Genomic DNA, 71,495 nt, shown 5'->3' on the forward strand with positions numbered 1-71,495 from the left:
AAAACACTGAAATTGTGACAAGTTTGTTTAATAATGATCGTAATTATTATGATTGTAAAAGCTCGGAAATTTAAGTCGAAATAAATTACATTGCAAAAATAAACTTTGAAAATGGTAGCTGGTAGTAAATATAAATAGGCTGGGAAAAAAGGAACTTACCAATAAAAAAAACCAGCCGTCAAATTAATATCAAATTGTGTTGTAAAATTAATTGTTTGTAATGATGTGAATGCGTAACATGAAATTATACCATCACAAAAAGTAGCAGTTAAACTTCAAGAGGTAACCTACCTATAGGTTAAAAACAAGTTTTAGGAATTATGGGTCAGGTGAGCAGGTACCAAGATTCTAGGAAAGGGTGAAATACCCAGGATGGGACTCATCTTTGGTGCAATAATGTCCTTTTGTTAAAAGCAAGATGGAAAAGTACATGGCCTTGTAGGCAAATTTGACTAAAAACAAGACATGTGGAAATTACGAATCGTATCTCATTTAGCGCACATAGATTCTAAACTGAAGAGCTTTGATTAGCGTAATCCCGCTTTTGCAGGATAGGTAACCCGCCTCTGGTTTCCGGGTTTCGAGCCTACAGTTGAATGTCGAAGACAATCACGGAATCAGGTGTCGTAGCTCAATTTTGACTACAGTTTTTACCACCCCCGTGACTGCTTCATTCACGGAGAAAAATGTTAGGAGCAAACAACAAGTCAGTACATACATCAAACGAATCGGTAATTTCCACATATTAAAATAAAATGATCAAAACTTATATGAAAGTTACTTCGGGGACAAGACCAAGTAATTAACATCAATAAACATAAATTAAGCAAGCATTACACCAAAAAACGTAAACAATTACAAACAATAGCATAATGGTATCACATATTATGTGATTATGCATTGCGGTTAAACCAAGTAAATTTCAAAAACAAAGATTCAAACACAAAAAATATAAAATGTGGCATACAAAACACAAATACGATATAAAGAAATGCAAAGATTACTACCTGCATTAAATAGCACAAAATAACAACAGACATTTATGAAGCGCCGCGTACACGACCGCCGTTCAAAACAAGATGCCAAACGTAACCCCCGTTCGTGCTTTCTAGATGGCGCAGGCAGCTTTTTCCCACCTAGAAATTGCATTGTTGCCAACTCTCAAAAATGTATGTATCGTCGTTAGTTGTATATACAGGGTGGAACCTCTAAGGGTTATTGAATTTTCTGTTTACTGTGGAGTATTCCATACTCCCCTGACCCTTCGGTGTTACGTTTAATGTTGCTGTACCGAAAACTTTGAGAGATGGCTGTGGATGGAATACTGGATGGTATGGCGGGTATGGAATACCCCCCAGTATACGAAGGGTTTATTTATACCAATAATCTCATGGTGATAATGATGAATGTAGAGAAAAGGTCATTGAATTTTCTTTTTACTGGGGGTATTCCATACCCCCCTCCCTTTCCGACCCCCCGATGTTACGTTTGATGTTGTTTTACCGAAGAACTGTAAGGCAGGTATGGTTGTGGTGGAAAATGCGACACTAGGAGGTATATGCATTAGTTAACGATAGAAAAATGTAATGCACGAGCAGTAAGCACGAGAAATGCTTGAAAGCGCTATGACAACTTGAGGGAGTCGGGGCACAGGATTACCAGAGTTGCGAAAACTCGAAGGAAGTGGGAAAAGAACCTAAAAAGATGTAAAGAGGACGTGATAGAGAGCGAGACAGCGGTTAAGGTTAGGTCGAGAGCGCTGTTAGGATAGATCGAGACCGCAACATCGTCCTAAACGCGTTAGTCCAACCCAACCTATTTTAAACCTAACCTTGAACCTAACTTAAGCCAAACCTTACCTTGAACCTAACATAACTTACCCTAAGCCTGACCTTGAGCGTAACCTAACCTAAACCTTTCCGACGATACCTTTCACGCCTTTCTGCTAATTTTCGTTACCGTGGATTTCTCGTATTTTTAGCGCATTTTTTAAGAATTAAAAAAAATGTGCTATTGTTTGCGTTTTGTGCGTCCGTCCGTCCGGACCCACTTCTTCAGTTTTGAACTACTTCTAAGGGAATGGTCCTAGAGTCCTGGAATTTTTTGCAGTTGGTAGCCTACACCTTGAAGGTGTGCCATCAAATTTCGCTGTCTAAAAGAGAGCCCGCCCCCCCACGAGTATTTCCTGAGATGCTGTTTTTGAATGTATAACGTGCATAACTTTTACATACGACAACCAATGTTTCTCAGATTTTGCATACGCATGCCTTTAGTGGTGCCAAGTTAAACTTTAGGAAATGGGGGGGGGGGGGCATGTTCGACCCTTCATGGTATTCTAATGAAAGGTATCATCGAAATAAATTGGTTTGTACAAACTATAACTTTCCCGTGCCACTCTTTTTCGAGATTAGTGAGCGATGGGGCCTGAGAGGGGGGGGGGGATTAATTGTATCTCTCATTCTATTCTAATTAAGGGCCGGTTCTACAATTACACTTTTACGCAGAATAAGATATCCTTGGAATAACTGCCATAGCAACATGTATCTCCATTGGTTGACACAATTGTAACCAACGCAACCGTCGACATTTATTCTAGGTATAGCTTATTCTAGGTATATGTATATACCTTCATTGTAGAATCGGCCCTTAAGGTCTCAACAAAAGGAACCGTTTTCTACTAACTACTGCCCTTCTTTCTGTCCTCTTATCAATATACGGACTGGAGGAGGGGACTAGTTTTATTCTTCATGGTACTCTGATGAAAGGTCTCAACGAAAGGAAATAATTTGTACCAACCATAGTCCTCCTCCTCGACCTCTTACCGTGATCGGGTATATTCCCTTATACCTCAAGAACGGATTGTCGGAAGAGGGTACTCACAGAGGGTGATTGAGACGTCTGCAAGAAATATATCCATTGGTGATGTCAAAACAACAGCTATTTCGGTTAAAAAAATGCGCTTTATCTGCACAAGAGTTGCGCACAATTTTTACTTGTTTCAGTTTTCTGGAAAAATGAAATTATGTTTGGAGTCAAGAACCCTGCAGATCTGAATTGTTTTATTACACCAGTACATCCCGCAGCTCTCCAAGAATATTACTTTCCCTCATAGCGCCCCTGCGCCCCTTGGGGAGGCGGTAAGGTTATCGTTCATTTAGGGGCTTATCACTAACATATCATCCGCCCAAAAGCGCAATTTGTTTTTACAAAAAAATAAGTTTTCTTAGTGATAATGTTATATTTTTTCATGAAAATCTAAAAAAACTAAAGATTTTTACTCTTACACCCTCCGTAACTCTGAAACGGTTCACTTTAGCAAGATTATACATAAGACCATTTTTGTTTGCAATTTACTGTAGATTATTTTTGTATACGTCACTTTTCGCGCCAAATCCCATAATTTCCTAAATATTTAAGAAAAACTGATAAAAACTACTTATTTTCCAACTTTCCTCCCCCCTCACACCCAAACCCGACGCCTAAAATGGTGTAACTTTTTACGGAACAATATGTGAACTGTATAGAACAATTTGGAGCGAGATAGAAACTGTTACTTTGGATGTTGAGGTGTGGGTCTAATTGCATTGTACAGGATGGCCAACTAAGAATGCGAGGTACTGTATCTGAGAACCTATCCATCGCAAAGGCTTGCGGTAAAAAAGTTATTACTAAAACGGCCACGAGCAAAACCTGGAAAATATTTTTAAGTTTCTGAAATGGCCGCTAGGGGGCGTAACTGCAATCTGGAATCTAAGAAAGTGATTCTAATAAAAAAAATGCCCGGTCTTTGAAGGCGACGATGATCTAAACTTTTTTTGTTTGAAAATTATTGCTGTATCTCTAAAAATGAAGTGGAGGGGGGTATTCGAAAGTTTCCGTAAAGAACACCTTGTATCTTCGAAACGGCTGAGCCGATTTTAACAAACTCGAGTTAATTGAAAAGAGTTATTCTTCGGCTACAAGTATTATAATATTTGAAGTTTTGTTAGTTTCACATATCGCCGCTTGAGGGCTTTTTTCGACATTCCGACAGAAATTGTTAATTTTCTCAAAAAAATTGAATGCGTTGGTTTGTTTTTTGCATGAAAAAGTAGCTAAATGATGCCTAAACAACCTCGCGAAAACCGCATCTCGATATCTTGTTCCTAAACTAAAATTTAGGCCAAAGAAAATTTTATCTCCTCAAATTTTTATTTTTTTAAGCTAATTTTTCCAGGATTTATTTTTATTTATAATTTGTGGCCCTAAAGTGGATCGATTTAAAAAAGGAAGCCGCCGTAATCACGGTCCGTATACTAGTAAATGCTCGCTCTCTCTCTCTCAAGATATCGAGATGCAGTTTTCCGAGCTTGTTTCGTCATCATTTAACTACCTTTCATGAAAAAAAATTGAACCAATTAATCATTTCTGTCGGAATGTCGAAAAAAGCCCTCAAGCGGTGATATGTGAAACTAACAAAACTTCAAAAATTATAATATTTGTAGCTTAAGAATAGCTCTTTTGAACTCTTTGAACCCGAGTTTGTTTAAATCGGCTTAGCCGTTTGGAAGATACAGGGTGGTCATTACGGAAACCTTTGAATACCCCCCACCACTTCATTTTTAGTGATACAGCAAAAGTTTTCAAACAAAAAAAGTTCACATTATCGTCGACTTCAAAGACCGGGCATTTTTTTGTTAGGTTAATGTAGCGGAATTCACAGAAACATCACTTTTTTAGATTACAGATTGCAGTTACGCCCCCTAGCGGCCATTTCAGAAACTTAAAAATATTTTCCAGGTTTTTCTCGTGGACGTTTTATGGTGGGTTTATGCAAGACTGTTTAATTTAATTTGAATTAATTTAATGTACGAGTTGCAACATAAGGATTTTACCAAGATAATTATGCAAACATTTAATTTAACTTAAGAATTTAATTTAATTTAAGAGATAACCAACTTTTATCTCTATAAATTCTTACGTGAAAATCGAAGCGCCCTTACCTTCGTAAATGCGAATAAATACGACACTAAACCGAGGATCGTATAGTCAACGTTGCAAACTGTAATGTTACTAAAACGTTACCAACTAGATATTTATGAAATTAAATAACTTGCATAAACCCATACATTTAAAAATAAATTAAATTGAATTAAAATTAAGTAAGATGATTAAATTAAATTAAAATATCGTTGCATAAACCAACCATTAGTAATAACTTTCTTTACCGCAAACCTCTACGATGGATAGGTTCTCAGATACAGTACCTCGCATTCTTAGTTGGCCACCCTGTACAGTGCAATTAGACCCACACCTCAACATCCAAAGTAACAGTTTCTATCCCGCTCCAAATTATACAGTTCACATATTGTTTTGTAAAAAGTTACACCATTTTAAGCGTCGGGTTTGGGTGTGAGAGGGGAGGAAAGTTGGAAAATAAGTAATTTTTATCAGTTTTTCTTAAACATTTAGAAAAATATGGGACTTGGCGCCAAAAGTGACGTATACAAAAATAATCTACAGTAGATTGCGAACAAAAATGATCTGGTGTATAATCTTGCTAAAGTAAACCGTTCCAGAGTTACGGAGGGTGTGAGCGTAAACATTTTTAGTTTTTTTTAGATTTTCATGAAAAAATATAACATTATCACTAAAGAAAAGAGTTTTTCTTTACACGGATATTAATCGCGGATTATGAACACCTTTCCCTCGGCAACGTTGTTGCCTATACTGGCATCAGGTGTTAAAAACAAATCTCTACTAATTTTCGCTTATGGCGCATCCAATAATCACGATACACTTCAAAATTGAATATTGGACTCACCGTTCACGCAGTCGTTTCTCAAACTCAAAACTAGCTCACGCTACTTTTGGACAAAGTACGTAGGTACAGCGCTGAATTTACGGACATAGGTACCGGGTGACCCAATAAGACTGTTTCTCGGCCATATCTCGGGAACCGTTCGTCGTATGACTTGGGGGTAAAAAAATTATTGGGTAAATCGGCCATGAAGAATCGCTGGAAAATATTCTAAAAATGACCACCAGAGGGCGTTTTCCAAACAAACTTTCATGCCATCGACAAATACCGGAAATAAGTCAAAAGTAAATTTAAGATACAATTCACTTAAGCATTTTTATTTATTAATTAATCTCATTTTCCCAATATTTGAGGTTAGGAACGAGATTTTGAAAATCGGTGCTGACTAGCCTCTTTGGATGTTATTTGGCTACTGTTTCATAAAGAAAAAGTCATATCATTCCATTTGATTTTATTGATTTTTTTAGGATTTTGGGTCATGGTGTCAAAACTAACCCCCTGGCGGAGAAGGATAACGAAATTACCTATATTGATTCTTATTGCCCAAGGAATGCTTTTTTCAAGGATACCAAATTTATTAAAATCGGTCAAACAGTTAAGAAGTTAAAGCAGGTTATTGCAAAAACAATTGAACGCCCCACGCCATCTTTGTTTTTGAAATAACTGAGTTTTTGTTTTTACGAAAATGAACTGGTTCTCTTTAAAAATGTGAAAAAAATTGTTTAGTTTATTATGCGAAATTTAAAGAAAATGCAATTTTAAAATTTAAGATGGCAGTTACGTCCTCTGGTGGTCATTTTTAGAACTTGAAAATATTTTCCAGCAATTCTTCATGATCGATTTACCCAATATTTTTTTTACCCCTAAGTCATACGACGAACGGTTCCCGAGATATGGCCGAGGAACGGCCACCCGGTACATTTCACGTAGACTTACGGTGCATGTATGTAGACTTCACGTACATGGTACGTTATTTTTGCACTACTTTGTTCGTACTAGGCACGTACTTTGCTCTACGTACATTAGACGTACTGTTATGCATGTATAAGATACTTACTTTTGCTCACGTACATAGTGCGTACAGTAAACTACTATAGGTACTTAAGATGTACACTGTAGTGCAAAAATAACGTACCATGTACGTGAAATGTACGTACGTAAATCCAGCACTGTACGTACTATAACTCGTATATTTGCAATGTACGTACTTGTGTTATTTGTGAAGTATTTTTGCGGTTCAGATAACTTACTATTAAACAACAGCGTGATTGTGTATAGCTTTCCATGAAAATTTTTGCCGATAATATACGATCGTAGCGAGACGGTTATGAATTTCTACATTACATTGTTAAATTAATAGCTTTCAAATTTTAACGATCACCGGACGCCATGGAAAGCAATGAATCCCTAATCTAATGAACTTCAAAAACACCACATCCATCAAATTCATAAATAAAGGATAAAATACAAAATGACGCATTGTTCTTACCTTCAAATTGATGTTTTATTTGTCAGCGTACCATGTACGTACTTTGTACGTTATCGAGTTATAGTTAACGATTGTTAAAAATTTCAAACTTAGAACATGAGTCACTTTCAGGGTCTAGTTTGATAAATATTTGAGATCCCTAAGTGAACATTTTGGGACGCAATCTTCAGTCTAACCCAACCTACTTTAAACCTAACCTTGAACCTAACCTAGGCCAAACCTGACCTTGAACCTAACATAACTTACCCTAAGCCTGACCTTGAACCTAACCCAACCTAAACCTTTCCCACGGTATCTCTCGCGCCTTTCTGCTAATTTCCGTTACCGTGAATTGTATTTTTTCGGTTTTCTGGAAAAATTGAAATTATGTGTGGAGTCCAGAACCCTGAATATCTGCATTGTTTTATTACAACAGTACACCCTACCTCCCAGGGGAGGCGGTAAGGTTATCGTTCTTTTAAGGGATTATCACTATCATATCGTCGGCCACTAAAGCGCAATTTGTTTTTTATAAAAAATAAGTTTCTGAAGAAGTCCGCGGCTCCGTAAATCTGACAGAGTCAATCCACTTTCTCACAAGGTTTTTTACAAGGGCGCAAAATTGCATAATTATCCATCTCAGTTTAAATCGACACGATTTAAAGTAATAACAGTTTGGGGGTCGCTGATAGACGCCTAGGACGCCCAATTTCAAAATCAAGAGCAGCGCAGAGGGGCTGTGTCGACGCCCTTGCATTTTATCTCGAGCTCGCTAGCTCCAGTTGCGAAATCGGCGGCGGTAAGGGTGTAGGTATACGCGCGCCGCCCCTTTACAAACGTCAAGAAAACGGTGCTGGAAAATGTTTAGTTAATTGTGTTCACTTTGGCCTACGCAATTTATAAAAGGTGAGTTCCGCTCGCACGGAAAAATGGAATTCGATTTTTGTAAATCTCACGCGTTTAAAATCATTTTGTACACCCACATTTCGGGCGTCACGCGAACGTGCTCCCCTTTACAAATTTGTTCTTGCCCTGCACACGCACACGCGAGGGCGATGTTTTGATAACAATCGCTTAACTGATTAGGGGAACGGGGCGAAGTTTCTGTACTTAATCGCCAGCAAATTTGCCAATTACATTCCGTAATTTACCTGAGGATGAGCGTATTGATTGCACAAAGTGACAAAGATGCGAATCCTTTCAAGTTTTGTAACAAATTACGCAATAACCCGCCGCAATCCAAGTCCGTCCAAGTATGCACAAAGATATTCGGGGTCGCTTACATTGTTGGCATAATTTCGTTATTGCGGAATTTCTCCAAACAATTTCATTACTACATAAATATCCCACTTGTGGAATGAGGCATTCCGGGACGGTACTTGCCGCAAATGCGAAACTACTATTTCTCAGCTTACGGTTATGTTTATTATAAGGAATTCTTATTATTATTACAAATAACACAAGTACGTACATTGCAAATACATAGTACGTACAGCGCTGGATTTACTTCAATGGAGGTACATTTCACTGTACATGCTACGTTATATTCGCACTACTTTGTACGTGCTAGGCACGTACTTTGCTGTACGTACATTAGACGTACTGTTATGTATGTGTAGCATACTTACTTTTACTCATGTACAGTCTTTGACAAAGGTAATGATCGCGGAATAGGTAAATCGTACAGCAACATTTGAATACATTGTGCAACTTGAAAATGCGAGCCAACAAATAAAGGTATCTCCTACTTGAAGAAACAGATGTAGGCCCGTAGCTAGGAGGTGGCCTTCGCCCCACTGGAAATTACGGTTGATGGTTCCTTTACAACAATTACTGGGGAAGCCTTTATCAAAAATTTCTTAAGCCCCACCTAGAAAAATACCGGCCACTTCATTCTGGCTACGGGCCTGAACAGGCGGAGCCCGACGTGATACGCAAGTATGTTGCTTATGGTACAGAGTTTACCTTTTAGAGGATCATTACTTTTGTCAATGACCGTACATGTTATGGTGCTTGAAAACGTGCATTTCCGTCAAAAGAGTAGGGGTAACTTTTTACTATAAAGTATTTGTGGGTGAGGGGTATTCCATAACTCCCCCCCCCCCCCCGAATCTCACCCCTAAGAACTCTGTGGCTAGCACAAATACTTACTCCCCGCGGCCGGAATTGAAAACACAGGCCGACGTCATCGAGAGTTTGTTTGATTCGGATTCTCGGTGCTTCAAAATGTGTATTTCCGTAAGAAAGTGGTGAGGGGGGGGAGTCATTTTTACCTTTCATTTCCATTCTTGACCAGTATTCCATACCATATCCCTTTCCAAAATGCATGGGCGAGTACGCCTGTTGGAAGTATAATATCTGAGGCCCCCCCCCCCCCCAGTATTATATGATGTTTACATTCGTAGGAGTGTACGAATGATTAATGATGATGATTGTACAGAAATAAGATCATCTTGCAGCTGGAAGGTGTTAGACCCCCCGGAAATGCAACCCACCTTACAACTACCAACCCTAAGGATTCTCATTTCATACTACCCGCACACCTGCGCATGCGCGATTCTGCTCAAAGTTTTTTCAGTTTTTTTATGTTGTCTTTATTTTTAAGTGGGCGGGATTTCAACCCACTATACATTTACAAAATGTGCATGGCCGAACCCGGATTCGAACCAGGGACCCTTAGCACCACAGTGCAGTTTTTACTGAACTACGCCAGTTCTTTCTGTTATGTCTAAAAGTACGTGTTCCAAATTTTGTTCCAGATAGACCAAGAAGCACACCGACAGACAGACCTACATATAGATCTACAGACAGACCGACAGACAGACCTACAGACAGACAGACAGACACCGGCAGACAGACCTACAGACAGACACGCAGAATGCTAAAAACAAGACAAGTGGTGTCTTGATTGAAAATATGTAACTGGGGTATGGAATGCCCCCCCCCCAGAATACGACGATTTCATTCGTAGGAGTATACGAATGATACTGATTAGTGATTAGATCTAAAAATTAGATGAAATTTAAGAATCCGAAGAATTTGATGAATGCCAGACATTCGAGAAATCAAAAGAAGGAATCTGAAGAATTCAAAAAACCGGAATAACCTTAATCTAAAAATCTGAGGATCCTGAAGACTGAAGAATCTGAAAAATAATCCAAAGAATCTGAATAGCCTTAAGAACCCGAATAATTTGAAGAATTTAATGTATCTAATGAATAATCCGAAAAATTCAAAGAATCAAATGAAACCAAAAAATTCGAAGAATCTGCAGTTTGAAGAATCTGAGGAATCGGAGGAGTCTGAACAATCTGTGGAATATGAGGAAACTGAGGAATCTGAGGAATCATGGGAATCTAACGATAATCTGAAGAATCTGAGGAAACTGAGGATCTAAAGGATCTGAAGAATCTGAAAAATCTGAAGAATCTGAAAAATATCCCAAAGAATCTGAATAATTTGAAGAATTTAATGAATCTGATCAATAATCCGAAAAATTCAAAGAATCAAGTGAAACAAAAGAATTCAAAGAATCTGCTGTTGGAAGAATCTGAAGAATCTGACGAATCTGAAGAATCCGAAGAATCTGAAGAATCTGAAGAACCTGAAGAAAGAACCTGAAGAATCTGAAGAATCTGAAAAAAAAAATCTGAATCTGAAGAATCTGAAAAATCTGAAGAATCGAAATCTGAATCTGAGGAATCTGAGGGAACCTGAGGTATCCGAAAAATCTGACGAATCTGTAGAATCTGAAGATCCTCTGATGAAGGACCTGAAGAATCTGTAAAGAATCTGAAGAATCTGAAGAATCTGAAGAATCTGAAGAATCTGAAGAATCTGAAGAATCTGAAGAATCTGAAGAATCTGAAGAATCTGAAGAATCTGAAGAATCTGAAAAATGAAGAATCTGAAGAATCTGAAGAATCTGAAGAATCTGAAGAATCTGAAGAATCTGAAGAATCTGAAGAATCTGAAGAAATATCTAAAGAATCTGAAGAAAGAATCTGAAGAATCTGAAGAATCTGAAAGAATCTGAAGAATCTGAAAAATATCCCAAGGAATCGGAATAATTTGAAGAATTTAATGAATTTGATCAAGAATCCGAAAAATTCAAAGAATCAAGTGAAACAAAAGAATTCAAAGAATCTGAAGAATCTCTTATCATGAATCGCCGTCTCTCTTCTTCGTGTCGCGAATAGAAACACGAGCTACAAAAAGTGCCCAATTGGAGGGTTTTTAGCGAAATCCACCAAAATGCGAAGTGCGATTGAACGAGAGGTCGGAAGCGGGTACCGACATAGGGAATGCGGTAGTCCCCGATAAGATCTTATTGACGATGAAGTCGAAACTGGCTAATAGAATACTGATCTGTCACACAAAAATGCGCTAAAGTCCCCTCGATCTCACACGAGGGCTTGGATCATTTTTTATTATTATGGTGATCTCTTCTGTAGCTCTTTGCACTTAGCATTTTAGGACCGTCGTAACAAGATATTTCGGAATGTGTCCTTGACGCTTCCGTAGCCAAACATCTAATTTCATTTTCTGGTTACAGTTAGTACCAGCCGAGCACCTAAGACGTTCCCGGTCCATCGCTGAATTTAGTTTTCTGTCATCGCGTGTGCCTTAATGACTACTCTCGGCTTAATCCCCACTATTCCCAATTTTACAAATACGCCTTCGTAATGGTTGCTAATCGGCCATCTTTATTTGTTCAATCAATAAAACTTGAACTCCTACCTACTCAATCCCACAATTAGTCAAAAACGTCAGCATTTTTTTGTACTCATGTTCTGTCAGAACTCTCAGCGTAAGCGGTTCTCGGCCTGCCTCACGAAACGGATCCCACTCGTCAGACACGAACACGTGTAACTCATTATTTCTATCTTATCTCTCGCCAGACTGGCGCTACCGACTTTTCTTACGCACTTGATCGGTTAGTGCTGTATCCGGACACCATTTACCGCTGTAAGATGTGTTGCCTAACTGTAGGGGTAGGTCACTACGGTTTTTTTGTCCAAATTACAAATTAGTATCGATGGTTCGTTTTGAAATGAGAGCCCTATACGTTCGTAACATAAACGTAGTAAGCGTAAGTCAATTTTTTTTAAACGACATCATTATACGTTCTGCCACTGATTGGGATTTTGTCCCACTCGGCTACACCTCGAGTCACATAAGTGAAATGAGTCACTTCCAACACTCTTTGTAAATACTTACATATTTAAATTGCAGGTGTAAAATGAAAAGTTACTCTGCAGCGACCCGTAAGTTAACTCACCGCCGTCCGAAGAAGGGAAGCTCCACAAAAGGATTAAGTACGTAAAACACCCAGACCAACAAAATTACCAGAAAATACAAGCCCAGCCTTTACAAGACAAGACAGCGCAATGGACAAACGCAGATGTCGAAAATCCGACTATGGATTTTGGGATTCCTTCTGATACTTTATCTCGCCGGCGTTTTGCTCTTGTCGGCCGTTACGCTTCACGAGCCCAAGGAGGGCGGTAAGGTATTCAAGGTGGGTTTTGGAAACTCAAATCCTTCGAGTCTTACAAATATGGTGCCGTTTCAGTCGACGTCCGACCATAGGCAGGTTTCCAAATCGAAAAACTACGAGTATGGCGTTTCGAGTTATCGTTCGTCGAAACGCTTCAAGATCGACTGGTGTGCGAGCCTGCAATTTAGGGAACCGCCGAAACCGCCGATCGCCCTAGCTTCGTTTCCGGGAAGCGGCAACACGTGGTTGAGGTATCTACTCCAACAGGCGACCGGTGAGTTGAATAATTACATATTTTTATATGAGTCGACTGTCACATTCAACCTGTTTTTAAAAAAAATTAAATTATACATTACTAATAATAATATCAAGTGCAACCTTGCGTGTTATATTATTTTATTCACACACCATACAATTTATAGGGAATGCCGGTTATTATACTGGAAAGAATTACAATTTCAAGTAGATGGCGTGCATGTCAATATTAACAACTTACTTACCCTGTAACTCAAACAACTACCTACTGTGAAGGGGAAATGCACAGGGTGTCCCATTTACTCCATATTTGTTAATATCAAAAGAACAAGATAGACACCAATATACAACACGTTTCCCAAAAAATGGAACAATACATCCTTCGAACAAGACAGACGTAATGTGCTCGTTTTTGGGTTAAAATTAAAATGGGGAAATCAAAGCTTGAAAATATTCGCCCTCTTAAGAGTCTCCCGTCTTCAAAATAAGTATACGAAGTCGCCCTTCGATCTCACACGAGGATTTTGATAATTTTTTAGTATCCTCCTCTGCCCTCATCAATTTCTCACCTTTTTGTTGTTGTTGTTTTGTTGTTGAAATTGTTCTTGAAATGTTGTTAAAATCTGCCTGAAATCTTGAAATCTTATTGAAATGCTCTTGAAATTATCATGCAATCCCCTTGAAATCTTCTTAAAATCTTCATGAAGTCTCCTTGAAATCCTCTTGAAATTCTCTTGAAATCCTCTTGCTTTTTGAAATTTTCTTAAAATCTTCTAGAAATCTGCTCGAAATCTTCTTGGAATCTTATTGAAATCTTTTTGAAATCTTAAAATCATAAAAGCTTCTTGAAATCTTCTTGCAATATTCTTAAAATTTTTATGTAATGTTCTTGAAATCTGCTTGAAATCTTTCTGAAGTCTCCTTAAAATGCTCTTGAAATCTTCTTAAAATTTTCTCGAAGTCTTCTCGCAATCTTCTCTGAATCTCTTGAAATATTCTTGAAATTTTCTTGAAATCTTCTTGAATTCTTCTTGAAATCTTCTTGAAATCTTCTAATCTCCTTGGAATCTTTTTAAAATTTTCCTGAAATTTTCTTGAAATAGCCTTGAAAATCTTCTTGAAATCGCCTTAAAGGATTCTTGAAATCCTCTTGAAATCTTTTTGAAATTTTCTTAAAATCCTCTTAAAATCTACTAGAAATCTTCTCGAAATCTTCTTGGAATCTTATTGAAAACTTTTTGAAATCTTAAAATCCTAAAAGCTTCTTGAAATCTTCTTGCAATATTCTTAAAATTTTCTTCAAATGTTTTTGAAATCTGCTTGAAATCTTTCTGAAATCTTCTTGAAATCTTTTTGAAGTCTCATTGAAATCCTATTGATATCTTAAAATCTCCTTAAAATTTTCTCGAAGTCTTCTCGCAATCTTCTCCGAATCTCTTGAAATATTCTTGAAATCTTCTTGAAATATGCTTGAAATCTTCTTTAAATCATCTTGAAGTCTTCTAATCTGCTTGGAATCTTTTCAAAATTTTCTTTAAATTTTCTTGAAATAGCTTTGAAAATCTTCTTGAAATCGCCTTGAAGGATTCTTGAAATCCTCTTGAAATCTTTTTGAAACTTTCTTAAAATCCTCTTAAAATCTTTTAGAAATCTCGAAATCTTCTTGGAATCTTATTGAAAACTTTTTGAAATCTTAGATTCTTCTTGAAATCTTGAAATCCTCTTACAATCTTCTTGAAATCTTCTTAAAATCTCCTCGAAATCTTCTTGAAATCTTTTGAAATCTTAAAACCTTCTTGAAATCCTCTTAGAATCTTCTTGAAATTTTCTTGAAATCCTTTTGAAATCTTCTTGAAATTTTCTTGAAATGTTCTTGAAATCAATCTTCTTGAAATCTTCTTAAAATCTACCTGGAATCTTCTTAAAATCTTCTTGAAATCTTCTTAACATCTCAAAATCTTCTTGAAATCTTAAAATCTTGAAATCGTGAAATCTTGTTGAAATGTTAAAATCTTCTCGAAAGCTTCTTTAAATCTTTTTAAAATCCTCTTAAAATTCTCTTGAAATGACCTTCAGATTTTCTTAAAATTTTCTTGAAAGCTTCTTAAAATCTTGAAATCATGATATCTTGTTGGAATCTTCTTAAAATACTCTTGAAATCGTCCGAAATCTTGTTGAAATCTTAAGATCTTGAAATCATAACATATTTTTAAAGTCTTCTTAAAGTCTAATTAAACTCTTGTTGAAATTTTCTTGAAATCCTGTTGAAATCTTCTTGGATTCTTCTAGCAATCTTCTCGAAATCTTTTTAAAATTCTTTTGAAAACTTCTCGAAATCTTTTAAAATTTTCTCGAAATCTTCTTCAATTCTTATCTAAAATTCATGTTCACTACATAATAATTTACTGGTAGATTATCCTGTCTAAAACATACACCTCTGAATGCTAAATAAAATTTTAATCCAACAAACTCAAATTAAATGCCAAATTCCAATCACTGAAGCAAAATTCTTAGTTTGGATTCGATTATCACTAAATACGATGCAGAATCTGTTCACGTAAATAGGGCTCATAAGCCGATTTCTTTAGGAATATGAAAGTTACAGTTTTTTCCAAAGATTAATATCTCAAAGCGAATATACCGGTTGCGTGAAGTGAATAGGGTTGTACGGGTGAATTTGTTGGAACCTGATGCTGATTCTTTGAAAATCATTAATGACCTTGTAAATGATTAGAGGTTTTAATTTATTTTCTTTGCAGGTGTCTACACTGGCTCCGTCTATAAGGACTATGGCCTACTAAAAAGTGGTTTCCCGGCCGAAAGCATCTCGAACGGTTCGGTTTTGGTGGTGAAAACGCACGAATGGGGCGCAAACGCCCGTAAGCAGTTCTCCAAGGCCGTACTGCTGGTACGAGCGCCCGCGAACGCGATTCAAGCCGAATTCAATCGGCAGAGCGGTGGCCACATCGGCTTCGCGTCCCCCGATCGCTACAAGAAGACTCGAGGCAAATGTGGGTGTGAGCCACCAGACAAAAACACTTGTGATCCTTTGATTTCCAGATTGGCAACAGTTCGTGACCGACAAGCTGAAAATGTGGAAGGAAATGAACCTCGACTGGCTCTACAATTTCACAGGTCCCACTCACATTATATTTTACGAGCAACTCGTCGACAACGTTCAGCATACGCTAACGGTTTTGCTAAATTTTCTGGAAGTCCCCATTTCTGACCAACTTTTAGCTTGCGCGCTTGAAAGACAAGAGGGCATTTACAGGCGCAAGCGGCGATACATGAACTTTGATCCGTATACGCGTAAAATGAAGAAATTGTTACAAATGGAGCAGAAGAAGGTTTACGAGGCCATATATAATATAGCATCCCCTGCGAGAAGATAATGCTATTTTTTAAGAGTTTTGTCGCCAACAATCACAATTCCCCTTGCAGACATTACGAATGGAATTAGCAGAGTTGCATCGCAATGGGGCTACCAGCTTCCAAACAGAAGCAGCTAATTTTTCTTTTCATCTGTGATTGACTATAACCACTTCTACATAGACTAACGAATAAAAAGAGCTTATTGTATTTTCATTTTCGGATGATAGCGATTAAGAAACTGCTCAATAATTCTATTTTTTGTTACACACACACACATCGATGATGGACAATTTTTTGCTTACCTACTTGGAAGAACTGAACTGATTTGATAGTATTGTAATACTCGTACTTATATACACATATATGGAGTAAATGTCAAATAAATCGTTTATATGAGTGGAACATAAAGCAATCATACGTATAACTAAACGTTCAACTGTAAATAATGTAGTTAGGTAATTAAGTAAATAAAGTAGTAAGAAACACTGTAACGATCTTAGGAGTCCACGGTCGGTACTGCAAATTTGACTTACCCTGTACCTACAGTTGGCCACCCTGGAAAAAAATTGCAAGCAGAGCCATCTAACTGTCATGTAAAAATATCGGACGCTTTGCGCCACTTTCGAGAAGGTATAGCACGCTACCCTGAGATATAGCCCCCGTCTATATCTCTGCACGCTACGCTACGAGTAAACTTATCTTGCTCTGTAGCGACCTCGGGCTGGGTACGAATAGTGATCCTACCTTACAGAAGGATTCACGTTGCATTTTAATATGACGGCCTTTCTATGTGTTGGGACGTGAGACACGATCAGGAAGGAAAATGATATCGTGCACAAAATTTATTTCGGATCTCTTTTGTATAAATCCGTATCCGTACAATGGTAACCGAGCTACCCCTTCGGGAAGACTATCAGACCCCGCTCGCTCCTTGTTTCGAGCACTCCGATTCCGAATATAATTTAAGATGGTAGTTACGCCCTCTGGCGGTTATTTTTAGAACTTGAAAATATTTTCCAGCGATTCTTCATAACCGATTTACCCAATCATTTTTTTACCCCTAAGTCATATGACGAACGGTTCTCGAGATATGGCCGAGGAACAATCTTATTGCGTCACCCGGTACATGTGAACAGCCCCCCCCCCCCATACTATACCGAAGAAAAGTTAATTGGAAGACCCCCATAGTTTCGTAATGCTAAGACACAAGAGCTGTAGTCCGCACGAGATGAGGAAGCCTAGCATGATACAGCGAAGAATCGGAACTGTATGAAGTACTTCCTCCAAGGAATAAATGGTTACTCGAATCGTACATGGCAACCTCGCACTGATAATATACTCCCACGTACGTGAATACATGAATAAGTACTTAATAAAATATTACAATAACCGCATGTACAGTATAGCAAACAAACATGACTCAGTAACGGTACTTAAAGCAAAAGCTTGGAGCACGCCAACACATATTTATAATAAGTGACGAAATTTAAAGATTGGTGGTTAGTATCAGAGGTTGAAACCCATATGAAGTATAGGTTCCGGTTCCGCACTATTTAGATAGAATTATTTTTAAGTGTTCCCATTATTATTATTCTTTTACATAAACATATTTTTTAGGTTTAATCGAAACTTATTTTTAGCTTACGCGTTCGTTTCACTGTCCTTTTGTTCAGCAGTATTTTTAACGTCCTTGAGGAGTAGTTTCGACTATTGCTTACTGTCTTACAGATTTTACGAGATTTCAAGAAGACTTCAAGAAGATCTCATGAAGATATGAAGGAGTTTAAGAGGATTACAAAATTTGAAGAAGATTTCAGAAAGATTTCAAGAAGATTTTTAGAAGATTTCAAGAAGACTTCAAGAGGTTTCAAGAACATTTTAAGAAGATTTCAAGAAGCTTTCAAGAAATTGCAACAGGTTTTCAAGAAAATTTTAAGTAGATTTGAAGAAGGTTTCAAGAAAATTTCAAAAAGATTTCAAGAAGATTTCAAGACGACTTCAAGAAGACTTCAAGGGATTTCAAGATTTCAGGAAAATTTTAAGAATATTTTAAGACGATTTCAAGAAGATTTCCAGAAAACTTCAAGAGATTTCAAGCAGATTTTAAGAAGATAAAAAAGCTTTCAAAAACATTTTAAGCACATTTCAAAGATTTCAAGAAAAATTCAAGTAGATTTCAAGAAGATTACAAGAAGGTTTCAAGAAGATCTCATGAAGATATGAAGAGCATTACAAGATTTGAAGGAGATTTCAAGAAGATTTTTGGAAGTTTTCAAGAAGACTTCAAGAGGTTTCAAGAACATTTTAAGGAGATTTCAAGAATATTTCAAGAAGATTTGAAGAAATTGCAACAAGTGTTCAAGAAAATTTTAAGTAGATTTGAAGAAGGTTTCAAGAAGATTTGAAAAAGATTTCAAGAAGATTTCAAAAAGGTTTCAAGATTTCAAGAACATTTCAAAAGGATTTTAAGAAAAATTCTAGTAGATTTCAAAAAGATCTTATGAAGATTTCAAGAAGTTTCAAGAGGATTACAACAAAATTTGAAAAAGATTTCATGATTTCAAAAAAATTTCAAGAATATTTTAAGACGATTTCAAGAAGATTTCGAGAAGACTTCAAAAAATTTCAAGCAGATTTTAAGAAGATTTCAAGATTTGAAAAAGATTTCAAAAAGATTTCTAGTGCATTTCAGGGAGATTTCAAGAACAAGTAGATTTCAGTAGATATCAAGAAAATTACAAGAAGGTTTCAAGAAGATCTTATGAAGATTTCAAAAAGTTTCAAGAGGATTACAACAAGATTTGAAAAGATTTCAAGAAGATTTCAAGAGGTTTCAAGATTTCAAGAATATTTTAAGACGATTTCAAAAAGACTTTAAGAGATTTCAAGCAGGTTTAAAGAAGATTTCAAAAAGATTTCAAGAACATTTCAAGAACATTTCAAGGAGATTTCAAGAAGATTTCAAGAAAAATTCAAGTAGATTTGAAGAAGATCACAAGAATGTTTCAAGAAGACCTTACGAAGATTTCAAGAAGTTTCAAGAGGATTACAAGATTTGAAAAAGATTTTAAGAACATTTCAGCAAGATTAGACGACTTCAAGAAGACTTCAAGAGATTTCAAGAGTATTTCAAGAAAATTTCAAGAATATTTTATGACGATTTCAAAAAGATTTCAAGAAGACTTCAAGAGATTTCAAGCAGGTTTTAAGAAGATTTCAAGATTTAAAGAAGATTTCAAGAAGATTTCAACAGGATTTCAAGAAGATTTCAGAAAGATTTCAAGAAGATTTCAAGATGACTTCAAGAAAACTTCATGAGATTTCAAAAAAATTTCAAGAATATTTTAAGGATATTTCAAGATTTAAAGAACATTTCAAAATTTCAAAAAAAATTTAAGAAAATTTCAAGGGAAGTTCAAGAAGATTTTAGAAATGTTTCAAGGCGAGTTCAAGAAGACTTCAAGAGATTTCAAGAAGATTTCAAGAAAATTCAAGTAGATTTCAAGAAGATCTTACGAAGATTTAAAAAACTTTCAAGAGGATTACAAGGTTTGAAAATGATTTTAAGAAGATTTCTGAAAGATTTCAAGATTTCAAGAAGATATAACAAAGTCGATTTCGAAAAAATATCAAAATTAGAAGAAGATTTCAGGAAGGTATCAAGAAGATTTCAAGAAAAATTAAAGAAGATTTCAAAAGGATTTTAAGAATATTTTAACAGGATTTCAAGTAGGTTTTCAAGAAGTTTTAGAGACAATTTCGATAAGAAAGTAAGAAAATTTAAGAAAAATTTAAATATTTTGAGATTTTTAGGCGATTTTAAAAAGATTTCCAAAAGCTCTCAATATTTCAAACAGATTTCACGAATATTTCAAGGTTTGAACAAGATTTCAAGAAGATTTCAAAAATACTTCAAGATTATTTCCAGAATATTTCAAGAATATTTTTAGAATATATCAAGAATTCTTCAAGAATATTTCAAAAAGTCTTGGACAAAATTTCAATAAGATTTTACGAATACTTCAAGATTTCAAAAATATTTCAATATTTCAGAAAAATTTTAAGTTCAAGAAGATTTCAACAGGATATGAAAAAGATACTTTCAAGAGGATTACAAGGTTTGAAAATGATTTTAAGAAGATTTCTGAAAGATTTCAAGATTTCAAGAAGATATAACAAAGTCGATTTCGAAAAAATATCAAAATTAGAAGAAGATTTCAGGAAGGTATCAAGAAGATTTCAAGAAAAATTAAAGAAGATTTCAAAAGGATTTTAAGAATATTTTAACAGGATTTCAAGTAGGTTTTCAAGAAGTTTTAGAGACAATTTCGATAAGAAAGTAAGAAAATTTAAGAAAAATTTAAATATTTTGAGATTTTTAGGCGATTTTAAAAAGATTTCCAAAAGCTCTCAATATTTCAAACAGATTTCACGAATATTTCAAGGTTTGAACAAGATTTCAAGAAGATTTCAAAAATACTTCAAGATTATTTCCAGAATATTTCAAGAATATTTTTAGAATATATCAAGAATTCTTCAAGAATATTTCAAAAAGTCTTGGACAAAATTTCAATAAGATTTTACGAATACTTCAAGATTTCAAAAATATTTCAATATTTCAGAAAAATTTTAAGTTCAAGAAGATTTCAACAGGATATGAAAAAGATACGAAGAAAATTTCAAGAAGATTTCAAGAATATTTCTAGAATAGTTGAAGATTACAAGAAGATTTCAGGAAGGTTTCAAGAAAAATTAAAGATTTCAAAAACATTTCAAGAGGATTTCACGATGGTTTCAAAAAGACTTCAAGAAGATGTCGAGCAGGTTTTAGGAATATTTCTTCCCCCTGGTAGGTATGTCTAGGGCCGACTGAGATAGCATCTAATAACTCAAAAAATCCAAGAACAAAAAGAAAAAGGGCCATTATCGGTAAAGTCAAATCTGATATTTTCGGCAGGTTGCATTTGATTAGCAGACTTCTACCCCATGTAATACACCTCTACAGCGGAGATATTCCAGTGCGTTGTACAACCATGCCGTGGTACCCTTAATTTTCGTATGTGCCAATTCCGTCTAGCTAGTGATTGTCTTTTTCGCCACCATCTTTATGACCACTATGTGCGTCAACTGCCCTAAGAACGTAGTCTAATTAAATAATTTGAACAAGAAAATAAATAAAATTGGAAAGTCAACAATACGCCACCTCATTTTCAAGCGACTTTCCGTTGTTTTTACAAACACTCTCAAGAATATGTGTCTTCTTCCTGTGTACCAAGACGCCAAGGTACACGCAATTTATCACCATAAATTTTACAAAGCAAATAGTTACACTTATTTTTTAAGATCGAGTGCATAATATTTGCCCGCGCCACAAACTCTTATATAAGCGCTAGACGAAATTGACAAAGATTTTAGTGCTGAGAAATGGATCCAATAACCGCCGTTCTTCTACTGGTCATCCTCTCAACTCCTTCAGACTGTTCGTCACTACGAAACAACATAAAGAAGAGTACGCGACTGAAGTTGAGTTTGCCAATGGACTAAACTCGTCGATTTGTAGGTAGAGAGAGGAATCTATGGCAGTACAGTGGCAAATTCGAGGGCGACATCCTTTTGCCAAGCAAACGGAACGCGGCGACTAATGTGAATCTTTGATGGCCGGGAGGCGTTGTGTGTTACACCATTACTGGCAGTTTCAGTAAGTACAACTACCCAAGTTCCAGCCAGGCTAGGATGACCTGTTTTAGGTGCATCGGACCGTAATCTGATAATCACCACGCTGAGTACTGGGTTTCCGAATACGTGCGTTTATCCGTACCAGTCGACAACATACTGTGGAGGAAGCGTGGTTCAGATCACGGTAGGTGGCGCTTTCTCGATTTTTTGCCCGAGCAATTCTACTTCCGCAGAATGCCGATCCGAGCGGGTGTTACGCCGAGCTTGGTAGACAGGGGCGACCTCAAACTATGAATTTGGGAACCACCTGCGTACACCGTCACCAAATTATCCACGAATTCATGCACGCCGTCGGATTTTACCACATGCACAGTGTTCCAGACAGGGACAACTACATTACAATTTACCCCCAAAATATTATACCAAGTAAGTCCACCTGACCTAGTTCAATTCAACCATTAACTTTCCCCAGGTGAGCTTTTCAATTTTGACATAATACCAGCGAATAGCGAAACAAGCTTCGGATACCCATACGACCTCTGTAGCATCATGCACTACGATCCGTACGCGTTCTCGGCGAATGGCTTGATGACAATACAACCGCATACGGTAAGCGAAAATATCGAAACGGCACACAGTGAAAGACTGACTTTTCAGACGCCAAACTGCAACATGGGATGGGTCGAAGATTTGAGTCCGATCGATGTCGGCAAACTTAGGGCCATGTATTGCCCTATTGGTAAAAAATAATTGTCGACTCTCGTATTGTCTACACTACACTGTAAATAATAATACCTATGGTATATTTTTCTTTTATTTCCATTTTTACTACTTTTTGTTTTACTCGCGATCGTCTTTCTGCAGAAGTCCGCTAAACAAAGGCATCCCTCCGCTTTTTGCATCTTATAGGTATGCGGGCATTAGTTTTGAGAAGTTGATGCGATGGGTACAGGGTTGAGATGATTTCAAATTCCAAACAAGAAGTACCGTTGGCGGATATAGAGACACCGTTCAAACCACAAAGTATCATTGGCGTATATCGAGACACCGCTGGAAATTGTTTTTACACTGGAAAACAATGGGTTTCCTTTTCAACAATCTACAATATACGATGAAGGGTTATTTTAACCATTGGGTGAATTAACTTTCACGAGATGAGAAACCATATAAATGATTGTAAAGCTTCTGAAAATTCTGAATTTAATTTAGAGATAGATAAAATAGCAAGCTTAGGTTCTGTCGTCGTGATCGTTTCCATACAAACATCATTGTCATATGTTCTGAATGTCATTTCATATGGTGCATTTGAAATAAGAATGACAGATGTCATTAGAATGCACAGTCATCTGTTTCACTTTATCTACCCTTAGTCCCTTACGGTTAAAGTGATCACTTTATCTATCCTTACGGTTAAAGAACGGCTAAGCCTACTCATTCAAACTTATTAAAATGTTAATTTAACATTTGCTATAAAATAAACAAATGAAAATTAATAACTGGCCAATCTCAAACAAATCAAAATAGGAATAACCTTTGTTTCCCAGTGTAAAAATGATTTACAGCGGTGTCTCGATATACGCCAATGGTACTTGTCGTTTCAACGGTGTCTCTATATACGCCAACGGTACTCCTTGTTTGGAATTTGCAATCGTACATCTCGACGTATTAAAAAAAAATCATTTTAAACCACATTAAACGTTGGAATTACGTGTTTATGTTAGACAGATCGTTGTAATTCAGAAAATATAGGTTAATAATGTCTTTATTACGCAAATTATTTGGAAGTAAAAAAAATTAAAGAAGAAACTAATCTAGGCGTTCAACACGTTGACCTAGACGTACAGCTGTTGCTCTTGGGTCAGAATTGTGAGATGCAAAAAATTAAACCAAAAACCTTTAGTGTGAGAGGTTTCACCCTGTATATACAACTTACGGAGATGCACACTTTTTTGAGAGTTGGCAACCATGCAATTTCTAGGTGGGAAAAAGCTGGCTGAACGTTCGTTACGTTTGGCATTTTGTTTTTATTTGCGACCATGAGAGCATCGATCGTGATAATTTGTTGTTATTTTTGTGTTATTTAATGCAGGTAGTAATCTTTGCATTTATTTACATCGTATTTGAGTTTTGTATGCAGCATTTTATATTTTTGTTTCTATCTTTGTTTTTGACTTGATTTAACCGTAATGCAAAATCACATATTTGATACAGTTATGCTTTTGTTTGTAATTGTTTACGTTTTTGATGTAATGCTTGCTTAATTTATGTTTATTCATGTTGATTACCTGGTCTTGTCCCTGAAGTAATATTCATATAAGTTTTGATCATTTTATTTTAATATGTGCAAATTACTGAGCTGTTTGTGTGTGTACTTGTAACTAACACTTTCTCCGTGAATGAAGCAGTCACGGGGGTGGTAAAAGAAATATTTAATGGGTCTCAAAGTTCGTTAAGAAAAGTTGTTGCAAATATTGATAATCAAAGAAAAGGTTTGATTGAGATACCCAAGAATCCATTTTTTAGATGCTTATGTAAAAGATATACACTCTGAAACTCAACCCCCAATGTGTTTTTTTGGATGAAACGTGGATATTTGAAAACGGAACAATATGTAAGTCAACAGCGCAAGAAGTGTAAGAAAAATTAAACCCGAAGGACGCAGGTAACATACTGGTATATATGAGAACAAAACAATCTTATAACTATTTAAGATATGCGGTTTTACACACCGGAAACATGAATGGTTTTATTACTGGAGCATCTTTAATTTTCGCTTGAGAAACAAATGATCGTGTAGATCTGTCAGCTATACCCAGGGTTTTTGTCCCTAAGGTTTCCCTGGCATCGCATAGGTTGTGTGGGTTTGTTTTTTTTCGTCTTTTCTTAAACACAAAATTAGTTTCTATTCAATTTCCTTTCTCATTTCTATATACATAGAACGACCATATTTAACATCCGACTGAAGTTCCGAGAAACGTCCGTCGTTTCGACATGAAAGTAACTGTGTCTTTGTTCGTGAATATGGGAAAAGTCTAAATTGCAGTCGCTTCTCGACTTCTAAAGAACAATTAAAAATTTTTTTAATTTTTCCTTTACGGCCAAATAATTGTGTCCACCTTGTTAGTATAAGATCGCGACATCGACAACATTTTTTTAGGAATTGGTCAATAGAAGTCGTTTTTGTAATGGATATCCTACCCACAATGGAGTACTGTCTGATAGTGTAGGAAACTATAAAAGTGGTAACGGCAACATTTTATTTGTGAAGCATTCGGTAGTATGTGTAAAATTTCTCCGCTAGATGTCGCAATTGTCGTCCCCATTTTCGTAATACGCTGTGCATAATGAAATGGCAAACAATATTGGAAAAAATCAAGGTTGTTGTCTCGTATCTTTCAGCCAATAAACGTTGAGTATTAAAATACGCGAATGACGTCACCCAGAATTCCATTTTGTCCAGACCAACAACAGAAGTAGAACAAGTTCAACAAATCCAAATGGATCGAAATGGTACCTTACATGGATGTGTTGAAAAGTCCCTGCACGTTGCGAAGTAGCCTTTATCATGTAACACTCGAATAAATTATTTTTAAAAAAACGAAACCATAAAATTGACCCTACATACATCAAACGAATCGGTAATAACCACATATTAAAATAAAATGATCAAAACTTATGAGTGTAACTTCAGGGACAAGACCAAGTAATCAACATCAATAAACATAAATTAAGCAAGCATTACACCAAAAACGTAAACAATTACAAACAATAGCATAACGGTATTTAACATCTCATTCTGCATTGCGGTTAAATCAAGTAAATTTCAAAATCAAAGATTGAAACACAAAAACATAAAATGCGGCATACAAAACACAAATACGATATAAAAAAATGCAAAAATTATTATACCTGCATTAAATAACACAAAATAACAACAAACATTTATGGAGCGATGCGTTCACGATCGCTTTCAAGACAAGATGATCAACGTAACCGTAACCCCTTGTTCCTGCTTTTTAGAAGGCGCAGGCGGCTTTTTCCCACCTAGAAATTGCACGGTTGCCAACTCTCAAAAATGATGTATCGTCGTAAGTTGTATATACAGGGTAGAACCTCTGTTCTGACCTCTGTATACGAAAATGTTGGCCACACTCAAAAATTCCTTAGATTTTAAGCATTCACTTATCCTGAATGGTTTAAGAAAATAATTTTTGAATAGACCTTTGCATCTCTCATTTCTCAAAAACTATGACAGATTGGCCTACGGCCTACGCAAATCTTAGAACCGTTGAATTCAGAATAAAATGGCGCATTTAGAACAAAAATAGAAAATGGTTTCTATTTAAAAAAAAAACAAGATGGCGCCAACATCCGGTATACACGGTGCCCATTTTTCGAGTGCCACTATGGGGATCTCGCTTATCTTAAGAGATAGACATTAGGTTAAATGAGGGCAAAGTTGCGAATTTTCGTGTTGAATAATAATCTGAAAAGAAATTTAAAATATCTTCAATAGTTTTGAAAATATCGCAAAAAAAAGAAAATTTCTGATTTTCGTTTTTAATTATTTCATAGTAAACTAATCGTTCTAGACATTTCTAAATTCAGACACTTTTTAATGGAGATTTCGAATATGGCATCCCGTTTTCAATAACTTTTAAGATGACGGAGAAACAGGTGGCAACTTTAATTTTTTTTATGGGCGCCGTTTTGGATTTTGACATTTTGAGATTACGTCTTTTTTTCTCTTTACAACAATCACACATGGTGGTTCAGTAACTCATTTTTCCTAAAATTACAATTTTAATTTTCTGCGAAGAGTATGCTTTGGAAAAACAAAACGTTTTTACGTTTGTGCTAGATTTATTGCGAAAATATTATTTGTTCTTAAGTATTTTGTTCTAATTTGAATTATAATTTTCTTGCAAAACGAAGGTTCAATTATATTCAGATGAAAATCTAAACTCAACTAGTTCTCTGCCAACGCTCTAACTAGACAGATGGATCAAACTGTTATACTTTTGTTCACGATAAAAGAACGTTTTGTTTTTCCAAAGCACTCTTCCCGAAAAATTAAAGTGTCTGAATGTTTTTTTGCGATATTTTCAAAACTACTAAAGATATTTTTAATTTCTTTTCAGATTATTTTTCAGCACGAAAATTCGCAACTTTGCCCCCATTTAACCAACTCGCTATCTCTTCAGGTAGCGAGATCCCCATAGAGGCACTCGAAAAATGGACACCGTGTATACGAAAGCGGCGCCATCTTAAAATTATTATGAACCAACTTTCCTATTTCAACTGCAAGTTTTAAAACTTACGTGAATCACCCTGTAACACTTCAAGTGTTATGGTAGCAGCAAAGTTACCTACCTTCTAGTCACACTATTGAAGAAGGATATGAGTGATTATTGAATGCGGTTTTAGTTAAATAGTGTATATTTTGTCTCATCTACTATACATTATAATGCATGTATATTATTCTAGTACAACTATCTTCTTTTGTCTATTTAAGTAAATGCAAAATCTATCAAATTGAAAAATTAAATCCTTTTAGAAAATGTGGGAATCCCGCTAAAAATTATATCGTTATAATGCCCATTTTTATTGCTTCTAAACGAAAGGGATTAAGATGTTAAAAATCGGAACTGACTTTTGCAATTACTTCCCTATTAGAAAATAATATATTACAATTAGTACACGCCCGCCCGTCGGCCATCGGAACGTCTTTTTTTTTAATCGTCTGCGAAAGTTTTGAAGTGTTTTTTCTTCGTTAACATTTGCTCGAGACAGAGGTCACTTCAAAACCTTTGAGTCCCAATAGTGTATACATATATTGTCACAATTGATGTTTACCGTCTAAATTAAAGTGATGAAAAGCATTAAAAATATTCCATCACAGCATTTCTCAAGAACATTTCCTTTTAAAATCACAGTAACCTTTATTTAATGGACGTTAACAGGATTACTAAAACTAAAAAATGTGCATCACTTTAAAAATAAAGCTATAAAAACGGTTTAAGAGTTGGACAGGAAAATTGAACATTGATCAGAAAGCGTGGTTATGATTATACACCGTGGAAGCTACATCGGAAAATTTTTCAGTTTCGTAGCCAACTCCAAACACATCACAAGATTCGACATAAAATGTAGGTTAAAATAACATTTCGACTAAAAACGTGACCAAAAACAGTGCACTAGAAAATATTTACAAAACCCAGACAGATGTAAACCTAAAAACATTGATATAATACAAAAAACTTTACAATAAAAATAATACAATCAAACTTAATTACTGGATGCTGTTATTTGCGGATTCGCGGTCGTCGTTTGCGGGCCCACGTGCTTACAGTGGTCGGGTATCTCGGCGCAGTCGCGGCGCAACTTCGCGAAGCACGTCGTGCATACGCGCACCGGACTGAACAGCTGCTCGGACGGCAGCGGCGTGCTGTTCTCCGAACAGTCGGCGCAAAAGATTCGGCCGCAATTTCTGCAAAATGTCCATTGCTCACTATTCTCCGTTTCTAAACTAAGAGGAGCGTTTTAAGGAACTCGCGCTAACAGTTTTCACTTGCAATTTGGCCGAGAGGGCGCCGATTTTACACAGTGACCAATGGCAACTCTGATGTTTTTCAAATTAGCTTGGCGTTTTTGTGATTTAATTTTTCAGCTAAGGTTCTTATTGTAAATAAGCTAACCTTATTCATTTAATCGGTAACAGATTGAAGTATAAAGTCACTAAATATAGAAAGTACCGCAATCCATTGGGCTCGTGTGTTAGAGAGAGAACGCATGATTTTTGCCCAAAAATGGCGAAAGTTACCAGATTCTAGTAACTTTTATGTTAGGGATTGTTCCACCTGTTTGGAGATATCTGTATATATTTTTATAAAACATGACAGTACTATGAAGTTAGGTTATAAAAAATGACAGCTATTCAGATTTTATTTGTCAATTTTTTTAAGTTGGCAGCAAATTTGCCCAAAAATGGCGGATGATTGCGGTACTTTCTATATCTAGTGACTTTACTTAACAGCGCCCTCTATTGAGCAGCGGTACAAACATGTCACAGTTTAAAACTCTAAAATGACGCTTATGCATTTATGCATTAGATGTCGCTGCAAAAAATTTAGCGTTAAAAGTTGGACAATTCGAATTCCTTATTATTGGTATTATTACAGTGAGTGATATGGAGGTAAGCTGGGCCACCATTGTTTAAGTGAAGTGGAGGTATTCATCGGCTTTAAATTTTTGCAGAGACATCTAATGCATAAATCCGTAAGTGTAATTTTACAGTTTTGGAAGGTACATGTTTATACTGCTACTCAATAGAGGGCGCTTTTAAGTATACCTAAACCTGTTACCTATTAAATGCATACAGCAATCTGTTGTTTTTGTGTATCTGTGTTACTTGTAAGTGCACGTTTCTCCTTAAGAAAAGTTAACGTCCGAGTTCGTAATGGGTATCGGTAATAATTTTATTATAACTAAGTTATCTGTAACTCATAGCCACTAAGTGCCTTTATAATCATGATCAAAACAAAAGGGGCAAACCCTCAGATCTCCTTGTAATGATTGCTGCTCTAGTGATTTCAAAAGTGACAGGGCATGTGAATGAGAATCATTCCCCCTGCTCAGTAGGTAGCAATTTAGTAAAAATTAAAAGTAAGTTATCAGTAACTCATAGTCCCTAAGTGCCTCTACCATGATAAAAAAAAAAGAATTGTAGGCGAAAGGAGCAATTATACTAAAGTTAGTAAATTTAGTGGTGTAATTCAGGCTTTGCAATTTACTCCTCTCAGTCTATAAACAAAGCGTAATAATACCTGCAGTGGTGCTTCCTCCTTCCGAGCCAGAACTGCGTTTGGCAACCCGTACACCTCGAGACCGCATGGTCGGGCACCCAGAGCGTCGAGATGCCCTCGGGAAACGCCGGCCCCTCCTCCACCGCCTCCCATGATATGTCCGAACGCAGCGATTCGACCGCCGACGCTTGGCCCTCGCCCGCGCTGCAATTAGAATCCACCACGGAATTCTAAAAACGAACCCTAATGTCAGTTTAGACGTGCAGAAGGTGGATATCGGGGGAGTTAAGGAACGAGCAAATACACGCAAAAGCCACAAGTTCGTACAAACGAGACTGACCATTGCTGCCATCGGCGAATCAACGCACTCGCTTGCGACCCTCAAAAACGAACTATCGCCATCTTCTTTGTCACTCTAGACAAGATAAGTTTACTTTAATGCAGCTCGTTATCCAGGATTTTTTAAAAATCTTTTTTGAATCAAAATAAACATTTCTTGAATTTTTTAATGTCATATTTAAAAAAAAAGTTTAATATGCTATCTTTATAGATTAAAAAATATATTTATTGAATAATCTGCTGTTTTCTAAATAAGTATGCAGATTCAAGTAAAACAATGTCAGATCTAATCTTTTTTTTAATGAAACACCCTGTATTTTGTAATCTAAAAAAGTAGCATTATTACATTCTCTTTTCAAAAATATAGCTGGCCAGGGATGACAGTAAAAAAAGATTTCAGTGATTAAAAAAAAATGATATAAAAAATGTTAAAAAAATCAAAAAGATTCAGAAAGAATTTTGAACTTTTTTAATCTTATATTTATGAAAAGAGAAATGAATATGCTATCTTTTTAGATTAAAATATACAGGGTGTTCCCTTTAAAAATGAGATTGGGTCTGACAACTTTTTCACCTAATCCAGTATACTATTCATTTTGAAAACAAAAAGAACAGATGACGCCTATATTACTTTTTATAGTATAGAATAGGAAACATGTTCATCTGATTTTACAAAAATATATGGGGTGGTCCATATTAAAAAAAAACAGATATACAAGTATCAAATGTTTATAACCAAGGGCCTTCGAAATAAACTTTTACATATTTAATAGAAAACATGTTCAATATGACTTTTACAAAAATATATAGGGCGTTCCATATTAAAAAAGTGAGATTTACAAGTATGAAATTTTGAAGCCAAGGGCCCTTGAAGTAAACTTTTACATATTGGATAGAAAACATGTTCATCTAGCGTTTTAAAAAAATATACAGGGTGTTCCATATTAAAAAAAACAGATATACAAGTATGAAATTTTGTAACTAACGACCCTCGAAATAAACTTTTACATATTGGACAGAAAACATATTCATCTGACATTTTATAAAAATATACAGGGTGGTCCATGTAAAAAAACTGAGATATACAAGTACGAAAGTTTGTAACTCAGGATGTTCATCAGACGTTTTACAAAAATATATAGGGTGTTCCATATAAAAAAACAGATAAGTATGAAATTTTGTAACTAAGGACCCCAGAAATAAACTTTTACATATTGGATAGAAAACATGTTTATCTGACTTTCACAAAAAATATACAGGGTGTTCCATATAAAAAAAAAGTGAGATATACGAGTATGAAATTTTGTAACTAAGAACCCCCGAAATAAACTTTTAGATATTGAATAGAACATCTGACGTTTTACAACAATATACAAGGTGTCCACATAAAAAAACAGATATAGATACAAACATGAAATTTTGTAAGTAAATACCCTCGAAATAAACATTTGACATATTGGACAGAAAACATGTTTATCTGATTTTTTACAAAAATATACGGGGTGTTCCATATAAAAAACTGAGATACACAAGTATGAAATTTTGAAACTAAGGACCCTCTTTAAAAAGTAACACAGATAGCATCTAAATAATCTATTATTATTATATATGGGATAGAAAACATGTTGACATTTTACAAAAATATACAGGGTGTTCCATATAAAAATTGAGATATACAAGTATGAAATTTTGTAAGTAAGTACCCTCGAAATAAACATTTGACATATTGGAGAGAAAATATGTTCATCTGACTTTTTACAAAAATATATAGGGTGTTCCATATTTAAAAAAACTGAGATTATAAGAGCATGAAATTTTGTAACTAAACACTCTCGAAATAAACTTTTACATATTGGACAGAAAACATGTTCATTTGACTGTTTACAAAAATATACAGGGTGTTCCTTATTAAAAAAAAACATATACGAGTATGGAATTTTGTAACGACCTTCAAAATAAACTTTTACATTTTGGATAGAAAACATGTTCGTTTTTTTACAAAAATATATAGGGTGTTTCATATTAAAAAACTGAGATATACAAGTATAAATTTTGTAAATAGGAACTCTCGAAATAAACATTTGAGATATTGGATAGAATAAATATCCATCTGACTTTGATCAAAATATACAGGGTGTTCCATATAAAAAAACTGATATACAAGCATGAAAGTTTGAAACTAAGGACCCCCTCTTTAAAAAGTAACCAGATAGTATCTAAAAAATCTATTATTTTTACATATTGGATAGAAAACATGTTCTTCTGACGTTTTACAAAAATATACAGGGTGTTCCATATAAACACTGAGATATAGAAGTATGCAATTTTGCAGCCAAGGGCCTTTGAAGTAAACTTTGACATATTGGACAGAAAACATGTTCATCTGACTTTTTACAAAAATATACAGGGTGTTCCATATAAAACACTGAATATACAAGTATGAAATTTTGTAGCCAAGGGTCCTTGAAGTAAACTTTTACATATTGGATAGAAAACATGTTTATCCGACTTTTACAAAATATACAAGGTGTTCCATATAAAAAACTGAGATAAACATTTCATAGCACTAACATTTAAGGAGATGCCCTGTATAATTGTCGAAAATGGGACGCCCTGTGCAAAGCGAGTCAACGACTGTGGGTAGGAGAAATTTGTACATTGTGCTTTTGTATATATAGTATACTTGTTAATCTCAGTTTTTTAATGAAAGCACCCCATAATAGATTATTGAACAAGTTAAGATATTATAAAAATATACAGGGTGTTCCATATAAAAACTGAGATATACAAGTATGCAATTTTGTAGCCAAGGGCCCTTGAAGTAAACTTTTACATATTGGATAGAAAACATGTTCATCTGAGGATTCAGAAAAGAAAAATACATAGGGTGTTCCATATAAAAAACTGAGATAGACGATTATGAAATATTGTAACTAAGGAGCCTCGAAATAAACCCTTTACATATTGGACAGAAAACATATTCATCCAAAGGTTTAGAAAAATATATGGGGTGTTCCACATAAAAAAAACTGGATATACAAGTATGAAAGTTTGTAACTAAGGACCCTCGAAATAAACTTTTACATATGGGATAAAAATCATGTGCATGTGACTTTTTAAACAAATATACGGGGTGTTCCATGTAAAAAACTGAAATATACAAGTCTGAAATTTTGTAGCCAAGGGCCCTTGAAGTAAACTTTTATATATTGAATAGAAAACATGTTCATCTAAAGTTTTACAAAAATATACAGGGTGTACCATATTAAAAACAGTGAGATATACGAATATGAAATTTTGTAAGTAAGTACCCTTGAAATAAATATTTGACCTATTGGATAGAAGTTCTAGCGTTTTACAAAAATATACAGGGTGTTCCATATTAATAAAACTGTGATATAAGACTATGAAATTTTGTAACTAAGAACCCCCGAAATAAACTTTTAGATATTGAATAGAAAACATGTTCATCTGACAAAAATATACAAGGTGTCCATATAAAAACAACTGAGATATACAAATATGAAAGTTTGTAACTAAAGACTCTCGAAATAAACTTTTACATATTGGATAGAAAACATGTTCATCAGACGTTTTACAAAAATATACAGGATGTTCCATATAAAAACTGAGATATACAAGTATGAAGTTTTGTAACTAGGAACCTTCAAAATAAACTTTTACGTATGGGACAGAAAACAAGTTCATCTAACGTTTTACAAAAATATATAAGGTGTTCATATAAAAAAAAACTGAGATATACGAGTATGAAATTTTGTAAGTAAGTACCCTCAAAATAAACATTAGACATATTGGATAGAAAACATGCTCATCTGAATTTTTACAAAATATACAGGATGTTCCATATTAAAAACTGAGATATAAGAGTATGAAATTTTGTAACTAACGACACTCGAAATAAACTTTGACATTTTGGGTAGAAAACATATAGGGTGTTCCATATTAAAAAAACTGAGATTGTAAGAGTATGAAATTTTGTAGCCAAAGGCCCTTGAAGTAAACTTTTACATATTGGATAGAAAACATGTTCATCTAGCGTTTTACAAAAATATATAGGGTGTTCCATATTAAAAAACTGAGATTATACGAGTATGGAATGTTGTAACTAACAACTCTCGAAATAAACTTTTACATATTGGATAAAAACATGTTCACATGGCGATTTACAAAAATATACAGGGTGTTTGTATCTAAGGACCCTCAAAATAAACATTACATGTTGGATATAAATTCGTCTGATTTGGTACAAATGGACATTGTAATACTCAAAAAGAGCAAATTAAGCACGTTTTTGCTTACCTATATGGGATCATCATCCGATCCTGATCCAATTCAGACTGAAAACTAAGCGACTTTGCGTCATCTAACTCCTACTCAATAAAATTACACGACCACTTGCAGTAAATAGGTCTTGGCAAAATTCAAAGAATTCACAAAAAGCACTCAGACGTTGTAGTTACCACGAGCGATATTCAGTGGGGAAAACTGTACGACCTTCAACTTGGGTAAACTCTCCCAACACCATCAATGAATCGAGACTTGCAAACAGAGACGATCAAGTATAACTGTCACATATTTTATGTCGTAAAGTACAATTACAACTGAATGAATTATAAGTATCGTACATTTTAGGAGGTTCAGTCCAAACAGTCTGAGAAACTGTAAGAGATTCTGCTTAAAAACAAAATCGTGAAGATATGGACGAAATTCAACTACTGACAGTACAAAATGGCGGGCATTCGGTCAACTAACTTGTATTTTTCATTTCGGATTTTGCTGTAACAATGCGCCGATTACATACTAACCGTGTCGTCTATTCTCTCTCCGTCATTGTAGTTGCACTGGTGACAGACCTGTTTGATTAGCGCCTGCCGATACGTATGCAGCTCCCTCTGAAGTGCCTCCTCCTTTCTCTATAAAACATTAATGTCAATTCACAGTAGATGCCGATGTGGTATAGTACCTTTTGCTTTTTTATTATTTGCCATAACCTATCTTGCATATCAGATCGTAAGGGTACTAGTCCGTCGTCTCCTAACCTAGACTGATGCAGGGCCACGCTCTTCTGTTCGCTGACAGAGCTGAGCGTCGTTTCCCAGTTGTTCCCGCTAGGCGTACGCGAGTATAGAGGTGGCGTAGAGTAACGTGAATTTTTTCCGCTTGTATTATTACTATTATGACTAAAAAAAAAAGATTCAGTACCCTGTGGACACCCGAAAGTAAAGTGCCTCCTGGAAAATACACCACATTTAATTTTACAACTAAATAGAACGATTTGTTTCTGCACAAGTTAAGATTCCAGAACGGTCCAGCATTAGGTGTCGTAACTGGTTAGTTATTTACCACTCCAGTGAGTGTCTCCTCAGGGCGAAGTGTTAGTTTACAAACATGTCGATACACACATCATATTTCGAACAATTCGATAAGTTCCACATGACCAAATATATAACATCAACTGGGGGCCAAGACCATGTAATCAAAACATAAACATAAATTGAGCAGACATTTACCCCAGAACTAAAAGCAACTTCAAACAATAAAATTTAACAGTATCAAACATGTGATTCTGCATTGAGGTTAAATCCTTTCCTCTTCTTGTAGGTCGCGCGGTTGCCAGTTCTCAAAAATGTGTGTATCAGCGTAGAATGGAACCTCGTCGCGCGGTTGCCAGCTCCCAATAATTTGTGTATCAGCATAGAATGGAACCTCTCGGATTTTAAGAAAACGTCACAGAAGATGTTAGTCAATACACATGTCTCTCTCGCACGCTGCTTAAGATTGCGACAACCGTACTGTCCAGTGTGAAAGAGAAGAACGCAGCATAACTTCTGCTCGTAATGCACGCATCGATGTAAGAGAGTGCGCACGCGCTTTCTCCATGTGATAGAAGCAGACAGAAATAACAATTACACTAATTTTAATTAAGGGTAGTCTTGACTTAATTTTTTTAGGCAAGCCATTTGCAATGTGGCACCGATCCTTCATCCACACGGTACAATAAAGTCATAAGAAAAGCAAAGAAGGAGTTCTGGAGGAAACACTAGAAATGCATTATGACTCCTAAAGGCCCTTTCAAAAGAATGCAAAGGGAAGATAGGAAACCGAGTAGGAAACCTTTGAAACAGTACTGGAAGTCACACAGAAACCAAAAAAAAAAACACATTAGAGGTCTTGCTCCCAGCACCCTTTCCAAAATCCTTAACCCTAAAACCTAGGGACAATTGAAATCTGCTTATTCCAGTGTGTAACTAGACTAGATGGGCCTATCATCGCCGTTTTGTTAGCATACGCCGTTTTATATTGTTTTACCGGACAGAATTTTTCTTGAATTCCTGTTAGAATATAATTAGGGTGGTTTTTAGGTAACGTTAGAATTTTAGAAAATACGAAAAAAAGGAAAAAAATTTTTATTCGGCTCAAAAAGCACCAATATTCCGATAGTTTCTTCTTCATTTCTTCGTGTAATGTATACCTATTCGGTTTTGGATACTTACATAAATAAGAAAGTTGCGTTTTGCGCATGCGCAGTACGATTTTTTGCACACGCATTTTATTTCCTTTCATTAGAGGGACCTACCGTTCAAATTACTCCATAAATAAGAACGTTGCCTATTACGCATACGCAGCATAGACAATTCAATTCTAAAACGTGACCGATTGATATAGGAGACCCTCAGCGACTGGCGTTTAAGAATAAACGCCAAAACATGAAAAAAGTGTCATCTATAGACAAGGGTGGGGGGCATAAAACGTAATTGTAAAAACCATTCGGTCTAACACTTGTGCAGAACCGTTGACATTGCTCGGCTTCGCCTCGCACATTAAAACATACAGAGGAGACATGTTTCGACTTCGCCGCCTCGCCTCTCACCTTTACTCAAATCGCCGAACGCGATCGAACAGTAGAGGAACCCAACGTAAAACACATGGTTCTAGCTCTCTGCGCCCAAATATGAAATGTGAGATCTATAAGCAACTTTGGGGGGGGAGGGGGGGGGGGGGGGGGGGATACCTCGTACCAAAAACCAACCCACAAAACCGCAACTGTACACGTTACCCCATTCTGTCACTACGGAATCATACCTTTACCGCTAGGGGGGGGGGGGGGAGGCGCCGCCTTTCAATCGATATATCTTCAAGACTACTCGAGATAATAATATCCAATAACAGAACAAAATTGAAGTTTGTTACATTTGCGTAAGCGGCACTATAGACAAAAAAATAATAAGCAAGATAAATAAAATAAGAGTAAACCTATTACAATGTAATTAAGTAACTAAATTAAACCATGACATTACATAAAAGAAAACAAATTTCAAAATTTCTGATAGAGGAGAAAAAATTAATGTCTGCATGTCTACAGTATATGTCAAAATTACGCGACATTATGAAGGAAGGGGATTTTGATAATGTTAGTTTTGGGAAAGTATCATTACATTCTCTGCTCACGTTTTCGAGTACTTCGCGAAAAAGTGCCTCAAAAACGACACTCGCGCCTTCTCGTCCCACATTGCAGTGTTGCCAGTTCTAAAAACCGTCGCTACTGACCATGAGAGAGGTATCTCCTATATCTACCCATATAGAAAAAACATAGACGAAGTCAGGTTCTCTTCGATTTTCAGATCGGCGATGAAAAATTTGGTGGGAGAGCGGCATTCTTCATCTAGCGAATTGCGCACACGCAGCATAGACAATTCGATTCTAAAACGGCGACCGGCGTTACCGAATAAACGCCAAAATATGAAAAAAGTGTCATCTATAGTGGTGGGCATAAAACGTAATTATAAATACCATCTAGTCCAACACTTGTGTAGAACCGTTGACATTGCTCGGCTTCGCCTCGCACATTAAAACATACAGAAGAGACATCTTTCGACTTCGCTGTCTCGCCTCTTACCTTTACTCAAATCGCCGAACGCGACCGAACGATAGAGGAATCTAACGTAAAAAATAGGCTCTACTTCTTTGCGTTTCTGAATAAACGCCCAAAAGTGAAATAAGTGACATCTATAAGCAATTTGAGAGGAGGGGGGCACGCGACCCAATACCTCGGAAGCGCAATCGTACTACGAAACTAACCCATAAAACCGCAACTCGATACATTACTCCGTTCTCTCCCTACGGCGTCACACCTTTACCTATACGGAGTGGGGGGGGGGGGGGGTACGACTGGGCGCCTATCAATCGCAGTCCATCTAGGAAGCCGACGCACAAAACCGCAACTCGATACGTTTCCGTTCGCCCACTAAGGCCTCCTAATCTTACCTTTACGCGGAGTGGGGGGGGGGGGGATATCCTGATCCATTAGAAGCATATCGCGACGTCCCACATCCTCGCCACCTTCGCCTTCCCGAAACGCACTTTTTCCTTTTAACCCCCCCCCCCCCCTTCATTGCGTAATTGGGACAATCGGCTGGCAGATTTGTTTACCAGTAAATATAGTGCGAATTGAGACTTTTAAAGACGTACCAAGCACGTTGTGCGTTGCGCTGCATTATCCGAGTCACGTTTTCGAGTAAAAAATTATTACCACGAAAGCGTTTGGGTCCAAGGTGCAAAAAATTTCGTTGCGCTATATTTGGAGTTGCAAGTTACGTTAAAAAACTCAGTTTATTAATCAAAGTTGTGCACTTAATTTGATGAGAGGTGGTATAGGAACCTGATAAGAGCTTATTTTGCCTACAATTTATAGCTATAGATTTGTGTATTTTCCAGGAGTCATTAACACTACTTCCAGTTTAGTTTCTATTGTCCAATATTAAAAAAAGAAAAATAGTTACCTATGTTTGCCGTGTATAAACTTAATATTTTGGGCGCACACTTTACAGAAATCGAAATTTCCATTAAATACGTCGGGACTTGAAAGTCGTTCAAATCCGTTCATTTGTTTTGGCATCGAACTGCAAAAGAGAGTCAAAAAGTGAGAAGCGCAAGCGAGCCAACTTACTTGCAGGTGACATTTTCAGAAGTCAAGGTCTCCGTGCTGGTCTCGACGGAATGTAACGCGCTAGGATTCGCCGGATGAGCTAAGGTACGTTCCGACCTACTTTCACTAGCCTCCGTGCACTCGGTGTCCGAATCGAGTTCGGCCGTTCTTAAATCACCGTTATGATTGATGTCACCTTTTAAATGAGTCTTTGGAATGTCAAAGGGCGGTCTTAAACATATACTTTCAAAACCGTTGACATCGCAAAGGTGCTTCGCTACGTTTACCGCATCTAAATTTGTTTCGTTAACATTATTATCAGTCTTTTGGTTATTTATCACATCACAGTTCACCTTGAAAGCACTTTCGTCCGAACTACTACAACTAACGGCACTACTTCCAAAATGATTATCACGACTATCAATTGATTTATCGTCACTCTTCGTCGTATCACTTTCTTCTTGAGCAATTACGTTACCTTCGTCACAATTTAAATTCGTCAACATCTTCGACGAGTCCATTAGATCGACCGAATCGTCGCTCAACGCTTGCAAGTTATTCTTGTAAATGCAGTCGTTATTACAATTATCAATCGCGTCTAACTCACTGTTTAGGTACTCGCTCGGTGTCGGTGTTATGCAGCCGTTCGAGTTGCAAAACCCATTCGTTACCTGCCCGTTTCCCTGAGACTGAGGTATGAGGTCGTCGTCTTGAGGTAAAGTAGTTTCGTTTAGGTTGATGCCGTTCATTTTCCTGCAAATAAGACTTGATGTAGTAAAATTTAATGTCGAATTAATTTAATTAATATTATATTAATTAATAACTGCACCTATCACCGCCATTTTGTTAGTAGGTAAACGCCGTTTGTTTTCCGTTTGTCAATTTTTTGTTTGTTTGCTTGATTGTTGTGATAATGTAGTTTGGTTTGTTTTTAAGTATCATTGGCACGTTATCAAATGCGGAAAAAAAAGGAAAAGAATTTTGATTCGGCTCTAAAAATCTAAATTTAAAATTATATGGGGAAGGTTTAGAGTTTCATTACTACAATTCCATTCAACCCCATTCCGTTGTTGAGGTATATACCCGATTACGATAAGAGATCGAGGAGGAGAGCTATGGTTGGTAGAAATTAATTCCTTTCGTTGAGACCTTTCATTAGAGTACCATGATGGATTAAACTATTTCCACTACCCCCCCACCCCTTCACTCTAGCCCGTACTTTGATAAGAGGACAGAAAGAAGGGCAGTAGTTGGTAGAAAACGGTTCCGTTCGTTGAGACATTTAATTAGAATACAATGAGATAAAATTAATTTTAACCCCCCCCCCCCTCAGGCCCTGTCGCTCACTGATCTCGAAAAAGACTCGCACGGGAAAGTAACACTTTGTACAAACCAATTTATTTCGATGAGACCTTTCATTAGAATACCATGAAGGGTAGAACATGTGTTAACAACCCCCCCCCCCCGCGCAATTTTCTAAAGTTTAACTTGGCACCACTAAAGGCATGCGTATGCAAAATCCACCAATTGCTTGTCATATGTAAAAGTTGTGCACGTTTTACTTTCAAAAACAGCATCTCAGGAAATAATTCACGGGGGGGGGGGGGGCCCCCCTTTCAGACAGCGAAATTTAATGGCCGTCTGGCACACCTTCAAGGTATAGGCTACCTACTGCAAAAAATTCCAGGACTCTAGGACCATTCCCCTAGTAGTTCAAAACGGTAGAAGTGTAAAAAAGAAGACCCATATGGGACTTGCGCCGTCTCGCCTCGCGCATTTACACAAAACGCCGTCGATTCTAGAGCGCGACCCAGCCATAGTGGAATTCAACGTAAAAAACGGCATGCTTCTAGCACTCGTCGTTTCCGAATAAACGCCAAAATTGCCATCTATAAACGATGTGGAGAGGGGGGGGGGCGACCCGACGCCTCGGAAGCGCAATCGAACCGCGAAGCCAACGGACAAAACCGCAACTCGATACGTCCACCGGTTCTCCCGTTAAGGCGTCATAAGGCGTCTACGCAGCGGAGGGGTATGGGGAGGGGGGTGTAATGTCAAATCGCCGTTGATTCTCGAACGCGGCCAATCGATATAGGAATCCAACGTTAAAAACAGCATCGTTCTAGCACTCGTCTGCGAATAAACACCAAAATATGAAAAAAGAAGAGAGGAATTTGGGGGGAGGGGGTACATATACCACGAATGTAAACGCCGCCCTGTCCCAAGTTTGTATAAAGACCGTTGACACATTGCTCGGCTTCGCCTCGCACCTTAAAACACACAAAGAAGACACATTTTGGCCTTCGGATTTATTGGAATCGCCATCGATTCTAGAACGCAACGATATAGTAATCCAAATTAAAAACGGCAACTAGCCCCCGTCGTTTCCGCATAAACGCCAAAATTACCACGTATAAGCAATGTGGGTGGGGGGGGGGGGCGACCCGACGCCTCGGAAGCGCAATTGAACTGCGAGGCCAACGGCCAAAACCGCAACTCGATACGTCCTCCCGTTCTCCAGTTACGGCGTGTTAACTTAACTCTACGCAAAGGAGGGGGGATAGCCGGATGGGGGAGTGCGAGCTCAAATCGCCGTCGATTTTAGAACGCGACCGATCGATATAGGAATGCAACATAAAAAACGGCATCGTTCTAAATGTCGTCGTTTCCGAATACACGCCAAAATAAAAGAAGTTACTTTTATGAGCAATTTAGGGAGGTGGGAGGGGGATGCGACCCAATGCCTCTGAAGCGCAGTTCAACCACGAAGGCAACACTCAAAACCGCAACTCGATACGTCCTCCCGGTCGCCCGCTACGGCCCTCCAAAGTGTACCTTTACGCGGGAGGGGGGGGGGGGGATATGGCCCGTTGAAAACACCCCAATGTCCCAAAACCGTCCTCCCCCCCCCCCCCCCCACGTCCTCGAAGTAAGGCCAACACAAAAATCTCAACTCGATACGACTCCCTAGTTCCGCCGCTACGACCTCTTGACTTTGCCGCCTTTCCGTAACGCTATTTCCTATTTTTACCTGGAAAAAATCCGTTTTAGCCCCCAAAAAGCGCACTTTTTTTCTAAAAATTACTACGTGCTCCGCTTCGCATTGCGCGCCCCCGCCATCCTGCTATTCGTTCGCGCCACAGAGAGGGATAATCGCGCGCAACGTAAAGTTTTTTCGTATCTCTCCTTGACCGTCCGGTACGAATTTTTAAATTCAGGACTTAGATGTTTTTTCATATACCTAATTATACAGAATGTTCCTAAATATGAACTAAATACGGTAGGGCTAATTTTTTGGCTTATATTATGACTAAGTTCATATAACCATAACTCTACTTCGATACCGATCTACAGGGTGTTATAATTTCACGATTTTTTTCAGTTTTTTCTTCGTATTTTTTTTTGAGTTATTTCCCTCAAATTTTAAATATACCTACGCTGAAGGACTTACATCATTGGTCATGTAAATGGTAGTTGAGAATCTACAGGGTGTTGTTTTTTCAGGGGTAATGTTCCATTTCCTACCCTTGAACAGTTCTCGGTAAGTCACTGGTAGATCTTGAAACAGGAATTCACTTTCCTGATTTGTTTAGAAACTTTTTGGCCACTTGTAATTTTGAATTTAAATGATTGATTTAAATTATAAAGTGTACAGCAGAACTGTAACACCCTGTAGATCGGTAACAAAGCGTTTCCGGACCTATGTTTATATGAACTTTTAGTCATAAAGATAGACCCTTCCGTATTTACATCATATTTAGGAACACCCGGTATATTATATTTTTTTCAAATTGTTTAAATGACCATCAGGCATTTTTATTGATTAGTATCGGGTGCCTTAGTTACCATGGACACAATAAACAAAACAAAATCTCCATGAATCCATGGTCTACTATTTCAAAAAATATATGTTGATTGTAATCAGGAAAACGAAAAAGAATGCAACACATTTACGTTAAGATATACAGGGTGTTGCATTTAATAAATACCAACTTTGGGTCAAATCTCAGAAAAGGACGGAAAGCCTTGGATCTATGGTGTTTTTTTACGAGAACTATGATCGCACGCAATTATTTCAAAATTAAACAAGATAGGAAAAATGTGTAGAAGATAAATTGTAGGGAACTAAATTTCTTACAGTACCTCCGCGAAGGCATATGTCTATCTACAACTGTTTATAACATGTATACTTACGGTATTGGTATTTACAATACTTGAAAGCAAAAAGGAATGAATGAAAAGCACATATGGATACAGGGTTTGTTTCTCAGATACGTGGTGAAATCGAAAAGTTTGACTTTTTGGGACGTTATCATATCTTAACTACTTTAGATATTTTTACGTAGTAGTACTGGCGTAGTAGCAATTTTTTTTGACATCCTTTTCTGAGATTTGGCCCAAAGTTGGTATTCTTAAATGCAACACCCTGTATATCTTAACCTCAATTTTTAGCTTTTTTTTCCTGATTCCTATACTTTTTTATATACCTAAATTTATGTTCCTAAATATGATCTAAATACAGTAGTGCTAATTCTTTGGCTTATACGATGACTAAAAGTTCATATAAACATAAGCATGCTTCGTTACCGATCTACAGGGTGTTATAATTTCATGATTGTTTAAGTTTTTTCTTTTCTTTCGCTCAAATTTGAAATATACGCCGAAGGACTCACATCATTGGTCATGTCAATGGTAGTGAGAATCTACAGGGTGTTGTTTTTTCAGGGATCATGTTTCATTTTCTATCCCTGAACACTTCTCGGTGCGCCACTGGTAGTGTGAAACAGAAATTTAATTTCTAATTGAATTAATTGTTCGCAAACTTTTTGGTTTCTTGCCATTTTTTCGTATGTTACAGTTATCAAGAGAAAAAAAATCAGTTTTTGCTATTTAGCTAAAGGACAGTATAATTATAAAATGGTCGTGTAATGAAGCGTTCCCGGACCAATGTTTATATGTACTCTTAGTCATCAAATAAGCTGAGAAGTTAGGTCCTTCCGTATTTACATCGTATTTAGGAACACCCTGTATATTATATATTTTTCAAATAAATGACCATCAGAGATTTTATTGATTAGTATCGGTTGCCTTAGATACCCTGGATACAATAAACAAAACAAAATATCCATGATCTACTATTAAAAAAAATATATGTTGTGATACATCATCGTAATTAGGAAAACGAAAAAGAATGCAAAACATTTACGATAAGATATACAGGGTGTTGCATTTAAAAAATACCAACTTTGGATCAAATCTCAGAAAAGGACGGAAAGCCTTGGATCTATGGTGTTTTTTTTACGAAAACTATGATCGCGCGCAATTATTTCGAAATCAAACAAGATAGGGAACTAAATTTCTTACAGTACCTCCGCGAAGGAGGAGTACAAATGTTTATAACACGTATACTTACGGTATTGGTATTTACAATACTTGACAGCAAAAATGAATGAATGAAAAGCACATATGGATACAAGGTTTGTTTCCGAGATACATGGTGAAATCGAAAAGTTTGACTTTTTGGGAGGTTATCATATCTTTCTAAAAAAAGGTAACAACTGACTATTTTAGATATTTTTACGTAGTAGTACTGGCGTAGTCAACACAATTTTTTTTGTCACCCTTTTCTGAGATTTGGCCCCAAGTTGGTATTTTTAAATGCAACACCCTGTATATCTTAACCTCAATTTTTTGAATTTTTTTAGTCCTCTACAATTTCATTTTTTTTTTTTTGCGTTTTGAAGTAAACGTGCGCGACCGTGATTTCTGTAAGAAAACTCCATAGTCTTTTAACTTTAAACATTGCACACAGCAATACACTTGGTTATTATTTTAGTTAAATTAAAGATGATCATAGTAGTTTTTTTTGTGGCAAATTTAGTCCTCTAAAATTTTTTTTTGCGTTTTGAAGTAAACGTGCGCGACCGTGATTTTTATAAGAAAACTATACAAGACTGTAGTCTTTTAACTGTAAACACTGCACACAGCAATACACTTAGTTATTATTTAAATAAAATTGAAGATGATCATAGCAGAGTTTTTTTTTGTGGCAAATTTAGTCCTCTACAATTTATTTTTTTTTTTTGCGTTTTGAAGTAAACGTGCGCGACCGTAATTTTTGTAAAAAAAACTATATAAGACTGTAGTCTTTTAGCTTTAAACATTGCACACAGCAATACACTTAGTTATTATTTAAATAAAATTGAAGATGATCATAGCAGTTTTTTTTTGTGGCAAATTTAGTCCTCTACAATTTTTTTTTTTGCGTTTTGAAGTAAACGTGCGCGACCGTGATTTTTGTAAGAAAACTCCATAAGACTGTAATCTTTTATAAAAGCCTACCTAGAAATATCTCTTCTCTTGTAATTAACCGCATAAATAGCAGTATCTACAAAATGTATTTTACTTTCCAAGACCAACTAAACTTTTACTTCTTCGGTGATTTCAAAAAGGGGAAAGTAACTCACATGATATCGATAGTAATACTAGGATCACTTTTTCTCCTGTTAGTCGTCCGACATTGATCGGCGGCACAGACCAGATCACCGTACGAGCGAGTTTTCGTCATCTGATGCAAGGTGGCGCTGGGAGGACCGGGGCATGCGCCGGAACCCGTGTCCACCATATTTTGAATTTCCAAGGAGCCTAGATAAACCTCCGTCCACAGCTGTAGGTCGCGCACGTTGCACTGCGGCCACAATACCTGAAAAACCGTCATTAATTAATGCTCGCTTAGCGTTTCCGGAGTACACCTACTGTTGTCTTGGGCGCGACTTCCTGCGGCGACGCGTACAGATGATTACGGAAATTGGGCGCGTTCAGAAAACTCCACACCGAAAATGTATTGTCGTTGACTCGCTCGACCCGTTCTTGCTTGGTGTTGCATAAAAATGTGCCAAATAAATTGGAATACGTATGTTGGGCTAGTTTCACCTGAAAATCACGGTCAAAAACGTATAAAAATGAGCTGTAGATCGTACCAAATACGTATTGGAAAATTCAAATGCGCATGGAAACTGTAGTAGAAGCTGATGGACGCAATCCAACCACTGCAGGAACACGGGGCACCGCTCATTTTGATCGTCGCTCCCCGTCGCGTGTCCGCAGCGGTCCGCAAACTTATGCCCAAATGCCAACCACTCACGCTCGATCAGTATGCGAAAACCCTAAAATGTGAGGTTAGATCAGCACATCTGACTGAAGACGAATACTCACTGTAAGAGTGCGATAGAACGGATCCAGGAGCAGTTCGGCCAGTGCAACAATTTGAGGCGTGCGGTCCCAGCCGTCCGAGCAATGAACCAAGACCGGCCTGCAGTCGCGATCCACCGCACTTACCAACGTAACCGCCGCCTTCATTAGTCCCGACATGTGCTGTAACCATCGCGTACCCTCCAGCAAACTAAACCAATTGGGCAGATCCGCCGAGCTCATGCAAAGTTGACGTAACGCGTGAAAGCTCTTTCGTATCGAATGTATGTTGGCCAAGTTCATGAATTGCATTTCGCAGTTCGGATAGTACTCGGGACACTCGCACCCGCCGCCCCGCGCTCGATTTGCCACGGCGGTTGTGTACGATCTGGCGTCCATAATCAGAACCTTCTATAAAAGACGATTAATTTTGGTTGGGGGCGGGCCGAAATCGGCGTACCTTTTCTTTCAGAGTGATCTCGGTCGATTGCGTTCGACTCGACTCCTCCGAGTTGGTGGACGTGGGCGAGTGTGGGGTGTTGTCCAGCATACTTTTCGGACCCTGATCGAAAGCGCACGCGTCGGAGATCGCCTTGAGTAGGTCCTCGTCTTCGGCGGAACGCCAGCCGAGCCAGCCTACCTCCGGCTGGCTGCATCTCGCGATTACCGCGCCATTTCCGGGATGTCTGCGAAGAAAATGCGACCTTAACCAATTTTCTGTCAAAACGCAACGTAGTAGATTAATAGCTTTCACACTCAATAATGCAGGAATAACTTGATGGTAATGATCTATTGCTGAAAACCCTAAAAATACCATTCCGCCCCGTCAATGTTACAGAAAAATAACCCATACATGCGCAAATTTAAAAACAATGACAAATATCCATTCCACGCATGAGCAAAACCGTCTTTCATAATATACAGGGTGTCCCTAAAAGGTCTGTACAACGCGCTACCATGGGTTCTTGGTATCAAAATAGGACGATTTATCCCAACTTACCTCTATCCAAAAGTGCATCGGTAAGGCGCTATCTACCGCCAAAGATTTAAAAAAAAATCGTTATTTTTATTTTATCGGAAAATGGTTTTGCCGATTAAAATGAAATTCGGGATGTGAATGTCTAATGTAAAAAGGGTCTTTGTGATATCATGGTTTTGATTGTAGTTGCTAAAATACTGGCCATCCACATCTGAAGAGGTCTAAAACTTTTTAACTACTATTTTGACAGTTCTGAATTTTTAGACACTGATAGACAGTTTACTTGCAAGCATTTTTTGTCTCTTGATGAATATCGCTATCTGTGATGGTTTACGAAAAAAAGAAAATTTAGGCGTGATGAATGGCATGCACCATACATGCGATTGTTCCTCAAAAACCATAAGTGCAAGCAAGAAGTAGGCTATGACGATTTGGAAACCTGTGAGTATACTCCCTAACGCATTGGCGACCATTTCCACGACAGTATCCAAACACTAATAGCATATCAGTTAACTCTGCGTTACTGTATTGAAAGGCCATATTACAATTTTAACAATGAAATTTTAAGTCTTCAAGCAAAACGTAAATTGTTCAAGTTTAAGAAACAACAAACAAACGTTACGCCACTCTAAGGTTTCACAGCCATCTTCTGATTTTTTGAGGAACAATCGCATGTATGGTGCATGCCATTCATCATGCCTAAATTTTTTTTTTCGTAAACCATCACAGATAGCGATATTCATCAAGAGACAAAAAATGCTTGCAAGTAAACTGTCTATCAGTGTCTAAAAATTCAGAACCGTCAAAATAGTAGTTAAAAAGTTTTAGACCTCTTCAGATGTGGATGGTCAGTATTTTACCACCTACATAGCAACTACAATCAAAACGATGATATCACAAAGACCCTTTTTACATTAGACATTCACATCCCGACTTTCATTTTAATCGGCAAAACCATTTTCCGATAAAATAAAAATAACGATTTTTTTTTAAATCTTTGGCGGTAGATAGCGCCTTACCGAGGCACTTTTGGATAGAGGTAAGTTGGGTTAAATCGTCCTATTTTGATACCAAGAACCCCTGGTAGCGCGTTGTACAGACCTTTTAGGGACACCCTGTATAACAATTTTCTTCAAATTTTGACAATTCAATGGCGAGCGAGAGAGATGCGGGGTTCTCACGTGACACGGAGGTCAATCTGGAGACGCGTTTGATCTCCAAATAAAAGGACTCTGGATATGGTTGTGACCAAAGCGATTTCAAAACCAACAGGGCATATGAAGGATTCTGACTCAGTAGGAAGCGTTTAGTGAGTTTCTTGAATTTGACTTCTGCCTCAGACTTTGCCCCCTCTGTTCAAAAAGCCGAGTAAATCTAGCAAGGAGTTTCAAATGATCTTCACTGAGGTCCTTCACTTCTTTAGTGCCCATGATTCTATTTTAATTGTAAATGATTTGCACCTGTCTAGAACTGCTTTCCTTGGCCAGGAACTGAAGCAAGATTAAATTTCCACTCCTCCCCCCTTATGCCCGAGTACACATTATGATAATGTTGCCGTATTGTTTGGATTGTTATAAATTTTCCCAATTCGTCAGATTCTTTAACCTTTCGCATGCTTCGGATGCTAAAGATTTATCAGATTATACGAATCCTTCTCATCCTTTTGGCTCTTTGTAACGGGTGGTCGAATTTTCGAATTTGTATTGTGTACGGCTTCATAGCGAACGTAAACGAAAATACGTCTGGCGATACCTAGCGATCTCTTGGGATGTAAAGTTTCGTTCAGCTTTGTTTAAAGCTGAGCAGGTGACGGAAATGCCGATTTACTATTCGCTTAACTGGGTACGCTAATGGAGATCGTTTCATTCAGATAGATAGTCCCGTTTCGGTATTTCTACCGGGCGAGTTTTAATTGTGAGAGAAGTCGGAGTTTATTTTCGCCAACCATCGCGTACCATTTTAAGTGCACAGAAATTGAAATTTAGCGATGGAAATTTATCCAAACAGTATTTGTAACGTGATAGAAATCTCCCCGTCAATTTTACTGTAAGGTATCATTAATTTTTTGATTTTTATAAAGTAGTGGTCGATTAGTTTTAAGAATTTGCATATTAATTTTGGTTGAAGTAATTTGAATGTCCCTAAAGGAATCGACCCATGCCTGAAACAGCTTTGTATTGTCGTTTCAGAAGATCAATCACGTTTGCACCAAAGTTCTAAAGGAGATTCCGAAAGAGATTTTCCATGACGCCCTGGAAATCACGCTGGAGGCGCTGTATCAATGCACAGACAGACCTTGTACTTACTTCTTAATCATCGGTTCGCTTTCTATTGAGCGAAGCACCTAATCCACAAATAAGAAATTTACTTCTGCACATGCGCGCACTCAGCTTTTAAAAAGTTCAATATAATCGATCGACTTGCCTTTATTAAAAAGTGCGATTATTAATTTTTCGGATAAAATTCGCCAAAGAAGTGAGTACATGTCCTGCAAGGTTTTCAATAGCTTTTTCGCTTCCTTGTAATCAATGCCCCTAGAGCTACTCTTGTGCGCTTCATTACTAAAAATCGTAACTCTAGACCCCATTTTTTAGGTGTGGCCAGCACAAATTCTGCCCAAAAGCTCTTCCTTTTATTTATTTATATGTGTACCAAATTTGGTTCCAATGGACTCAACCGTTTAGCCGGAAATGAGAGTACAGACAGACAGACCGAAATCATTGATTTCTTTGATTCGGATTCCTGATACTTCAAAACGTGTATTTCCGACAACAAGGAAGGGCATTTTTTACCCCAACGCAATAGGTACCTCCTTTACTGCGGGTGGTAAAAACAATGTACGTTTTGTAACCGTTCCCACGGTGATATTTAAATTATTGTTGCAGCCTCTGAAAGCTCTCGTCATTTGGAGAACCTGAGAAAATTAATATTTTATGATTTTCGTTCCATTTATTAACAATTAGTTGACCTATGCCTGATTCCAAAAATTGCAAGTGTTAACTGGACTACCAAATTTTGGAATTTCAATCCGGCCAATTAAGTAAGCATAATTATCGGTAGCAAACGGCGTTTAATTAGGCTCTGTTTATTGTCATTGGAAGCGCGCTAATTTATCAAGGTGTTTAAGCCGTTTTCCAGATTTTTAAGAAGACATGCAAGCGAGCAATTAAAGAAGTTTGAATTTTGAGCGTTATACGTGTTCGCGAGCTTATTGGAAAATCCAGCGTTCCGTCTCCGCATTTTAGGTACGAGGTACGAGCGCGATTTAGGGGGGATCTTTCGTATTTCCAACTTTGACGGTGAAACTTTTGGCTTAATTACCAGGAGCAAGATTTGAGAATCTCCTGGTGGCGCACGAGAATACCGCACCGTTCCGCCGTCTAAATTTAGAATTAATTCTATTTACATATATGTACTGTTAAGTTCGTTGCACCATTACTTTTTTCACTAACAGAAAACAAAATGGAATATGTACCTGCACAGAAAAATAGCCCTTACATAGTAAATTTAAAAAAAATGACTAAAATACATTGCGCGCATGAGTAGAACAATCTTTTATATACTGGGTGTCAACGAATCTAGACAAGCCATAATTTCTAGAGTATTAGGTCTATCAAAATGAGATTTGGTACAGGTAAATGGAAGAGGAGTTTCCTGCAGATTTTTCCGCCCACTTCCTGTGGTCGAGATTTTGAATTTTTAAATTGAACACCCTGTATATTTTTACATTTTTTGGATTTCTGAAACAATTCTGAATCGGAATGTGACCTTATCTAAAGTTTTTACGCCTACTTGATTTTTTTTAAGCCACTTTTAATATTGCATCTAGGTGGCCATGATCGGACCCAAACTAATCCAACGTATTTACTGACAGTGATCGCGAGTGACAGTGACAGAAATCCCACTTGGGCGCTATCTCTCTCGTCGGTTCGCGCTCCAGTATAAGTATAGTTCAGTGGCAGCTTTCATTGAAAATTAATATACTGGGTGTTTGTGCAATTTAGGGAATTATGATTTCGTTGGCTTGTGCAATGGGCCGGGGTTTTTGTTTTGTTTCATGTGGGACATAAAATATCTTGTTGAATTTGTTCTTGTATCCTTTATTAATTAGTAATAAGTGATAATGCATTTGTTGACAGAGAGCATAATTGGTTTTCGAGTCCAATAAGAGGACTCTGGGTACGGTTGTGACCAAAGCGATTTCAGAACTTGGCAAGGCGCGTGAATGAGAATCATTCCCTCTGATTCGGTAGGAAGTGATTTAGTTGCGTTTCTTGAATGTGACTTTTGTACCAGACCTTGTCCCCTCTGTTCGAAAAGCCGAGCAAGTCTCGCAAGAAGTTTTAAATCGTATTTATTGAGGTCCGTAAAATTAACCCTTCAAGATTACTTTGCTCTTGTCTAGTTTAGTGCTCATGATTCTATTTTCGGTTTGTGCGTGACTTTTTCTATCATTGTGAGTTCTATAACCTAGTGGTCGATTATTTGCATATTATTTTGGTTGAAGTAATTTTAATATTCCTAAAGGAATCGACCCATGAGTTACTTTCATGGACAGATTTGTATTACATTTATGAATTTGGATTCGATTCAAACAAAAGATTTTGGCCATTTTATTTCATTGATTGGAAAATTTGCATTTAATTTCGGTGATACCATACCTTTGGTTGGATTAAAATTTTGTTTAGCATTCAGATGTGTGTGTATTTATGATTTATCCATTTCTTCGGAGTTCTTTCAGTTTCTTTGGGTTCTTCTTTTTCCTAAAACATTCTTCAAATTCTTTGGTTTTTTTCAAATTCTCTAAATTGTTCTGAATTTGGGTCACTCTTCTAAAGCTTCAACTAGGAATCACCTTTCGCATCAATTCCATTCTTCAGTTTTGTGCAATTTGAGTGATTCTATACCCATTATCATATTTATATACAAAAATAAAAATACTTCATTATTTTCAAAATGGCGGCTAAATATCAAAATGGCCGCCATTTCGTTAATGGTTATTTTTATCGTTGTATTTTACACATGGTTGCCAAATTTCATTGAAATAACAGTTATTCAAACGAAAAATACAAAATTCAGCCGCCATCTTGGATTTCCTGCACGCGTACTGACCAAGAGTGACCTCTTTTCCTACCTCAAACCCTTTCATTGCAAATTGTACAGAACCTGCAAAATAAACAAGTCTCACCTCCACACTACAGTTGGAATTCGCCTTGAACTTCTAAATTTCGCGACGATCTCGAGCGTGTCATCCGTAATACAGGCGGGCACGAGCAGTTGAGGCGGATAACTGGGACACAACTTATAATTTTTATTAACCGAACTGATCCGCCACGCTCCGTGCAAATCGAACTTCAACCTCTCGACCTGAAACACAACCGCTGAGTATTTAACGAACCGACATCATCCTCACCTCATTCCTAAACGCACTCTCGTCATAGACCAAGTTCCGATTGCACTCCATCTTCGCGTACGCATCGTCGCCCTTCTCCTTCGTCCACGCGTAGTAGAAAAACGCAAACAGCTCCTCCAACTGTCTCGGCGGCGAGTAGGTCTTCAGCAGACGTCCGAACCAATCCATGCATACTTCGTTATTATCGAAGGTACACCTGCAACTTTCGCACTAAATCAAAGGTTTCGGGTCGGATCAACCAACCGATAGGTCCGCGCGTCCTTGCAGCCGATATGCAGATAGAACAGGTCCTTGTGCTCGGCCACCTCGATCAGTCCGAGCGGCACGTGGTGCTGACTGTCGCACAGACTCACGAACAGACGGTAGTTCGTCAACACGAGCAGGCCGTCGACTGAATTACCGAAGTGCATGACCGCCTCGCCGTTCAGCAGTGCGAACGGTAAATCTATTTGCGTCTTAATGTTCGGCAACTGGTACATTTGAATCGCTTGAACGTGACATATAGAATTCGGTTGCTCGTTTAGCTCCATTTTAACCTAAAAAAATGATCCATATGACAAGTTGTCAATAGTCTTCCTTTACGAAACTTTTTCATGAATGTATTCTGTCGCAATTGACATAATGTGATCTGATGTGGGACTTTGTTTCAAATCCCCTTGGAACATAAAACCGTACAAAAGGTAATTGTATTCAAATATTACGTAGATGTTTTTCGTACGTAAATAATAGAGACGGTTACGTAATAAGTTATTCGTGTATGTTTATTTTCCATATTCTATATCAATCATTATGAAATAGATGATATAATTTATGCTTGCCAAGCAGATGATAAAGTTATTAACCGCAGATTCTATGCGTGACAATCAGGCCTTTGAACTTGCTCCACTACCTACAAAGTTTTGTCATTTAAACTTCAAGGTTCGCACTTAGATATCTTGAGCCTTGTTTGTTTGTCTTTTAACAAGAAACAAAAAAAAATTAAAACTCCTCTCACAGGAGATTTCAGTGTGTGTCACTGGTAGTGGGAGAGTGTCTAAGAACAATTCACCAAGACTTGCCATACTGAGAACTACAAGAGAGTCACGCTTCCTCCTGCCGCCGAACAAAAAACAATGGCCAGTCAAAACTCAAAATTTCAAAAAGATTTCAATACAATTTAAAAAGAATAACAAGAATATTTCAAGATCCGTATTTTAACATTTCAAGATGGGAGACAGGGGATTTTAAGAAGATTTCAAGAAGAACATTGCAAAAGAATTTCAAAAGGATTTCGCGAAAATTTCACGGATTTAAAAAAGTTCAAAAGGATTTTAAGACGATTTTGAAAAAATGTCGATCAGAATTCTGAATTCATGAATATTTCCGAGAAAATCTCGATATTTCAAAGTTTCATGGGGATTTTAAGAGCAAGAAAAATTGAACATTTGAAAAACATATCATTATTTTAAGATTTGAAAAGCATTTTAAGAAGCTTTCAAGAAAATTTCAAGATGATTTTAAGAAAATTGCAAGGTTAAAGCAGATTACACATAAATTTCAAGAAAAGTTCAAGGGGCTAAAAGAGAATTTCAAGAAATATCGAAACAGATTTTTAAAAAATTTCCAAAACTCAGTATTTCACGAACCGTTCAAGCGTTGAGTGAAGAAATCCTTCACTCAACGGTTCAAGGCAGTTCCAAAGAATTTCAAATCGAAAAATCTCGAGATTTCAAAACTATTTCTTGAAGTTCCGGGAAATTTAAGATTTCTAGAGGATTTTAAGAAAATTTCAAGATTTCAATTTTGAAAAATTCGAGATTTTAAAAATGTCAAGATTTTAAGTTTAAAAAAAAATCTATGTATGAATCCGACACATAAATTTCAAGAAAAGTTCGAGAGAACTTCAAGCAGATATCGAAATAGATTTAAAGAAAATTTCGAAAATTCAGTATTTCACGAAACGTTCAAGAAAGTTCCAAAGAATTTTTTAAAAAATTCGAAAAACCTCGAGATTTCAAAACTATTTCTAGAAGTTCAAGGAAATTTAAGATTTCGAGAGGATTTGACGAAAATTTCAATATTTCAAGAGTTCAATTTTCAAAAATTCGAGATTTCAAAAAATGTTAAGATTTTAAAGTTTTGAAAAGAATGTAAGGTTACAAGAATAAAGAATTCAAGAAATTTCCAAGAGAATAACAAGAGAATCTCAAGAAAGTTTATAGATTTCAAGATATCGAAGCAGAATTTCAGATTTTAAAAACTTTTCAAGATTTCAAAAAGATTTGAAAAATATTTCAAAAAGCTTTCGATACAATTTAAATAGATTGCATAGTTACAACTGGATCACACGAAGATTTCAAGAAAATTTCATAAGAATAACAAGAATATTTCGAAATCAGTATTTTAAGATTTCAAGAAAATTTCAAACAGATATATGAGAGATATCAAGGGGTTTTTAAGAGAATTTCAAGAAGAAAAAGAAGAAAATTGCTAAAGAATTTCAAAAGGAATTCGGGAAAATTTCAGGAATTTGAAAAATATTTCAAAAAATTACAAGATGATTAATTTCAAGAGGAGTTCAAAAGGATTTCAGGAAGATTCCAAGATTTCAAAATTTTAAAAAAATGCACAATGCGTTTTCAAGAAGGTTCAGAACAGCAAAAAACATCAGATTTTAAGAGGATCTCAGAAAAGAGAATTCAATATTTCAAAAAGATTACATTGAGCTTTCAAGAAAAATTCCAGAGGAACTTCAAGATTTGCACTGAGACACCTTGAACATTGTTTGTTTGTCTTTTAACAAAAAACAAAAAAAATTAAAGAGTGTCTAGGAATAATACCCTAATCTTAAAAATAAGACCTGCCATACAGAGAAGTACACTAGAGTCACGCTTTCTCCTGCCGAAAAAAAACAGACTAGGAAGATTTCAAGAGGATCACAAAGGAATTTCCAAAAAATTTCAAGATTTCAAAAAATTTCGAGGATTCAGTATTTCACGAAGCGTTCAAGTTCCAAAGAATTTTAAAAAAAATTCGAAAAATCTCGGGATTTCAAAATTATTTCTAGAAGTTTAAGGAAATTTAAGATTTCTAGAGGATTTTAAGAAAATTTCAAGATTTCAATTTTGAAAAATTCGAGATTTCAAAAAATGCCAAGTTTTCAAAAGAATGTAAATTTCTAGAGAATAACAAGGGAATCTCAAAAATATTTCAAGAAAGTTTATAGATTCCAAGATATCGGGAAGATTTCAAGCAGAATTTCAGATTTTAAAAACTTTTTAAGATTTCAATACAATTTAAAAAGATTGCAAAGTTACAACTAGATCACACGAAGATTTCACGTGAGTTTAATGTTTTTTTTATGTATGACGCGTCCTATGTACTGTCGTATGCCAAAGGGAAAGATTTAAATTCAAGAAAATTTCGAACAGATTTCTAGATGAGAGATTTTAAGATTTCAAGAAGACCAAAAGATTACAAGAAAATTTCAAAAGGATTTCGGAAACATTTCAGGGATTTGAAAAATATTTGAAAAAAATTTGAAGATTACAAGATGACTACAAAAAATTTCAAGAGGATTTCAAAACGATTTCCAAGATTTGAAAATTAAAAAAAGATTGCGCATTGTGTTTTCAAGATTTCAAGAGGATTACAGAAAAATTTCAGAAAGATTTGAAGACAAAGCAAGACTAAGATTCCAAAAAGATGACTAACGAGTTTTAAGAGGATTTTAAGATCCCAAGGGAATTTTAAAGAGGATTTGAAGGAGGTTTCAAGAAGATTGCAAAAAGAGGTCAGGATTTCAAGAAATTTTCACGAAAATTTTGAAAGTATAACAAGAGGATTTCGAGGTTTCGAAACGATTTCTAGAAAATTTTAAGATTTCAAGGAAATTTCTTTCAAAGAGTTCAAGGAAAATTGAAACATTTCAAGATTTTAAGAACGGAAGAAACGGTAAAAAAGATTACATTGAGCTTTCAAGAAAATTTCCAGAGAATTTCAGAAAAATTTCCTAAAGATTTGAAGAAGATCAGGCAGATTTCAATAAGATTTCGAGATTTAAAAAAAATTCGAGATTTCAGGATAGTTTCAAGAGGATAATAAAGGAATTTCAAAAAAGTTTCAAGATTTCATCTGGATGGATTACTTCAATCTTTTTTGAATGCGATTCATCACGTGTTATATTTTTGAAAAGATGAATTTATTATGCTAATATCCATTTGGTTTAAAATCTACAGGGTGTCCCATGAGGTTAGGTTGACAATTTTTAACCCCCCCCCCCCCATCTTTTAAGCGAATGAATATTAGCAAGTTTTGATTTTACATTTTTTTTTTACATTCGAATTTGACTCAAAAAGAGCACACGACACCTATATTCTTTCTTTGGACACCCTCCATACTTCTACTAGTGTAGCATACCTCGGTTTTGCTATTGAAATAAAGCCTTGAATAAAGCAATATACCTATGACAAACAGAAAAACCACGAAAAAATACTTTGTGGTGTTTTGAGGTAGATGTTTTGTTTTTGACACGACTTCAACCAAAGACCGCTTGACAGGAAACAGTGGTGATGGGTTCCTGATCTGCCCAATCATCTAACTGTATTTGGTGTACTTACCTCCATGAAGGTGTCTTATGCAATTGATTAACAAATTTCGAGGGATATATTTTTCAATTACCCCCTAAGGTCATTTTATGTAATTCCACAATCCACAAGACTAGAGCCTGGTATAAATTCGGGTTTCGGCATTCTGTAGGTATGTCAATTAGCGGTGCCCAATTAAAGAGAATGAAATGCATTGTAAAACAGCACAAATTCCTAAGATTCTTGCATGCATAATAGAAAAAAATTACACAACCATGTCCCGACATTATAAATAGAACGTAGAATAGCTATTTGGTAGTCAAGTGTGAAATTGATGTCATTTTTTTTATTACAATAAAGACGAGATGAAAGACAACTTAATCTCGAATTACAAGTCTCACGAGTACATATTGCATTACAAACGCCCGAAGGATTGTGGTTTTGTTGTCCTTCGCGAACAAAAAAAAATTAATGGTCCTTGAAAGGAAGCCAATTCTCGTATTGGGCACTGGCAGTCGTCCAATCCGGACCAACAACATCAATACTATCGCAACATTTAAGTTTACCTGCGTGGTGCTCCCGACGTTGTCAAAGTGTGTCAGATTTTCAGGGCCGACCGATCGCCCTCTTCAAATTGTAATCAAACAAAATTGCCCGATGACCTTGATAATTCACAGACAGCTGAGCGATTAGGTCCACCGAAACAATTGGTCAACTCTTCCATTGGTTTTCGTGCGGAGGTGCCTTCGCCTACGACTGGAAAACGGGCAATTAGAATCGCGGGCCGTGACGTTTCGAGGAGAGTTTTTGGGTTATTTTTGAATGACAGCGAAATCGGTTTCACTTAAAATTGACAACTTCAAATATGTCTTACTGACCTCCATTAATTTAAAATATTTAGATAGTTTTAAGTGGTTTGAGGATGATTACATGTAATTTACGGGCGTAATTAGGAAATGAAAACAATCTTGCATCTACCTACTTTTCGTCGAATGTCAAATTATTAGAAAACAATACTTACAATAATAATATTATTAGCACTCGAACGTACACAAATCAGTAACCGTTCCGCAACAATCGACACATTTTTTTCGATAAGATAACGTACGGATCGATCAGACGAACTAATTAACCGGACTTACTTTATATAGACAAAAAAAATCAACGAACAAACGACCGTCCTTGCGACAATCAAAATGGCGAGACTGACGTAGCGGTTAATTTCGAGCGTGCGCATTGGTCCACTTTCTAGAATAGGTGGAAACGCGCCTCGTTCAAATTAACAATTGAACATTCCGAAACTTTTTTCGCTTTTGTGCTTGTTTTTGATTAAACTCCCCACGTATTCGGATCGTACTGTGAGTATTTTTCCAAGTCGCAACTACTCTTTATACGTCGATCGCCGACGAGACGGCACCAGTCTCAAAAATGATGTCAAACTGCGCCATGAATAATTAGTTTATTCGTTTAAATTTAGGGGTAGAATCTTAGATCATAATATGATCTAGGGGTAGAATACTACATGTTTTTAATCTGGTTGAAAGCTGAATTCGATATTTAATAAAGTTGTAACGGGCGATCAACAATGAGTGACGATCTAGTCGCCTTTTTCCCTGGAAACAAAAATTCCAAAGGTGACTCGACATCAGCTTCATTTTTGAACGCATTAGTACTTGTGCATTGAGAAAAAATACAGAAAAGCTGGTATTTCTGGTCCGGTCTGTCACCTATTTGAATACATTTGCTTTCTCTGAGATAAAAGATGTCATCAGGTAGATTTAACAGTAACATGAAAGAAGCGTAGAATGTGAAAAGTCCAAAGGCTCCGTAAAGTGTGAGCATTATACCTATACAAGGAACAAACAAACATTTTGGGCATTTTAAATTGCGCAACTTCACGCATGGTATGATAGCGCACAACCTACCAATATAGGCGTAATTGCGCTTATACAACACAGATACAATCATGAAATTATAATAAAACTGGCTAATAGAAGGCACCTTAATTCAGCGTTTTCAACAAATAAAAATTGCGCGAGAAACCCGAAATTTTCCACAACCTTATTTAAAGTTCAGTTCATTTCCTCGAAATGTGAGGTTACATATTACTCCAAATTTCATGATTACCAACTTTTAAGTTGGTAAGTGCGCGTAACACCTGACCCTGAGTGCCTCTTAAGAGGTTATGTTATTTTTCCAAAATTTAATAAACACAAAAGAATGTTATACAACTAAAACTGTGTTTCTAATCATACCATAATAGCGTTAAGTAGTTCTCTACATCGTGCTACGTTTTAGATTTCGACCGATTTGCGCGCAGATGCAGACTAGAGGTTTCATGTCAGAATTTGTTATTATTTACATATGTTGCATAAAATGCCGATATCTAAACATGGCCTAACTCAAGGTTTTGTTTATGTACCGTTAGGTATCTGAATCATGGTTGTTTGTTGTATGATGTGTATTCACCTGTAGGTGAATTGTCAGTACGATGTCGTCCTGGATGCTTGATCTAACAATTTATCTCCGTGGAAAAGAGAACCATTGTCTTCGTGGAGTGGGTACCTAATACCTCGCCCAATACAGTCCGATTCTTCGCTGTATCTGTTACCCGCTCGTCTCATGCGGATTGCACAACTTGTAGCTTAGCAATGAGACTTTAGGGGCCCTTTGATTAACATGCCTGTTGAGGGTCCAGAACAAGAGAGGGATAATAAATAAATTAATTAAATAAAACATTTCCTCTATTTATAATACTTTTTGCATGCGCGATAATCGACTTTCACACTTTCTTATTAAATTAATTTATGTTAACGGAGGCTGGAGTAAAGCCACGCCATTTTGATGTTTCTTGTGTACATGCAGTTTATCATTTTACTAGCTGTTTTATCTCAATTTATCTTTCATGTCTTTTAATGTGTTGAGAGGTTCCTCCCTGTATATACAACTTACGCCGATACATACATTTTTGAGAGTTGGCAACCATGCAATTTCTAGGTGGGGAAAAGCTGCCTGCGCCACCTAGATAGCACGGACGAGGGTTGCGTCACTATTTCTTATTCCATATTTCATTTTTCTTATTCCTTATTTTTTTCATTGTGTGATGGGCGAACGCGTCTCTCCATAAATGTTTGTTGATGTTTTGTGTTATTTAATGCAGGTAGTAATTTTTGCATTTCTTTATATCGTATTTGTGTGTTGTATACCGCATTTTATATTTTTGTGTTTGAATCTTTGTTTTTGAAATTTACCTACTTGGTTTAACCGCAATGCAGAATCACATAATATGTGATACCGTTATGCTATTGTTTGTAATTGCGTACGTTTTTGGTGTAATGCTTGTTTAATTTATGTTAATTATTGATGTTGATTACTTGGCCTTGTTCCTGAAGTAACATTCATATAAGTTTAGATCATTTTATTTTAATATGTGGAAATTACCGATTCGTTTAATGTATGTACTGACTTGTTGTTTGTAACTAACCATTTTCTCCGTGAATGAAGCAGTAACGGGGGTGGTAAAAACTGTAGTCAAAATTCTCGGTACCTGCTTACCTGACCCATAATTCCCAAAACTTGTTTTTAACCTATATGTTACCTCTTGAAGTTTACCTGCTACTTTTGTGATGTTATAATTTTATGTTACGCATTCACATCATTACAAACAATTAATTGTACAACACAATTTGACATTAATTTGATGGCTGTTTTTTTTATTGGTAAGTTCTTTTTTTCCCAGCCTATTTCTATTTTTATTCGGTGAACTACCATTTTCAAAGTTTATTTTTGCAATGTAATTTATTTCGACTTAAATTTCCGAGCTTTTACAATCATAATAATAACGATAATTATTAAACAAACTTTTCACAATTTGAGTGTTTTATTTTACGTTCCTTCCCTACTGTGCTTCAGGTCATAGCGTTCTTTACAACTAACGGTGGTCATTAACATACGTGCCACTTTTCAAATTTAAGCGGGATCTTGTTTAGTTTTGGAGGAATAGTCATTCGGGTGGCCATTTTTAAACGTTGCCGGTTTGACTTTATTTCCGTGTTAAGTACACTACAACTTCAGATTTTCCAGTTTCACCAACTTAAGAATTGCGAAATAAGTGACATAACCCCAGATTTCGACGAAATGAACTAAACTTTAAATTAAAATTGTGAATAATTTAAGGCTTCTCCCGCAATTTGTTATTGAAAACGCTTAATCACTAGCCATTTTTATTAATTTCATGATCGTACTGGAGGGGTATTAGAATCACGTAGGCACCCGTAATTGATGTGCTCCATTTGTGCCGTGTAATGTTATTCTAGCCGAACCATCCATTTAAAAATTACCGAAATTGTTTAAAATCATCTAAACATCCGTAATTAGGGGTCAAACCCAACTGCTACCACAAATAAAACACCCAATGTAAATAAGGAAAAAAGATTACCTACATTTAATGTGAAAAATGGTACTGTAGCGAACATTCCGGAAAATTCGATATGCATCGAGGCGCCATGAAATATTTGGCATCGGCGATAAAGAACGAAGGCCGATGTAATATTTCCAGGAAATATGACGTGTTTCGTTTTAGAATGTTCGCAACCGCTCGGGAACACTCGACTTTCAAGCAAATTGGATTGCGTTACTCGCAAGTTTATCTTTAAAAACATGCTGAAATACACTGCAGTCTCAACCAAAATAGAATACACGGTACAGTACAACACCAAAAAAATGATTCAGGGACGATATTCAAAACAAAAATTTGCAGAACGCCATCCTTCTAAGCAAATGTGAAGCCGTTAAAAAAAATGGTTTTAAATTTGTATTTTGCTAAACATAGGAAAATTTACACCTACGCCGCTTCATAGCGAACATGGATGAAAGTATGTCCGAATAAAAAGCGATATTTTAACGCAAAATAACAACGAAAAAATTGTAAGTTAGTAAAAGAAAGAATAAAATGATTGCTACCTCTAATTACACTTTTCAAATAGAACAAACAATAGTATATTGAAAGACAAGTGTTACAATGCGACCTATTGTAATACGACTATCTTGTGGCACGAGTGGCGACGCGAAGCGTAGCCACGAGTGTCCGCAAGATAGGAGTATTACAATAAAGCATTGTAACACGCGTTTTTCATACTATTTTTTCTATTTCGGTGCTTTAATTTAATTAAAAAAATCATTATCAGAAACTATAGGGAACATTAGAACTAACATGTTTTATGTTGGGAACACTTTTTATGCCGTTAAGTTTTAGGTTGGCAGCGTAGTAAGACTGACATTTTGAAGTTCAAACATGGAAGTACCCAACGAAGTACCTACTTGTACTAACTAGTAACTGCCAACTTAAGAGATGAGTTACCAAAAAAAACGACTATAATCACTGTCTTTGTACAACTGTTTTCGGCCGAAAACAGTTGTACAAAATCATCATTGTGACACCGAAATAGAAAATAGTATATTGAAAGACAAGTGTTACAATGCGACCTATTGTAATACGACTATCTTGTGGCACGAGTGGCGACGCGAAGCGTAGCCACGAGTGTCCGCAAGATAGGAGTATTACAATAAAGCATTGTAACACGCGTTTTTCATACTATTTTTTCTATTTCGGTGCTTTAATTTAATTAAAAAAATCATTATCAGAAACTATAGGGAACATTAGAACTAACATGTTTTATGTTGGGAACACTTTATGCCGTTAAGTTTTAGGTTGGCAGCGTAGTAAGACTGACATTTTGAAGTTCAAACATGGAAGTACCCAACGAAGTACCTACTTGTACTAACTAGTAACTGCCAACTTAAGAGATGAGTTACCCAAAAAAAAACGACTATAATCACTGTCTTTGTACAACTGTTTTCGGCCGAAAACAGTTGTACAAAATCATCATTGTGACACCGAAATAGAAAAAATAATTTTTTTTAAATACATGTAAGATATTAAAAAAAAAATAAATAAATAAATAAATATCGGTAAAAACCTGACACGTCATCACGCTACACCCGCCATTACTCGAGATCTCGAAGCGGAATCCCGTTACCGACGCTAACTTTCTGCCAAGCTTCGCCGTGTTCTTCGCATTTGGGCAAAACGGTCGAAGTCGCTAGGACGTATCGCAGTTGTTGTTTCGTATTTTTTCCATAGTGCCATTTTTTCAAGTACCTATAGGGTAGGCAGGTATGTCACTACAGTATTTTTACGAAAATGGTAGAAAAATTGAATTGAATCAAACTTGCCTCTTAGAACCAGCACAGGAATTAGGGAAAACACCCTGCAAATAATAAACGTGGCACCCATATACAGGGTGATTCAAATTCGAGGGCCGCCATGGGGATCTCGGGAACTGTAAGAGATAGATAGGTAATTTAAATTTGGCAAAGTTGTGTATTTTGATGCTTAACAGATGCAGTTTTGAAACTTAAAAAATTCCGACTACTTTCAGCGATATCCGGAAAAAGCCGAAACAAAATTTTATTTTTTACTGAAGTTAGGTACCTATTCAAAAAGATATTTCGAAATAAATGATACACGTCACACTTAAAATTTAAAACTAGCATCTTGTAGAGGGAAAAAAGTGGCCATAATAATGTGTTATTTATTTCGAAATATCTTTTTAAATACCTACCTAACTTCAGTAAAAAATAAAAACGATTTTGCAAAATTTCGTTTTTTTTCGGATATCTCCGAGAGTAGTCGGAATTTTTTAAGTTTCAAAACTGCATTTTGTTAAACATCAAATACGCAACTTTGCCAAATTTAAACTACATATCTATCTCTTACAGTTCCCGAGATCCCTATGGTGGTCCTCGAATTTGAATCAGCCTGTATACGTAATAATAAAGAAAAACATTACAAGGGAAAAATCACGGATACAATTTTTGTACACCATCACCCATTTAGTATGTATATAGGTACCTAAATCGGTGGATATTTACCAAACTTCTTCCTGGGAAATCTACGAGATGTCCTTATACAGGGTGTTCCATTTTTGATACTTATAACGTGTATCCGTAATTATCAGTCCTATCAAAACAGTAATTATAGGCGTCGTGTGCTGTTTTTGGGTCAAACGTGAAATGGTAAAATCACAATTTGAAAATATTTGCTTGCGTACAAGATACGAGAGTTAAAATTTTAATTTAATTAAAAGAAATACAGAAAAATGTTTATTACAATGATTGTTCAATAAACTGCCATTTTCAGAATATTTATACGAGACTAGGTAAAATAATTATCGGACCTAACCTTATTTTTTTATCGGACACCCTGTAGAGATTAATCTAGAATTAAGGATAGCATATTAAACCATCTTTATCCAATACATAGATTAAATTCTTTAATATATGTATATCAAAAATGATATATGAAATATGCAGATAAATACAACACGCGATGATCATATTAAAAAAAAGATTTAAACGATTTCAAAAAATTCAAGAAATATTTCAAAAAACTTTTGAATTTTATTAAATATTTTGAATTTTTTGTACATGGTGTTCCATTAATAATGGTCACAGGCCATATCTATGGAACCGTTAATTCCACCGCTTCGGGAAAAAAATGTTGTTAACAAAAGGGGCCAAGAGAAATCGCTGGAAATTATTTTCAAGTTTCTAGCTTCGCCGCTAGAGGGCGTACGATTCATGTTTAAGTTAAGGTATACTTTTAAAGTATACCTTAGTTTAAGTACTTTTTTTCTAAAATATACTCAATGCATAAAAAATACATGCATAGCAATCTCGTATCAATTTTTCATCATTTTGATGCAGCTCATAAAATATGAGAGGTGGGGGCAGTGGCGTAGAGTGGGGGGTGCGAAGGGACGGTCCGCCCCGAGCGCCACTTTAGTATGGGCGGCAGCGTCATACCTGCCAATAATATCCCGGGGCACTTTTGAAAATAGCTAAAGTAGGAGACGATAAAAAATTTTTCATCTTATTTCATAATATCATATAATAATTATATCGCTTCATTTAAAATTTTCAAAAAACCTGCCAAGTGAATGTCACATTTTTGAAAATAAATAACGTATTATCTTTTTAGGTTAAAGTCTAGAGGGTGTTCCATTAAAAAAAATTAGGTTATGTCTGATAACTCTTTTATCTAGTTATTCTGAAAGCGGTAATTATGGTATAAAACATTGTTCTGTAGGTACCTCTTGTAACCAAGAAGATATATAGGGTCATTCTGGAATTGAAATTTGATTTACTATTTAAAGTTTAACCCAAAGAGCACATGACGCCAATGTTACCTTTTTGATATGGAGATACCCAATAAGTGTCAAAAATGGGACACCCTGTACTTCCTCGGCCACCCACGGTTATCAAAATGGAATTGGTACTAAAACATCTACAGTCTAGAATCAATTTACACAAAAAAAATCTTGTAAAATGGTAGGTAAATAGGTACAAATAAATTGCATACAAAAAAACATCATAATCACTCTGCTCCAGCCTTGGCTACCATTATAATTTAACAAGAAAAAGCACAAGTGACCATGCAAACAGTTGATTATCTCACATCCAGACCCCACACAATAAACATCTGGAGGGAGAAGTTAATTTAAGGAGCCCCTTTCTCGCATTGCTAAGACACAAGCGAGGTACAGTCCGCATGAGATAAGAAAGCAACATGATACAGCGAAGAATCGGCATGAGATACTTCCTCCATGGAATAAAATGTTACCAACATATACAGACCCTCTGTCTTGACCATTAGGCAACTTTCCAGACATAGAGCTGGCATAAGATCTGCTGAAACTTTGTGGGAATGATTTATACCTATCGACTGATTTATTCATAGGGTACTGCCGAAAGAATACACCTGTCTCCCAGGAAGATTTTGGACTTTTCAGAAACAGACACTTTAAGGGAGGCTGAATATAGTCAGAGGGTACAATATTCCCCAAGGCCATGGTTCAAATAATAATATACCTAACACTAATAATAAAATGTTGTAGAATAAGACTTATAAAACATAAAAAAGTTTACTGATAACATTTTATAGCTACATAAAAAGCGTTTCCTTTGCTAAACGCTTGCACGTATTTCAATACAACTGAAACTTATTAAGAAAACATTTATAATAATAATAGTAACCAAACTAGAATAATTAAATAATGTTCAAAACTTGATTAAAACGGAACTAACTCAGCTTTATTACAAATGTATAATTCAGAATGAAAAGAAAAAGTTCATTTGAATTTAACGGATGGTTTTAAGTTTCGGCGGCCTGATTAGATTCTAATCCGCCGGTATCGTTAGTTTTACTGTCACCGTTTGTTTTGCTCTCACTACTCGTGGTAGTGGACGAGACTTTGTTTTGTACATCGCTCTCCTCGCTTTCCGGCAGAGGCATCTCCTGTTCCGAATCGGAAAAATACGCTAAAAAATCGAGTACGCATTAACAATGGCGAGGGACGGGTTGATAATTACCTTGCTCGACTCCGGATTCTTCGGAACCGGTCTCGTCGTCTCCATACTCGTATTCGGAATCAGAGAGAAAGTCCTCGTAGCCGTCCGGTTCGTAATCTTCGTCGTCCTCCGTTACGACGTCGTAGGTTTCATCTAATAGGAGATCCGGATCGCCGGGCTGCAATCCAAAGGCCGTAAAGTCTATCTCGTCGCCGGAGAAGAACTCCAAATCGTCGTCTTCGTCGATGTAATCCTGTCTGTGGGGGTTGCCGACGAACGACTCTCTTTCGATGCCCATTTTCTCCTACTGAAAGCCTCGATCGTGTTTTAAAGTTTATCGTTTAATTTCGCGCTAATTTTCACTTGGACACTTCACAATTTTTCCATTCAAGAATCAACATAACCTAAATCAACGCAAAGAAAGTGAATCTGTTTACGCAATTTCGAAGTGCTCGTTTATGTCGCGTTGGCTTAAAACTCACCCCATAATATAAACGAAAAACGAGCATATATAATGTGAAAAAAGCCGTTTTAAATACAAAAACGTGTATAATAAACTAACAAATTTGTGGTATTGCTAAAAATTGTCAAAACTGGATAGTTTATTTGTTTACACTAGATGTCGCTTTTGCGCGCCCTTTTCACGGTTTTGTCCCATACTTTCAACATTTGGAATTAGGTTTTCGATTGATTTGCAGAGAAAAATTCACAAACGTCACACTTTTTATTTATCCGATAACAATGGATTTTCTTTCGGAGGTTTTTATTTTTTTTATTTTTTACGCGCGTCTGTTATAACGGTTGGTAGAGATGGCACTGCGTTTCCTCAAACCCGCTGCATAAACGGCCAACTAGCTCAAAATTAGAAAACAAAATATGAGCTTCAGATCTTCCACAGCGGTAGTTCGTTCTGGGTATTTCATCTTAACTTCGTTGAGCGCACTTGATCAATTTCTAACTCCCCCGTATAAAATTGAGAAGGTACGAGGGTAGTAATATTAGTTTATTCTTAAAGATCAATATCAAACTAATTGTAATTATCTCAGTGTACTTAATCCCCAGGTTCTACGCTAACTTTTTGGTGTAATAAAGTCCTTTTGTTAAAAGAAAGATGGAAAATTACACGGCCTTGTAGGCAAATTTAACTAAAAACAAGATATGTGGAAATTATTGAATCGCCACTCATTTATCGCACATAGATTCTAAACTGAAGAGCTTTGATTAGCGTAATCCCGCTCCTGCAAGATAGGTAACCCGCCCCTGGTTTCGGGGTTTCGAGCCTACAGTTGAAAGTCAAAGACAATCACGGAATTATGTGTCGTAGCTCAATTTTGACTACAGTTTTTACCACCCCCGTGACTGCTTCATTCACGGAGAAAATGGTTAGATACAAACAACAAGTCAGTACATCGATCAAACGAATCGGTAATTTCCACATATTAAAATAAAATGATTAAAACTTATATGAATGTTATTACTTCAGGGACAAGACCAAGTAATCAACATCAATAAACATAAATTAAGCTAGCATAATTACACCAAAAATGTAAACAATTACAAACAATAGCATAATGGTATCACACATGTGATTCTGCATTGCGGTTAAACCAAGTAAATTTCAAAAACAAAGATTGAAACACACAAAAAATACAACATGCGGCATACAAAACACAAATATGATATAAAGAAATACAAAAATTACTACCCGCATTAAATAACGTACAAAATAACAACAAAGATTTGTGGAGCGACGCGTTCACGACCGCTATTCAAGACCAGATGCCCGTTCGCGCTGTTTAGATGGCGCAGGCAGCTTTTTCCCACCTAGAAATTGCATGTATAAAATGAATCTAAATGCCGAGAGAGTTCCTACAAATTTATATAGAATGCATTTAAAATCAAAGGTATGCCATGTCCTCCTAGAGCTCATCGGACCAAAAACCTCGCTGAAGAAAAGAATCACTGTTCACAGAGATAAAAATAGGTGCAAATCTGGAGCAAGAGAAGTAACTGTGGAAGACGCTAAACACATTTTACATCATATTGTACTGTACTTAGCCCCCAGGTTCGTTTAAAAATGGCCACCAGAATGACTATTCCTTCCAAAACTAAACAAGATCCCGCTTAAATTTGAAAAGTGACACGTATGTTAATGACCATATCTTTTGTCCTCCAATTTTTATTCCTCCTGCTTGCCATTTTCTTAATGCTTCTTCCAGGTCTGCCACATAAATGCTGAAAAGGGTTGCACTTAGCGGACATCCTTGCGTCCTCTACTTCTTCATTTAAGCGGTTGTTTAGTATTTTAGCGTAAAGTTTGTATGTTGAGTTTAGGAGTGTGATTTCCCTATAGTTTTTGATCTCATCTTTGTTTCCTTCTTTGTATTGTCTTCTTTACAACTTTCCGGAAATCCTCCTCCTCTCCATACCCTGTTAATAATTTTTCTGATTTGCTGTTTCACGTTTTCCGGCGGGTGTATTATCATCTCATTTGTTATTTGGTCTGATCCGGGAGCTTTCTTTTTTTTATCTTTGCTATTTCTGCTTCCATTTCTTCTTCCCCTAATTCTGAAGCTTATCTGTCCGTTTAAACTTTATATAAAGTAGTTTTTCCCTTCTTCTTCTCCAATGTCGTCCGGTATTCCTTCTTTATTTTTCCTCTCTTTGTTTATAAATTTCCACACTTCATTTACGTTTTTGATGCTTTGTATTTCTCTTATTTCCTCCTTTTGTTATTCATCTTTTTTGCGTTTGCATGTATTCTTATATTCTTTGTTCTGTACTCTTCGCCTGTATCTATCTTTTCCTGTTTTCCAATCCATTAGGACGTTTTTGTAATTTGCTTTTTCTCTTTCACTCTGTGTCCCACCAAATGCACATTAAACTTATCTTAATACCTGGGAGGTATTCTATGCCCCCAGGCCCCCCAAGTGCTATATGATCCCGCAAAACTTCCAAAGTCCTGAGTAAAGCTGCACAGGATTCTGGAGTTCCGTTCGATGGTCCCCCTCCAAAAATTACGTCAGTACCAAACGCGCTAGGTATTGTGAGGAAGACATGTAGAACAAGGGGGTATGGAACCCCCCCCCCCCCAGTAGATGAAAATGGTATGATAAGTGTAGGAAAATGAAGATGAACTGTTTCTTTTTTCCTGGAACGTATTCTATACCCCCATCAGGTGCTACGAGATCCTCAAAACGTGCAGCCTTAAAAGTCCCACAGGATTCGGGAGTTACGTGCGGTGGCCCCTCTCCAAAAATTGCAATGTAAGTGCGAGAAGCACTAAGTCTACACACATACGTCTCAAATTCAGCATACGCGTGCCAATTAAAAATGGTTGCAGACGGAAGGGGGTGAACACACATTCTATCCCTCATGCTACGCTCAGAGAAGGCGCAAAATCAATATTTAGCAGTAAGTTGCGCTACTGTGATTATGTTCAAAATTGTAACTTATAACGTTTGCATCATGAATAAAGCAGACGATATATTGTCTGTATTTGACAGTACTTATTGATTTAAAGGTATAATTCAGGTAACGTAGGTATCGATTTTGATCTTGATGGGGTATTTAAAATTGTCGCTTCATCTGTCATATAGGCAAAGCAAAAAGGGTAAGTTTCATAAGACGATCTATAACCTAAATAGGAACTACAAGTCAACGAATCAGTAAGAAAAATCAACATCCGGAGAGCCATGAGATCTCTTAGGTACTTTAGATTTTTACATCCTTGAATCTCTAGATTCTACATTATTCTCGAGGTCCTCTGAAGGTGCCAAATATTTTGCGAACCAATTTTAGTATAGGTTAACAGATTCGAATAAGAACGTCTCCGATTGTTATTAAATGTGGCATAGGGGCGAATAGTCAATCTGAAAACAGCACGTGTAATGATAATGCCAGACTACTTTGTAATCTATTCTGACATGTTTGACCTATTTATTCTACACCAATGTAATGCACCATTGTGTTTTGGAAATTACCATAATATCAGCAATGTAATAATGCGCGAAGGTTGAAATCCCATGGCCGACGTGGATACTTATACGGATGCGGCGGCGTACATGTCCATGTTTCGCTTTCTGATCGCATAAAGATGAGTCAAGTGGAAAAGCAGCGATCGACGATCGAACAGTTCTTCTCGGGCGGCCGTGTTTTTCTAACCGGGGCGACTGGTTTTATGGGAAAACTGACTTTGGAAAAATTACTGCGATCATGTGAAGGCCTGGAGAAGATCTACGTGCTGGTCCGCGTGAAAAAGCAAAAGGATGTCGAGGACAGGCTGGAGGAGCTCTTCCAGAGCGTAGTAAGCACACGTTCTTCTTCAAACAAGGTCACTTGCATGTTTTAAGGTGTTCGATCGGCTCAAAATGGAGCAGCCCGACTTTAAGGAAAAAGTTGTTCTGATTCCAGGCGATTGCGTTCAACCCGATTTGGGGTTAAATCTTGAAGATAAAGCGATGTTGATGGAGAAGGTCAACTGTATCTTTCACTTTGCGGCCACGGTTAGGTTCGACCAAAAAATTCGAACCGCCGCCTATATCAACGTTAGGGCCACTCGAGATCTGCTGCGTATGGCTAATAGGATGTTCAATTTAAAATCGTTTGTTTATATGTCGACGGCCTACTCGTATTGTGTTCAGAGGGATATCGGGGAGGAGTTCTATAAGCCCCCAATAACCGGCGAGAATTTGCTGAAGTTGGTGGATTCGTGCAGTGATGATTTTCTTGACAAGATAACCCCCACGTAAGCCGCTGGTTGCTTTCTGGG

The 71,495-nt window shown here is 36.6% G+C and overlaps 5 protein-coding genes and 1 long non-coding RNA gene across 9 annotated transcripts in view; 4 read left to right on the forward strand and 2 right to left on the reverse strand.

The window, feature by feature from the left end:
- The first annotated feature begins 8,014 nt into the window (after positions 1 to 8,014).
- LOC116161767 (WSCD family member AAEL009094) lies at positions 8,015 to 16,827 on the forward strand. The gene is made up of 5 exons (XM_031475230.1): positions 8,015 to 8,174; positions 12,504 to 12,789; positions 12,844 to 13,042; positions 15,783 to 16,034; positions 16,084 to 16,827. Exons 2-5 carry the CDS (start codon positions 12,673 to 12,675, stop codon positions 16,416 to 16,418), a joined length of 903 nt encoding a protein of 300 aa, XP_031331090.1. The 5' UTR covers positions 8,015 to 8,174; positions 12,504 to 12,672; the 3' UTR covers positions 16,419 to 16,827.
- Positions 16,828 to 21,961: 5,134 nt separating this feature from the next.
- LOC116160951 lies at positions 21,962 to 22,335 on the forward strand. The gene is made up of 3 exons (XR_004143356.1): positions 21,962 to 22,096; positions 22,146 to 22,258; positions 22,308 to 22,335. It is a non-coding gene; the product is annotated as an uncharacterized LOC116160951 (long non-coding RNA).
- A 29-nt stretch (positions 22,336 to 22,364) lies between these two features.
- Positions 22,365 to 22,824, forward strand: LOC116161482 (zinc metalloproteinase nas-7-like). Its single transcript, XM_031474836.1, has 3 exons — positions 22,365 to 22,500; positions 22,547 to 22,683; positions 22,732 to 22,824. The coding sequence occupies exons 1-3, from the start codon at positions 22,365 to 22,367 to the stop codon at positions 22,822 to 22,824; spliced, it is 366 nt and encodes a 121-aa protein (XP_031330696.1).
- Positions 22,825 to 27,663: 4,839 nt separating this feature from the next.
- LOC116161002 (myotubularin-related protein 4) lies at positions 27,664 to 58,528 on the reverse strand. Of its 3 annotated transcripts, none has more exons than XM_031474174.1 (17): positions 58,335 to 58,528; positions 57,880 to 58,069; positions 52,992 to 53,284; positions 52,749 to 52,944; positions 52,524 to 52,702; positions 46,817 to 47,042; positions 46,381 to 46,767; positions 46,146 to 46,331; positions 45,922 to 46,098; positions 45,633 to 45,868; positions 39,187 to 39,918; positions 39,020 to 39,139; positions 35,203 to 35,419; positions 35,045 to 35,152; positions 30,220 to 30,294; positions 29,901 to 30,109; positions 27,664 to 28,564 (listed from the first exon to the last, which is right to left on the reverse strand). In XM_031474174.1, the coding sequence occupies exons 3-17, from the start codon at positions 53,276 to 53,278 to the stop codon at positions 28,363 to 28,365; spliced, it is 3,537 nt and encodes a 1,178-aa protein (XP_031330034.1). In that variant the 5' UTR covers positions 53,279 to 53,284; positions 57,880 to 58,069; positions 58,335 to 58,528; the 3' UTR covers positions 27,664 to 28,362. The 3 variants fall into 3 exon arrangements, with proteins under 3 accessions (XP_031330034.1, XP_031330033.1, XP_031330035.1); XM_031474173.1 differs by having other exon boundaries at positions 27,664 to 28,603; XM_031474175.1 differs by lacking the exon at positions 30,220 to 30,294 and having other exon boundaries at positions 27,664 to 28,603.
- Positions 58,529 to 66,296: 7,768 nt separating this feature from the next.
- LOC116161380 lies at positions 66,297 to 67,360 on the reverse strand. Of its 2 annotated transcripts, XM_031474713.1 has the most exons (3): positions 67,207 to 67,360; positions 66,746 to 67,128; positions 66,297 to 66,694 (listed from the first exon to the last, which is right to left on the reverse strand). In XM_031474713.1, exons 2-3 carry the CDS (start codon positions 67,020 to 67,022, stop codon positions 66,528 to 66,530), a joined length of 444 nt encoding a protein of 147 aa, XP_031330573.1. In that variant the 5' UTR covers positions 67,023 to 67,128; positions 67,207 to 67,360; the 3' UTR covers positions 66,297 to 66,527. The 2 variants fall into 2 exon arrangements, with proteins under 2 accessions (XP_031330573.1, XP_031330572.1); XM_031474712.1 differs by having other exon boundaries at positions 66,746 to 67,330.
- A 3,424-nt stretch (positions 67,361 to 70,784) lies between these two features.
- The window catches only part of LOC116161811 (fatty acyl-CoA reductase wat-like), a 2,188-nt gene continuing 1,477 nt past the window's right edge, over positions 70,785 to 71,495 (forward strand). The window contains exons 1-2 of the mRNA XM_031475280.1: positions 70,785 to 71,030; positions 71,077 to 71,471. Coding sequence (XP_031331140.1) covers positions 70,821 to 71,030; positions 71,077 to 71,471 — 605 coding nt within the window. The 5' untranslated portion in view covers positions 70,785 to 70,820. The remainder of the gene's footprint in view (positions 71,031 to 71,076; positions 71,472 to 71,495) is intronic.

The sequence above is a fragment of the Photinus pyralis genome, unplaced genomic scaffold, assembly GCF_008802855.1.
Source record: "Photinus pyralis isolate 1611_PpyrPB1 unplaced genomic scaffold, Ppyr1.3 Ppyr1.4_LG10, whole genome shotgun sequence".
Taxonomy (NCBI): Eukaryota; Metazoa; Arthropoda; class Insecta; order Coleoptera; family Lampyridae; genus Photinus; species Photinus pyralis.

What these genes read in the sequence shown, in the direction of transcription:
- LOC116161767 (XM_031475230.1), top strand. Translation starts at nt 12,673, where the DNA reads ATGTCGAAAATCCGACTATGGATTTTGGGATTCCTTCTGATACTTTAT. An exon ending in AGGGCGGTAAGGTATTCAAG is followed by an intron (nt 12,790 to 12,843) that starts GTGGGTTTTGGA and finishes GTGCCGTTTCAG; the next exon opens with TCGACGTCCGACCATAGGCA. An exon ending in TCTACTCCAACAGGCGACCG is followed by an intron (nt 13,043 to 15,782) that starts GTGAGTTGAATA and finishes TTTTCTTTGCAG; the next exon opens with GTGTCTACACTGGCTCCGTC.
- LOC116161482 (XM_031474836.1), top strand. Translation starts at nt 22,365, where the DNA reads ATGAATTTGGGAACCACCTGCGTACACCGTCACCAAATTATCCACGAA. An exon ending in CCCCCAAAATATTATACCAA is followed by an intron (nt 22,501 to 22,546) that starts GTAAGTCCACCT and finishes AACTTTCCCCAG; the next exon opens with GTGAGCTTTTCAATTTTGAC. An exon ending in TGACAATACAACCGCATACG is followed by an intron (nt 22,684 to 22,731) that starts GTAAGCGAAAAT and finishes CTGACTTTTCAG; the next exon opens with ACGCCAAACTGCAACATGGG.
- LOC116161002 (XM_031474173.1), bottom strand. Translation starts at nt 53,278, where the DNA reads ATGGAGCTAAACGAGCAACCGAATTCTATATGTCACGTTCAAGCGATT. An exon ending in GAGAGAGAATAGACGACACG is followed by an intron (nt 30,295 to 35,044) that starts GTTAGTATGTAA and finishes TATCTTGTCTAG; the next exon opens with AGTGACAAAGAAGATGGCGA. An exon ending in ATTCGCCGATGGCAGCAATG is followed by an intron (nt 30,110 to 30,219) that starts GTCAGTCTCGTT and finishes GTTCGTTTTTAG; the next exon opens with AATTCCGTGGTGGATTCTAA.
- LOC116161380 (XM_031474713.1), bottom strand. Translation starts at nt 67,022, where the DNA reads ATGGGCATCGAAAGAGAGTCGTTCGTCGGCAACCCCCACAGACAGGAT. An exon ending in AGAATCCGGAGTCGAGCAAG is followed by an intron (nt 66,695 to 66,745) that starts GTAATTATCAAC and finishes TCGATTTTTTAG; the next exon opens with CGTATTTTTCCGATTCGGAA.